The sequence below is a fragment of the Lycium barbarum genome, chromosome 8 (assembly GCF_019175385.1).
Source record: "Lycium barbarum isolate Lr01 chromosome 8, ASM1917538v2, whole genome shotgun sequence".
NCBI lineage: Eukaryota > Viridiplantae > Streptophyta > Magnoliopsida > Solanales > Solanaceae > Lycium > Lycium barbarum.
This window is the reverse complement of record NC_083344.1, coordinates 132009955-132070902: the sequence shown is the minus strand read 5'-3', so window position 1 is coordinate 132070902 and position 60948 is coordinate 132009955. Positions and strand designations below refer to the sequence as shown.

At 35.8% G+C, this 60948-nt stretch overlaps 4 protein-coding genes and 3 pseudogenes across 5 annotated transcripts; 3 read left to right on the top strand and 4 right to left on the bottom strand.

The window, feature by feature from the left end:
- Positions 1 to 208: 208 nt before the first annotated feature.
- Positions 209 to 1748, bottom strand: LOC132608376 (sulfite reductase 1 [ferredoxin], chloroplastic-like; annotated as a pseudogene).
- Positions 1749 to 1879: 131 nt separating this feature from the next.
- Positions 1880 to 3398, top strand: LOC132608375 (sulfite reductase 1 [ferredoxin], chloroplastic-like; annotated as a pseudogene).
- Positions 3399 to 4883: 1485 nt separating this feature from the next.
- Positions 4884 to 6718, bottom strand: LOC132608374 (disease resistance protein SUMM2-like; annotated as a pseudogene).
- A 1354-nt stretch (positions 6719 to 8072) lies between these two features.
- LOC132607538 (transcription initiation factor TFIID subunit 14b-like) lies at positions 8073 to 11311 on the bottom strand. Of its 2 annotated transcripts, none has more exons than XM_060321550.1 (5): positions 10907 to 11311; positions 9731 to 9952; positions 8615 to 8799; positions 8414 to 8526; positions 8073 to 8211 (listed from the first exon to the last, which is right to left on the bottom strand). In XM_060321550.1, exons 1-5 carry the CDS (start codon positions 10987 to 10989, stop codon positions 8125 to 8127), a joined length of 690 nt encoding a protein of 229 aa, XP_060177533.1. In that variant the 5' UTR covers positions 10990 to 11311; the 3' UTR covers positions 8073 to 8124. The 2 variants fall into 2 exon arrangements, with proteins under 2 accessions (XP_060177533.1, XP_060177532.1); XM_060321549.1 differs by having other exon boundaries at positions 8414 to 8535; positions 10907 to 11308.
- A 13388-nt stretch (positions 11312 to 24699) lies between these two features.
- LOC132607537 (uncharacterized) lies at positions 24700 to 34657 on the bottom strand. Its single transcript, XM_060321548.1, has 8 exons — positions 34142 to 34657; positions 31953 to 32321; positions 31620 to 31879; positions 29299 to 29440; positions 28428 to 28799; positions 28161 to 28292; positions 27279 to 27407; positions 24700 to 27195 (listed from the first exon to the last, which is right to left on the bottom strand). The coding sequence occupies exons 1-8, from the start codon at positions 34286 to 34288 to the stop codon at positions 24958 to 24960; spliced, it is 3789 nt and encodes a 1262-aa protein (XP_060177531.1). The 5' UTR covers positions 34289 to 34657; the 3' UTR covers positions 24700 to 24957.
- A 6048-nt stretch (positions 34658 to 40705) lies between these two features.
- On the top strand, positions 40706 to 41559 carry LOC132607536 (uncharacterized). Its single transcript, XM_060321547.1, has one exon. The coding sequence runs from the start codon at positions 40774 to 40776 to the stop codon at positions 41353 to 41355; it is 582 nt and encodes a 193-aa protein (XP_060177530.1). The 5' UTR covers positions 40706 to 40773; the 3' UTR covers positions 41356 to 41559.
- Positions 41560 to 51663: 10104 nt separating this feature from the next.
- On the top strand, positions 51664 to 53203 carry LOC132605514 (zinc finger protein GIS-like). Its single transcript, XM_060318645.1, has 2 exons — positions 51664 to 52293; positions 52861 to 53203. The coding sequence occupies exons 1-2, from the start codon at positions 51714 to 51716 to the stop codon at positions 53199 to 53201; spliced, it is 921 nt and encodes a 306-aa protein (XP_060174628.1). The 5' UTR covers positions 51664 to 51713; the 3' UTR covers positions 53202 to 53203.
- The last annotated feature ends 7745 nt before the right edge of the window (positions 53204 to 60948 follow it).

The window sequence follows — 60948 nt, the reverse complement described above, 5'->3', positions numbered from 1 at the left end:
AACGGCTTTAAGTGTGAATTTTCCAAGAGTGGAGGAAGTATGAACGAAATGACAATTTAAGGAAATCAATAACATACATATTACATAGAAATTTCACATAAGGAATAAAAACACTTAAAAGCACATACGGGAAAAACCAACAATAAAGTCAAAATAAACAAAACATCCAACAAATTATTTATTAACCTAAGTTTGTTATGATTAGAACCTAAAGTCCCCAGCGGAGTCGCCAAGATGTTATGTTGAGAGGATCCACAAACCTACGTTGCAGCAAACCACCCTGTGCAAGGGCTGTGGTGATGGGGCACTTCCAAGCTTCCCGAATATTGCACAAGATAATATTTTGGTTGGGTGTGAGACGCACATTCAAATTATACTTCTCAATAACTTCCCTGAGTGTCTTCTTCATAATTCTTTTACACGACCGTTGTCAACATGTAGATCACAAAACAAATGACGGTCTCCCTGTTCGTGCCATCCCAAGTAACTCTTAAATTCCCACTCAGGCAACTCGCGGCAAGGCTCAAACATCTTTCCGTAATACTGCTCAGTTACAGAACGAAACTTATCGATCCCCATGAATTGAGTAAATATTTTAATCTGCTATACCTGCGGTCATCTCTTCTCCCATTCTCTCTTTGAGTAACAACAATAGCTTTAACTGCATAGAGTACATCCTCTTTAGGAACGTAACCCAACGGCTCTGCCAAACGAGGAAAAGTAGTTTCCATCCTATAAGTTCGACCCATACCACCACCAACATATATATTGAATCCCTGAGGCTCTCCATCCGCATCAGATACAACAACAACACCTATGTCTTTAGTGAGAAGGTCCACCGAGTTATCAGTTGGCACAGTAACTACAATTTTGAACTTTATTTGCAAAAACTGAGTTCCATAGATGGGTTCAGATGAGTCAGGGAAGTTTGTTCCATATGAGTTATCATTTCGAGCTTTAACAACTTCAGGAGGTTCTGCTGTCATAAATCTCTCCCCATCCACCCAAACGTCATAGTAAAATCCAGACTGGGGAGTTAAAAGTGTCGCAGTGTTATCAGCGGTTTGTTTAGCAAACATATAATTTTTTTTGGCAAATGGGACAGCTGGAGCAAGAACCTTCCTGTTGAGGTCACCACATGCACCAAGAGTTGAACTCATGTTGTTGATGATTGTACTCATTACCCTCTTAAGGTCTGCTTTCACGACTCCATGCAGCTGAAAGGTCTGTCTCGTTGTCAAACGGAGTGTCCCGATTCCAAATTGGTCAGCAAGATCATCCATGACCAAGTAGAGTCTGTTTGGTACCTCCCCACTAGGGTTCTTTGTCCGAAGCATAAATGAGTATGATCTTGAACCACGCTCGTCTCTGTTGTATTGCATGTAGCTTCCATGGAACTTGATCAATTGTGTTGCAGCCTCATTGATGTTTGGGGCATCATTTAGAATCCCCTTATTAAGAGGACATCTTATGAAGTTACTTTGTTCTTTGAATATTTCAACTTTACTACGCTTTGGCCCCACTGTAGCTGGCTTCGCTGGCGTAGCGACAGCACGGACAATAGAACTGGTATTGAAAGGGTTCAATCAGCGGTTCACATTGAGATGTCTGCTAAGCAACAGCGAATTGGTGGATGTTCTTTTCAACCCATTAAACCTTTGAATTTGGAGCTTCGAGTTTGGGTTCGGCTCATCTACGGTGGCGATGTTTATCGCTGTTGTTCCAAACGACGTCGTCATTATCCCTAGCTAATAGGGGGGGGAGGAAAAAAGGTAGGGTTTTTAGAAATGAAGAATTTTCCCTCAAATACATCTCGATACTCTTCGCTATTTTCACACAAATTATTCATTTCTAAAAACCCTAGCTTCCCTTCCCCCTTTATTAGCTAGGGATAATGACGACGTCATTTGGAATAACAGTGATTAATATTGCCACCATCGATAACCCGAACTCGAAGCTCCAAAGTCAAAGGTTTAATGGGTTGAAAAGCACATCCACCAATTCGCTGTTGCTTAGCAGACGTCTCAATGTGAACCGCTCATTAAACCCTTCCAATACTAGTTCTATTGTCCGTGTTGTCGCTACGCCAGCGAAGCCAGCTACAGTAGAGCCAAAGCGTAGTAAAGTTGAAATATTCAAAGAACATAGTAACTTCATAAGATATCCTCTTAATGAGGAGATTCTAAATGATGCCCCAAACATCAATGAGGCTGCAACACAATTGATCAATTTCCATGGAAGCTACATGCAATACAACAGAGACGAGCGTGGTTCAAGATCATACTCATTTATGCTTCGGACAAAGAACCCTGGTGGGGAGGTACCAAACAGACTCTACTTGGTCTTGGATGATCTTGCTGACCAATTTAGAATCGGGACACTCCGTTTGACAACGAGACAGACCTTTCAGTTGCATGGGGTCGTGAAAGCAGACCTCAAGACGGTAATGAGTACAATCATCAACAATATGGGTTCAAATATTGGTGCATGTGGTGACCTCAACAGGAAGGTCCTTGCTCCAGCTGTCCCGTTTGCAAAAAAAAGATCATATGTTTACTAAACAAACCGCTGATAACTTTGCAACACTTTTAACTCCCCAGTCTAGATTTTACTATGACGTTTGGGTGGATGGAGAGAGATTTATGACAGCAGAACCTCCTGAAGTTGTTAAAGCTCGAAATGATAACTCCTATGGAACAAACTTCCCTGACTCACCTGAACCCATCTATGGAACTCAGTTCTTGCCAAGAAAGTTCAAAATTGCAGTTACTGTGCCAATTGATAACTCGGTGGACCTTCTCACTAATGACATAGGTGTTGTTGTATCTGATGCGGATGGAGAGCCTCAGGGATTCAATATATATGTTAGTGGTGGTATGGGTCGAACTCATAGGATGGAATCTACTTTTCCTCGTTTGGCAGAGTTGTTGGGTTACGTTCCTAAAGAGGATATACTCTATGCAGTTAAAGCTATTGTTGTTACTCAAAGAAAGAATGGGAGAAGAGATGATTGCAGGTATAGCAGATTGAAATATTTACTCAGTTCATGGGGGATCGAGAAGTTTCGTTCTGTAACTAAGCATTATTACGGAAAGAAGTTTGAGCCCTGCCGCGAGTTGCTTGAGCGGGAATTTAAGGGTTACTTGGGATGGCATGAACAGGGAGACGGTCATTTGTTTTGTGGTCTACATGTTGACAACGGTCGTGTAAAAGGAATTATGAAGAAGACACTCAGGGAAGTTATTGAGAAGTATAATCTGAATGTGCATATCACACCCAACCAGAATATTATCTTGTGCAATATTCGACAAGCTTGGAAGTGCCCCATCACCATAGCCCTTGCACAGGGTGGTTTGCTGCAACCTAGGTTTGTGGATCCTCTCAAGGCTTTGCTTTAAAAATCAATTTCTCCCACCAATTTTGAACAAATGAAAGAGCGTTGGTATGAAAATAAAAGATCAAAGAGTGGCAATGGATAATTTGGTTCTTTGCTTCAAAGCAATATATTCACTGAGATTTATAAGCTCTGCATCCAGGCTTGAGAATAAAGAAAGAGGAAGAGTGGGGTCACAATGATAGCATTAAAGTGTTTAATGTCTATTATCTCACATTTTAAAGTCTTAAGTAGTGAGGATCTAATTCCAGATCTTGCTTCACTCAAAACTTTTAAGCTCATTTGAGGACTTTTCCGGAATATATGCTTTCTTGCAATGGCAGACACCGTAAAGAAGAAAAAAGAAAAAGTACGTACTCCAAGAATAGATTTTGAGCCTGTTTGGATGGGTTTATGCCTATAAATTGTTTGCAGCTTATAAGCTAAAAAAATAAGTTGGAGTAGTCTAACTTATTTTTTGTGACTTATAAGCTGTTTTCAGCTTATAAGCTGCTTTAGATAAGCTAAGTCAAATGGACCCAATTATTTTTTTGAGCTTATTTTAAGCACAAAATGGCTTTAAACTAATTAGTCAAACACTCAAAGAAGCTGAAAACAACTTATGAGTCAATCCAAACAGGCTCTTTGTGCATACATTCTCTCAAACTTTTAACAAAGTATTTCCCTTCCAGTTTCACACAAATGACTACTGATGGTTTTAGAATAATGTCTACAACCATTTCTTCACTAAGACCATGCAAAACATACACATTACTTTCTAGGCTTAAATTTGTCTACATCAACACCCAAGCATTAAGACAGACCATTTCTTCAATGATCACTATGAATATCTCTTTAACTTTTACCTATCTCATGGTCTCCATCTCTGCAATTTATTTGAGACAGAGCATCAAATTTTATTGTATTTTGTTGCAGATACACTCGGAGCAAAAGACACTACCGAGATCAACATTGTTGAAAGTATATTAAAAATAAAAGGACATTATCACTCGTTTTGCTCACTATCCCCTTTTGCTTTGCTTGGGGCTATAAAAGGGGAACAAATCACTTTAGAACTATTTACTTTGCCTATTTTACAGGACATTCAATGATGTATAAGTTTTTACAGAAAATTACCACCATATAAGCATCTTAACTATCAAAAGTGAAATCAACTAGAATGTTCTATTTGATATGTAAATGCATTCTAATACCATCCATCACGACACGCAAAGTAATGAAAGAAAAACGCATTTAAATATTGCATGACATTTTTTTCACCAAATGTACAAGAGGAGAGAATCTAATAAATTTGATCACTTCTTCCATTGACTGACAGTTTCTTATCTCTAGTTCTCGAAGATTCAAAACACCTCCGGCCACTGATGGTGACACATCAAGTTTCTTAATTTGCCACACCCAAGTACTTCCAATTTTTCAAGTTTGCTGAAGTAGCCAGGTGGAAGATGGTGAGAGCATAGAGCAGTTATGCTTTCAGCCCGAGTTGTAGCTATTCCACACTGGGAGAAGAAACCTGCAAAAGTTAAAGCTTTGCATTTTTAAGGGATGAAAACTCAATATATCTTCAATTACAAATAAAAGAGTGAACCGTATCCCATCCATCACACGTCAAGGTAACAGCAAGTGAAGAACTAATTAAATGAAAGGGTTGAATTAGAATTAATGTAATAATTTTCATAAAAAATATCCTCTATGTACAAACAAACAAAAAAGTTTCATGATACTCGCTCGGTCCCAATTTAAGTGTCGTAGTTTTATTAGGCACGGAGTTTAAAAAATAAAGAGTAAGTTTTGTGCAGACTATTATTACAGGAAGCTCATATAAACTCTCTGCAACAATTGACATTTAACTATATTGTTGGTAAGAACTTCTCGGGAACTCCTTCGAGTTCAAATCGTGACTTACCATAAAGACATGCTTGTCCTTAGATGCAATTAATATAGCCATGTCAGAACCACATCATGCACTTGGACATAACCTTCGCCGGAGCCTTCTGTTAACAAGAAACAACCTTGCAATGTTTCTATAAGATGGCACATCCTCTTTCTTCTTCGTCTAGATTTTTTATTTTCTAAAAGGTGTCAAGCCCCATTCCATATATCTAAGTAATTGTTAAGGAACAAAAGAAAAAATAGGTACTTGACTTCATCACGTTCCTAGTAATCATAGCTTAGCTTGAGAGATTGATACACATTTTTAATCACTCCTGGGATATTTGTTGGAGTTGATCTTTTTAATTGTACAAGGAAATCCTCCCACGAAGGTTTTCTTTTACAGTTCACCGCTCCAACAACTGTAATAATTGCAAGCGGCAAGCCCTTGCATTCATTGGCAACATCTTTTGCTCTGCGATGAACAGAATGATCGTCAACCAAGTAACCGGCTTTCTGGCTAAAAAGAATTCATGCTTCTTCAGACAAGGTTCCAACTTCTATGATCTTTAGAGCATCCGTAGCTTCACAGACATCTCGGAGACCCGTTGTCAATGTCACTTTGCACTGATGGTTGAAGTTGCTACAACTGGAAATTCCAAGTTTCTCTAGATCATGAAGAGTCTCCCAAACATCATCCAAGATTACAAGGACACTCTCCTGACCCAATAACCTTGAACGCAGCTGATCTCCACAATTTCACAAATTGACCCTTGTAATGTTACACCGACTCCTTCCGCGATATCACTCTGAATTCTTTTTAAGTCTGGTTTTTGACCGACTATTACCATGACAACCTCGTCAAACAACCTTTCTTTTTTCGCTCTGTCTTATTTGTTCAGCCAGTGTCGTCTTACCCACCACCCATACCACATATCCCAATTATAGTAACACTTTCATCTCTCAAAGCTGCCATGACCTCTTCCTCTTTCAATTTTCTGGATTCAAACTCCTCATCAATTGTAATAGGTATAGCTTCAATTTCAATAGGTGGTGCAGGATCGGAGAAATTAGCATAACCTGTGCCTTCATCTTGAAGTTCAATCACACCCTATGCTATTCTCTTAGCTCTCCTGCTCAGCAAGTAACGTGACTTCAAGTTTGGAGACCAACCATAGAAGCAACCTCTTTCAACCTCAACTCTACCTCGCATTACACCTTCCACATCTGTAGTAATTGTATTAACACTAGTTAACCAAGCCCAACGTCTTGCGAAATGACTCGTAAGTTTCTCTGGGCAGCCTCTGCTCTTTGCTGCACCCCGCTTCTAGTATTGTCCAGCTTCTCAGATTCATTTTCCAAAGATCTGATGTTGCTCCTGTAGTAAAAGAATTACCCAATACCTCGTGCAACTGGCTGCATCAATCAATCTGTGACTTTTCCCACATACATAGGATTTCCATACTTATCTCCTTAATTAATTTTTCTTCTCTTTTGACTAGATTTCCTAGTTTCAAGGAAGCAAAGGTAGGATGAAAATGAAAGCTCAGGAACAAGGAGAAAACGGTTCTACTAGGAATCAGTTGATAATAGCTTGAGAGCAAATGTAATTCTCTTTGTTGAAAGCCAATCTAAAACGGAGGATAACAGAGTATGAAGAAGAGGAAATGGGAAAGATGAAAGCTTTTTTCAGTACAGATGGAAAAAAAAGTAGTGAGAGAATTAGAAAAGGGGGAGGCCTTGAACATCACCTGGTAAAATGCCGTCGCATTTGAATTGACGATTAAATGGAATCGTGGAGTGAACAAGTAAATAGAACTAGAAATTTTCTCGAATTCTCCCCCTATGCCAGGATTTACACTGTGTGTTTTTACAGTGTGCTTTGTATGAAACCATATTCGATCAGTTCTTCACTAACAACTGCATACACAAAACACACACCATGTAAATTCAAAACACTTTTAGAACATGAAATATCTAAAGTCTCATGCTGTTATCACTGCTCTGGCTCAAGCACCTTAGCTAATATAAGTTCGTGACAGATAAATCACTGCAACCATAAGCGGTTAAATTTGCAAATCCTATGTGTGGACTCCTGGAACTAACTATATAGGAGAATCACATGTCTCGAGAATTCTTTAGTTCGGTATATACAATTATACCAATCAATCTGGTTCCCTACAAAAGTATCACCACCAATCTGTTCAAATATTTTATAAACAACAACAACAACATATCAGTGTAATCCCACAAGTGGTGTCTGGGGAGGGTAGAGTGTATGCAGACCTTATCCCTACCTCGTGGAGGTAGAGAGGCTGTTTACGAAAGACCCTCGGCTCAAGTAACGGATATCAAAACAGATTTAAAAGAAGAAAACAGAAGTAACAACGATATCTTAAATAAAAGGGGAAGCAATATAAAAAAATTCGTACCAAACAAAAAATCATCTACATTTATATTTAACTTGGCTCGAACTACCATCACTAAAACACTCTTAGAATTGTTTTCCAGTAACAAATTCCATGCCAATAAAAAACACTGAGATTTCTGCACTTGTGAATCAATTTATACGTACAGAATGAAACAATCAAATAATGCAATGCAGGTAATGAATTTCTATTTTTTTAATTAAAAAAAAATCATTGATTTTGCTAACAGAACACCATTAATGGACTAATCTCAGTATCAATGTAGTAAGAAATGAATCTATTGCATCTCTTCTTCCTGTAGAGTAGGCGGTACGGTACATTTGTAATTCTGTCAAAGATAACCATAAAAAAGGGCAAAAAGTGGGAAGAACGCTTTTCTTCTGCAGAGAAAATTGGATGGATGACTGTAGATATTATTATGATACACAATCACGGATCAGGGGCAGGTTTCAATTGTTGATGCTGGCCATCTACCAAGCTCAATTGTCTTCTCAATCTTGCGATATGACCTTGCACCTATGATATTGAAACGGACCATAAGAAATATAGCTTCTAGTTTTGATTCCATTATATAAAATAAAAATACTCTTTAGCAACAAAATTTCAAGTATAAGCATTCAAACCATTCGAAAATCCCCTTTCTCTTACTTATTAAAAGAGAGCCGTAGCTCATATCAGTGACAACAAAAAGAAGATAGAGCATATAAAACATAATAACCTGCTGCCGAGCTGCTGTAAGTTTTAACAGCTCGTCTGCTTCAGATAAATTAGTGAACCATTGACTTAGAGGATGATCTTTGGTGTCACCACGTTTCTTTCGATCAACATCTTCTATTGGTACTAAAGACAAAGGCATCAAAATAAGTAATCTACATAAATAGAGTAAATTATTAAGCAGTTGAAAACATTGAAAACACACCAGGAGGTAAATTTAGGCCAGGTGGTAGTCTAGGCACATTGACTGCTGGATGGTTCTGTACACGGGCAAAAAAAGCCTCTGAAGGCTCCGTAAAAATAATTTCATCATATGACTCTACTACAACAGGTTTCTTAGTGGACAGAGGCCCAGAGTCATCCTCTGGATATAGTTTCAAATGGTGATATCTGCAAATAAAGAAGAGTTTACATGAATAAAAGCAGAAAATAATAAAAGAAACAACAAGTAGGATAGTTCAAAGACTACAACGAAAGAAAATAAAGCAACAACTACTAAGCGGTTAAGCCTCAATCCCAAACTAGTTAGGGCTGCCTATGATTATATGAATCATCTATCCATTTTGTTCTATATGGGCTCATTTCATTATAATACTTAATAGATTAGGGGCTTTCTAGAACTATAGGTTCTTTAAAATTACAGATATTTCCATACTAACATACACACATCTCTCTGCAAACTAAAAGCCTCCAGGCAAACACTAGGTCTAATGTAAGTGTACAAATTTTCAATTAGCGGATTGCCTATATGAAATTGCTTCCATTTTAGCTGAATCTACAAGGAATCCGAGAGAATGTAAATCTTTGGAGACATTGTCCTTTCCATGTGATTTAAATTTACCTAAGAACAGTACAACGACAAGCTAGGAAATTTCTTTATAGAGAACCCTTAGGATTAGACAATCCTCAAGTATGGAGTATTGAAATATTCTGAACCAAACAGATCATTTAGGATTCATACAACTGACCCAAGCTAGGTTGGGACTGAGGCGTATTTTAGATAATTGCACTATAGATGTAATACAAAATTTTACTCCCTCCGTCCAATTTAAGTGTCTTACTTTCCTTATTGATTTGTCCTAAAAAGAGTGCCTCTTGACAATTCTAACATCCTACATGGCAAGTTTAAAACCATAAGATTCAAAGAACATTTTAATACATTACATACATCTTTAATTTAGGATCACAAGATTCAAAAGTCTCTTTTTATTCCTTGAACTGTGTACCCGGTCAAACTAAGACACTTAAATAGACACTTAAATAGGGACGGAGGGAGTAAATGGTATGGTCCAGGCATATGTGTTTAATCATTTCAACTCACAAGTGCAATGGTTTATCACAAACATCAGTGTGGAAATGAAGGGTTATCACAATTTCAAATTCACCCCATCCAGATTCTGATAACTCAAAAGGCGGTGTGTCCACAACCCTCGTAGGATTGTTAAAACTTGCGTGCAATTGAAAAACCACACGTTTCACCACCACACTCAGATCCTCATTAGTTACACCACGAACGTAAATAGTCCATTTATGAGACTGGAACCTGCACTCCAGAAATCATCAACACTTCATTCAGACAAACATATCACCCAACAGTAGTAACATACTCCCTTCTGTTCAAAATAAGTGTCCACTTAGCCTTTTTATTTGAGTTCAAAATAAGTGTCCACATACATAACAAAAAGGAACAACACCAACAACATACCCCACTGTAATCCCACAAGTGGGGACTAGGGAGGGTAGTGTGTACGCAGCAGTACCAACAAGCAAATATAATAAAAAAGAAATTAATTTTATTTTTTCATATTTGCCCCAATTTACTCAAGGTAATAAATAGACAATCATCTTATTAATTAAGGATAGTTTAGTCAAACTACTTTTGTTTTTTAGGAGTTTGGGTTTTCTTACGAGAGTTGGTGTTTCTTTAGGAGTGTGAATAAGGGTAAGTGGGGTCTAGGGAGGGTAGGATGCACTCAGCAGTACCAACAAGCAAACATAGTAATAAATGAATTAACTTTAATTTTTCAAATTTGCCCCCATCTACTCAAGTCAATAAATAGACAACTGTCTAATTAATTAAGGGTAGTTTGGTCGAAAACACCTATTTTTCTTTAGGAGTTAGTGTTTTCTTACGGGAGTTGATGTTTTCTTAAGGAGTGTGAAAAAAAGTAAGTGGATACTTATTTTAAACCAAAATAAAAAGGCTAAAAGTAGTCACTTATTTCACTTCTTCCGAAATTCTTTTTCACTTTTTTTACTTTTCAGTGTTTGGCCTCCGAATACAATTTGAAGTTGTATTCCGGAATACCAAAAACTTATTTTTCAAAAAATATCACTTTTTTACAACTACATTTCATCAAAAACTACAATTTCAAAAACTATGGTCAAACACAACTCCAACTCCAAAATCCCAAAAAAAAAAAGTGAAATCTTTTTTGGTTTCTATGGACAAACGGGGCCTTAATTTAATTTTATCAACTTTGTTAATAATACTCACTCGCTTGCCTTCTTACCAAGCCAAAATGCAACATTTCCATACACTATTGGAACCCCAATTTCAACTCCTTTCACCTTCTGCATTAAATAAAATAAAAAATAACCCCATCAATATATTTTTTACAAAAAATAATTTACGACCATAAAAAAAATAAAAAATAAAGCCTTTGATTTTGGGTCCGTGGGATCTTGACTGTGCTTGGAGCCTTGAGGCATTTTACGGGTATTGTCCGATTGGTCAAAATTAGGGTTTTCGATTGGTCAATCAGTGTAGGTTAATGAGGAAATGTCAAACCAATTGTAACAAGGGTATTTTAGTCAATAAATTGGCCCGTTAATTTCCTCTTTTAACTTTTTAGGTGGAATGAACTGACTTGTCCAGGATTGTCATCCCGGTCCACGCACTCCCCGACTTTGCCAAAATGGTAAAATGGGATAAAAATAAATAATTTCTAGCTTGTTTGGCTAAGGTTTTGAGAAGCCAAAAGTATTTATTTTTAAAAAAGAAATTAAGGTGTTTGATCAAGCTTCTGAGAGAAAATAATTATTTCATGGGAGTAGCAGAAGTTATTTTTCAGTAGCTAAAACTAGCAACATTTCCCCAAAATAATTTTTTAGAAAATATATTAGAAGCACTTTTTAAAGCTTGGTCAAACACTAATTGAAGCTCAAAAGTGTTTTTAAACTAATTGGTCAAACATAAATTATTTCTCAACAAAAGTATTTTTTTTAAACAAACTTTTTGAAATAAGTTAATTTTAGAAATTTGACCAAACAAATTATTCTACCTTGATTTCATAAAATGGCAAATATACTGGAACAAATATTTATAGTAACGTTGACAACTAATATGTGAGGGAGGGAGTACTATTATCAAGTTAAATTTGGAGAGAGTAACCTACACATATTGTAACTTGTAAAAGTAACCGGAATTTTCCAGCTTTTTTTACTTATAATTATCTTTTAGTTTTTTAGCTGATTTGATAGCATACATTTTTTCCCGGTGTTAGAATATAAGTTAAACTTGTATGTATAGATTATAATGTATTTCTGAGTTGTAAGTTCGACGTTAAATCTTTTGTTATTAATGATGCAAGATCAACTACATCAACTCACTGTCATTCTAAAATAAACATGCTAAATAAACACTAAAAATATGCAAGCTATCGAGGGCAGCCCGGTGCACAAAGCATCCCGCGTTAATAGGATCAGAGAAGGGCCGCACTCCATGGGTGTGATGTAGACCGCCTAACCTAATGCAAGCTCTATTGGTCACTTCCACGGCTCGAATCTATAGCCTATAGGTCACACAAAGACAACACAGAGCTATCACAACATATTTGCAAAATCAGTTGTTGCTTCAACTTCCGGGTTATGCTTAACCGCTATTAATTTTCCATTAGAGAAATAACAAAAGTGGAGAGACGATTTCTATTACGAAGGTAGCAACCTTATGCAACATTATTTAACAGTTCTGAGTTGAGGTCCTTTACATAAAATGCATAAGGATGTCAAAACACATTCTTAGAGAAGGATAAAATGTGCTTGAGATAATGAAAGCATACTAGCATTATTACACTTATTATGTCTGACTTTGAGTTCAATATGATGCTTTGAGAACATCCAAGACTAGCAAGGCACTAGATTTATGAGATCTTCTTTAACGTCCCACTAGCTTCGGTGTAGACATCACTAACTTTCAGCTCATCTCCATCACTAGCTTCATATTGTCGACGGTTTAGTGCCTGGGAGCAGAAATTGCAAAAGGACAAAGATCATTAGCATAGAAATACAATACAATACAATACAATACAACAACAACAACAACAACATACCCAGTGTAATACCACAAAGAGGGGGTCTGGAAGGGTAGAGTGTACGCAAATCTTACCCCTATCTTATGAGTGCACTGATGCTTCAGATTTCTAATCGGGAATATTTGAAAAGTAAAAGAAAGTTGCTAGCTTCCGTGATAAACAGAAATGACTATCTGAATATTACTCAGTACTATTTATCCAGCAACTGTAATAATTGCAAGCGGCAACCCCTTGCATTCTTCCGCAACATCTTTTGCTATGTCAAAAAGAGAAGGATTGTCAACTGAATTACCGGTTTATGCCTGAAAAGAATCCATGATCCTTCTTCAGATAAGGTTCCAACTTCCGTGATCTTTTGAGCCTCCATAGCTTCACAAACATCTCGGAGACATGTTGTCAAGGTCACCTTGCACTGATGATTGTGGTTGCTACCACTGGGAATTCCAGTCTCTTTAGATCAAGAGCCTCCCAAACATCATCCAAGATTACAAGGACATCGTCCTGACCCATTAACCTTGAATGCAGCTAATTTCCATGACTCCACAAATTATCCTGTTCTAATGTAAGCTCGACTTCTTTTGCGATCTCACCCTGAATTCTTTTAAAGTCTGGTTGTTGACTAACAGTTGCCATGACAATTTTATCAAGCAATCTTTATTGTTTTGCCCTTTGTCTGATTTTCTCAACCAGAGTTGTCTTACCGACACCAGCCATACCACATATCCCAATTATAGGAACACTTTCATCTCTCAAAGCTGCTATGACCTGTTCCTCTTTCAATTTTAGGGAGTCAAACTCCTCACCACTGTTACTAGGTATAGCTTCAATTTCGACTGCAGTGGTGCAGGATAGCAGAAATCATCGTAATTGTGGCCTTCAGTTCGAAGTTCAATCACATCCAAAGCAATTCTCTTAGCTCTCCTGCTCAGCAAGTAGCGTAACTTCAAGTTGGGACACCAACCATAGAAGCAACCTCTTTCAACCTCAATTCTACCTCGCATTACACCTGCCACATCTGCAGTAGCCGTATTAACACTAGTTAACCAAGCCTCAACATTGGGTGAAATGACTTGTAATTTTCTCCTGGCAGCCTTCACTCCAAGCTGCACCCGCTTCTGAGGTTCATTATCCAAAGATCCGATGTTGCTCTCGTAATAAATAAATACCCAATCCCTCACACAACTGGCTGCATCAAGCAATCTGTGACTTTCTCCACATACATAGATAAGATTTCCATAGCTATCTCCTTAATTAAATATTCACCGGCTAGACCAAAATAGAAAAGCAGCCTCTTGTCTGAACTCTACTAAAGTTGGTTCTTTTTTTTCTCTCCTCTTTTGACGCTTTTGACAAGATTTCGTAGTTACAAGGAAGCAAAGGTTGGATGAAAATGAAAGCTCGGGGAAGGAGACTTCTTTGTTGTTTTTCCTCTTCAATTTAAGGAGAAAATGGTTCCGGTACGAATCAGTAGACAATAGCTTGAAAGTGAATAAATATTTCTTTGTTGAAAGCCAATCTAAAGCAGTGGATTACAGAGTATGAAGAAGAGGAAAAGGAACTTGAAGTTGACTGAAAACTCTATAGCAACTATTGATAACAATTGCATGGCTCTGAGATTGTATTACTCTTGGCCCAGTCACCTCTTAATTATTTTGAAAGATATGAATCATAAGGGAAAATAAGCAAATATCATAGATTAGCTAATTTTTGTGTTTTTTTTCCCTTTCTTCCTTTCTCTCCTAGCAGTTGGTAAATGATAAATTATTCGGCCAGTTCAAAAACGACTATCATACACACATACTAATACCAGTAACCAAGGGAAAGATGAGAAACAAATGTTTGGATTTTAGTACCGATTTCTCCTATGGTGCGCAATATTAAGAGTGTGTCGGTACATAGGAAAACATTTTCTAATTTTTACATATTCGGTTGGTCAAATTTTTTTTAAAACATTCTTCTTTAGGAAAAAAGTTCCTTAAAAGATGAAGGAAATAACTTCCCTAATGAAAGTAGAAAAAACAAGTCTTATAAGTGGCATTCTTCATTGATTGTCTCCTCCCACACCTCGAACTCACCTCATCTTCACCCTTAGCCCCCCACCACCACCCCCACCCACCCCAACACTCACCCCACCCCACACCTCCACCAGTCACTGATGTGGCGTGATTTTACGCCACAATCGATGTTTTTTAACTATAAGTTTTACTTGTTTTTAAGCAAGTCTATGTCATTTTACGTAGTTTTTATCATGTTTCAGGTAATACGAGGTCCCTAGAGCCTAAGTGTGGAAAACAAGCAAAACAGAGCACAAAACGTTGATCACTGGAAATAACTGGAGGTTCTGGAAAAATTCGTGGAAAAATACTCTGCGCGTTCGCGCAGGTATCCCACGCGATCGCGCCTACGCGCGATATTAATTATACGCGTTCGCGCAGGTATCCCACGCGATCGCGCACACGCGCGATATTAAGTCCACGCGTTCGCGTTGAAAGTTCACGCGATCGCGCTGAAGGAAGCGAGTAGAGATGACGTCATCCACGCGATCGCGCAGACACATTGCGCGATCGCGTTGAAGGATTTTCGGCAATTTTCGACCAGAACTTGAGATTTGACGATTTCTTCCATTCCAGTTCATATAAATAGAAAATTAGGGCAAAACATCAGATATCTTTGGCACAACACCAAGTTCTTGGAGGCTAGGGTTCATCACCAACACCTTGGAAGAGAAGATTTAGAGGCACCCAATGAGAAATTCTTTACTCATTTCTTCTACTCTTGCTTTGTATTGAATATTTATGTGTGTAGTATTTCATTTCAATACTTGAACCTTGTTTATGGAAGTATATATTGTTTAAGTTTGGATTGAATATCTTGTTTTGCTTATGTGTTGAATGATTTTATTCCTAATGAAGTGGGTTATTGTTTCTTTAATTAATCTCATTTTGAATGATTCTTAAGGGAGTAGCTAACCCTAAGACTTGCCCATTTATTTCGATTTAAACTTGGAAGAGGCAAACTCGGGATTGGGAAAGATTAATTAACAAGAATTTGGGGTGTTAACCCTCATCTAATGGAAATCGACCTAGGGATAGGCGACACCACTTGTAGCCATATTCGGGTGTTCTTAATGCTCCTAATTGCTTTAGGGATATTCAATTAGGTAGTCTAGTTAGTCTTCGGAAGAAGCTAATTTAGAGTCATTATCCGAGGCTAAGTAATATAAACTCACTATTATTTGTAAATCATGAAGTACATTGGATCGTTACTTGAGCGTAGTTTCCCTTGTATCCATGCTTGTGGCCATTGATCATTTTACTTGCTTTCTAGGTTAGTTTACATTTTTGCATTAGTTATAATTTTCTCTCAAACAAAACCAAAATATTATCTATCGTTTGGCTTTAGCTATTATTGGTGAAAATTCCTACTTTTCCTAATCGCCTACATATTGTTCTCTGTGGGATTCGACCCCGACTCATAGTTGGGTAAATTATATTTGCATACGACCGTGCCCATTCTAATTAATAGGGTGGATTTGGACGTTATCAAAAATGGCGCCGTTGCCGGGGAACAATTGGTGTATTTTGGCTAATCTAGGAAATAAGCTAACTTGCTTTGATCCGAACCTGTGAATATTTGTGTAGTTGTTATCTGTGTTTTTATTTTTGTTTAAAAAAAAAAATGGCATCTTGGAATGAAAATGGGTTTGATGGTTGTAATCCATATTTTGATGACCCATGTCCATATTGTGGAGGACCCCACTTTTGGCAAGATTGTGAATATGCTCCCGGGAGAGAGATGTGTGCACCGTCTCATTCCTATGATGAGAGTGTTTGTAATATATGTGGTTGTCAAGGTGGACATTGGGGTGATTGTCCCAATTATTTTGTTTCCCCTCCCCCAAGTTGTTCTAACGAAAATGCTAATTGTGATTTTGAGTTTGACAGGGACAACAACATGACAAATGAAGGACAAAGTGCCGGACATGAAGGCATTATGGCAATGCTCCAAACATACTTAGATCGAGAAGCTAAAATGGAGGAAGAGCGAAAGCTCCTCCAACAATCCATTTTAAAAAATGGAGAAGCCATAAAAAGAATGAATGAGTCATTTGAGGATGCCAGTTCCTCAATTGTCATGGAAATGTCGACTCCTCAAAATGAAATGGTTGAAGAAGAGATTTCAAGTTTACAAGATGAACCCGAAAATTCTTGTGACCACGACGAGAGTTGTGAAATTGAAGAAATGGTTCAACTTGAAGAAAATGAGCTACGTCATAAAGAAGAAATCTCCAATTCTCGAAAAGAGGAAATTGAGGAAATGTTGAATGGCATTATGGCGAGAAATGAAAAATATGGGAAGATTGTGGCCAATTGGTGGGAAGTAGTTCAACATGGAGATGATGAAACTATCCAAAACATGGATTTCACCATGTTAGGATTTTTACAAGCTTTGGATGATTCTCACTATGAAGAAAAACTTGACAAAGAGGAAATTTTGAGCCAAGATTGGCTAATGAATCAAGCTCAACAACTTGAAGCCTATGGAAATCACCGTGAAGGCTTTTCACGGATGATGGAAGAATATCGAAAAATGCATGTTGAGCAAAGTCAAGAAATGGAGTCACTTGAAATTGCTATCCAAAAATTGGAGGCCGAATTGAATGCAAAGATTGAGGAATGTAACACTCAATATCAAAAGGCCATGAATAGTAGTTTTAAGTTGGTTTCCAATGAAGAAGTGGTCACTATTGATTTTCAAGAGCTAATGATAAATTACCAACCAACAAATCCAAAAATAGTGAATGATGCCGAGATTGAAGAAATGATACTAGAGTTGCATAGAAAAGTTCATGAAATGATTTTTGAAGACTCTAGTTCATTTTTTTGGTGAAGATGCCAACACTAATGCAAATTTGGAATTTGAGCGCGCTGGACCACATTCTAACCATTTTTCAACATTGTGCTTGGTTGATGATATGGAAGTTGAACTAACCGAGCCAATAGAGAATTTTGGATATGAAAAAGAAAGCGTTTTTATTTTAAAGTTTGCTATGCCAAGAAGACAAAATGGCACTCCTCACTCAAAGGCCAAAAAGTGCAAAATGAGACATCCGAGAGTTGGCCTCTTTGTTTTTCTGCCACCGCCCCATGAGCGTCATCATAATCTTGATTCAAAGTTGGGGCGCAAATTCATAAGCTCCAAATGGCGAGAAAAGCGGTAAAGTTGGTAACCGTCGTGCCGCGACGTTAACTTAAGCGCTTGGTGGGAGGCAACCCATCGTTTTTAAATTTTTTAATCATTTTTGAAATTCGATTTTTTAGAATTGTTTAGTTTATGATTTGTGACTAATCTGCAAAATTTCACAATTTTTGGAATTGTTTTGAATAGGTTGAGTTTTCAGAACAGCCACAAATCAGTAGCTGCTGGTTTCTGCTTATTTTCTGAATCTGGAAAAACAGGGCCGGATTTATCTCTACGCGATCGCGCAACAAACCTACGCGATCGCGTTCAATTTTAAAAAAAAAAAAAAAAAAAAGTAAGTTTACTCTGCGCGATCGCGCCACATCGCCACGCGATCGCGCAGAGGCGCGTTTGTCAGTTACTAAACCGAGCTGGGGGTTAAAATCCCCCATTTTCCTCCCATATTCCTCCCATTTCCCTAATTCTCTCTCAAACACAATTTTAATTTTTTTGGAAAAATTCTTCAACTTGCAACCACAAGGTACTTAAACTCAAAAAATGGCTTCATCATCCAGTGCTGCCCAAGTACCCTTGATTGAATATTATGACACCACCACCTTCCAGTCAGCAAAATGTTCGAAGCTATATGATAGATTGCTGGGAAAGAGCTTCATTGAAGAGAGGGGCTTTGTAACAGAAAATTTGGAAGAAAAGATGCCCGAGTTCTATGGAAGGTTGGTAACAAGCGGCTGGATACGCTTTGCAGATGAACCAATCAGGGCAAATCATACCCTGGTGCGGGAATTCTACGCAAATGCTGCAGAGGCAGACATTACACATAGGGCAATTGTCAAAGTCAGAGGTGTGGATGTCCTGTGCAATGCCTCAAGAATAAATGCCTATTACAATCTGCAGGATGGTGACAACAGCGAGATGGCACAGATGTACGAAAACCTGCGGCAACAATGGTTTGTGACCCACCTTCACGGTGGGGAACAACCAAAGTGGATAAACACAATGCAGAAAAGGATTGACTCTGCAGAGTTCACTGCTGAAGCCAAAACTTGGCTTGATATTGTCACATCCAGGGTGCTGCCTTCAAAACATGATTCAGAGGTTCCGCTTGAGAGGGCTAAAGTAATTTGTGCTGTGATGGAAGGATTGCCTGTTGACGTGGGAAGGCTCATTATGCAGGAAATCCGGGAGGTGGTGCTTGAACGGACTAAAAGCTTATTCTTCCCATCATTGATCACTTACTTGTGCTCCACTGATGGAGTGCCCACAAGACCAGGCGACAAAGAAAAAGGGCCTGGTGGACCGATTTATCCGTTGAAAAAGAGAGGGCCCGGTAATGTACAGAAGAAAAGGAAGATTGATATAGCAGCCTCATCATTTGAGCAGTTCACATCTACTGCATCAGATTCTATTGGTGGGGCATCTGCTCCTCCCATGGCTATACCAATCTTGCCACCACTGCAAGAAGCCGCCAGGCCTTTCCAATATATCTCCACCCAGGTCCATGGGGTGGACAATCGGATTCAGCAGCTAGTGGCTAGTCTCCCTGCGGGCCCACATGGAGAAGGCACATCTACAGCTCCCTCTGTTCTTATTGGTTCGACATTAGCAGGTGTGGTGGAGGACATGAAGCATATCAAAGAAAAGCAGGGAAAGATAGAGAGGAGGCAGAAAAAGGCAAAAGAGCACGCCAAGAAGCAAAGCAAATTTCTGAACAAAATGATGAGCATTCTGAGGAGTGTATGCGGAGCACAACATGAAGAGGAGGAAAATGAGGACGATTTTGTCCTGCCAGAGCCCAGCAGCTCCAGTTCCGAGGGTGAGCAGAGATGACCATAGCACGCAGTGCTAGGAGGTATGTTTAAAAAAAAAAAAAAAAAGATTTTCTGTGTTGATGTACTGCAGTGAGGACACTGCAAGTTTTTTAGTTAGGGGTAGGAACCTCCTCGGCTTTTCTTTGCCAGAATTCTTTTCCTGAGGGGGGTTTTAGTTTTGTTGAAACTGGCATGTTTAGGATGTTGCTTAGGTTGAGTAGAATAATCTTGACTTATTTGGTGTTACTTTGTAACTTATGGCATGTGTTGTGGGTTGTTGAAAATTTTGGACCCCTCAGAAAATTTGAAAAATGCATACTTAGAACAGTGAGTGTCTGACATGATTGATTCTTTATATGACATTATGATTATTGGGGTGTTGTGTGTGATGAATTACTACTTAGGAGGTCACAAGTGTAAAAATTATTGTCCTTATGCCGATGTGTGTGTGAGTTGTTAGTTTGATTCTGTTTATGCATGTATAATCTAGAACTTGCCCGGTTGGTCTTGTATGAAATCCGAAAGTTAGTTTGGTTGTGAGATGATCTTAGGCTTTCTTTGTTAAAATAGTCACTTTGCCTAAATAAGCCTTACCAAAAGTGTTAAATACCCTTAGTTTCCCTTTTGAGCCTTTTTGACCTTTTTCTTGGCTAGCCAATTATGAAACCTTACCCTTTGTGAAATTAATCCATCTTCGCACCCGTTCCCTCCTTGATGCTACTAGTTAGATGAGGCAAAATGCCTAAGTTGGGGGTGAATTAAATGTGGAGTACATGTTAAAAACATAAGTTGGGGGTGGTGGAGTTTGCTAGTGGAGATTCGATGTGGTAGTTGCGTATATATATATATATATATATATATATATATATATATATATATATATATATATATATATATATAATAATAAAAAAAAAAGAATAATCAGAAAATTGTAACGCAAAAAGATTTGTAAGTTGGTTAGGAGTAAAACCACATCGAGGTCGAAAACTGAAAGAAAATAAAGGGGTGAAAAGAAAAAGGCGAATTAAGGTGACAAGATGATTGTAGTGTTCAAGGAGGGTGAGTCACTAATATCCAAAAAGTATCCGACCTGTCCCTAAACCTACATTACAAGCCGAAACAAGTCCTAATGTGATCACAACCGAACGAGCCTAGGATGAAAACATAGAAAATAAGGGCAAGCCTATGGTATTTGCATGTGTAGATATGAATTTCTTTGTGAGTGTGAGTGTTTTTCTCTTCTCTTTCGTCTTCGTCCCATTCTTGTCGTATATATGTGTGTTGGGACATTCTTTGGTCTATGTGAGGGCATAAGGATGAGAATTGAACAAAATAAAGTGACCGCCTAAAGTAGCGTTTGTGTGCACCATAATATGTTCGATAATGTAATGTCATTCATTGAAGCTTCATTGTTAGTCGTAGTGTTCTTGAGGTGTGCATATTGCTTTAAAGTAGAAAGTTGGGGTGGTCGTTTAAAGGAAAACATGCATGCCGGTAGTTCAGAGTCAAAACCAATGTAGACATTGTTATTCTATAATATCTAGGTGTTAGATTGAGTCATGGTTTTGTATGGCTTGCTTGAGGACAAGCAAATACTTTAAGTTGGGGGTGTTGATGTGGCATGATTTTACGCCACAATCGATGTTTTTTAACTATAAGTTTTACTTGTTTTTAAGCAAGTTTATGTCATTTTACGTAGTTTTTATCATGTTTCAGGTAATACGAGGTCCCTAGAGCCTAAGTGTGGAAAACAAGCAAAACAGAGCACAAAACGTTGATCACTGGAAATAACTGGAGGTTCTGGAAAAATTCGTGGAAAAATACTCTGCGCGTTCGCGCAGGTATCCCACGCGATCGCGCCTACGCGCGATATTAATTATACGCGTTCGCGCAGGTATCCCACGCGATCGCGCACACGCGCGATATTAAGTCCACGCGTTCGCGTTGAAAGTTCACGCGATCGCGCTGAAGGAAGCGAGTAGAGATGACGTCATCCACGCGATCGCGCAGACACATTGCGCGATCGCGTTGAAGGATTTTCGGCAATTTTCGACCAGAACTTGAGATTTGACGATTTCTTCCATTCCAGTTCATATAAATAGAAAATTAGGGCAAAACATCAGATATCTTTGGCACAACACCAAGTTCTTGGAGGCTAGGGTTCATCACCAACACCTTGGAAGAGAAGATTTAGAGGCACCCAATGAGAAATTCTTTACTCATTTCTTCTACTCTTGCTTTGTATTGAATATTTATGTGTGTAGTATTTCATTTCAATACTTGAACCTTGTTTATGGAAGTATATATTGTTTAAGTTTGGATTGAATATCTTGTTTTGCTTATGTGTTGAATGATTTTATTCCTAATGAAGTGGGTTATTGTTTCTTTAATTAATCTCATTTTGAATGATTCTTAAGGGAGTAGCTAACCCTAAGACTTGCCCATTTATTTCGATTTAAACTTGGAAGAGGCAAACTCGGGATTGGGAAAGATTAATTAACAAGAATTTGGGGTGTTAACCCTCATCTAATGGAAATCGACCTAGGGATAGGCGACACCACTTGTAGCCATATTCGGGTGTTCTTAATGCTCCTAATTGCTTTAGGGATATTCAATTAGGTAGTCTAGTTAGTCTTCGGAAGAAGCTAATTTAGAGTCATTATCCGAGGCTAAGTAATATAAACTCACTATTATTTGTAAATCATGAAGTACATTGGATCGTTACTTGAGCGTAGTTTCCCTTGTATCCATGCTTGTGGCCATTGATCATTTTACTTGCTTTCTAGGTTAGTTTACATTTTTGCATTAGTTATAATTTTCTCTCAAACAAAACCAAAATATTATCTATCGTTTGGCTTTAGCTATTATTGGTGAAAATTCCTACTTTTCCTAATCGCCTACATATTGTTCTCTGTGGGATTCGACCCCGACTCATAGTTGGGTAAATTATATTTGCATACGACCGTGTCCATTCTAATTAATAGGGTGGATTTGGACGTTATCAGTCACCCCCACCACCTCCACCCCACCCACCCCATATCCCACACCCATGGTATTTGTCTTGTCTAGATTATATCCGGCCATTGTCATTTCTTTTCCGATGCTGGAAAAGGATCCTAGCTCATCTTCCACTCACCACCCCACACATCCCTCATCCCCACCACCCCCAGTATTTGTCTAGATTATTATATAAATGCTTTTAGAATAACATTTTTTACTTATGTACCGAACATAACAAATAAGTAAGAAACCCACTTATTTTTCTTCATATCGAATACACCCTAAGCTTAACTTCCTTGTACTTTGGTTTGTTTTGGTTTGTTTGTGACATTTGTTAATCTTGTTATTTTTAGGTAATAATATACTCCTATATTTATAATATTTCAAAACAAATTGTCCTTTGTGCTACCTTAATGTTGAAATATAAAAACAACAACATTACCATCTCCTTTACCAATTGGTTGACGAGCTCAACTTCCACTGAAAAGAGAGGCTAGACCTCAACCTCAGATTCAAAGCCTGATGGTAGAGATTCTCTTGATCTTCTTCTTGGTGGTACGGCTCTAAGGGCTAGGCCTTTCCTCTGCAAGCCTATGTTGTTAAGTAAGTCAGGTCAGTACTTAAGCTGGTTTCAAGCGAAGATTATAGTTATGACCTACCTAGTGTAATTCCACAAGTGAGGTTTTAGGAGGGCAGAAGGTATGCAGACCTTAATTCTACCTTTGCAGGGTAGAGAGTTTGTTTCCGATAAACCCTCGGCTCAAAAGAAATGTAGTCATGCAGGATTGCAAGAAAAATAAGATGATAAAAATATCAAGATACAAAATAAATGAAGCAACATAAAGATAATGATCTACGCAATATCAAAATAATACTACTAAGAAAAGGTTTCAAGCTAAGATAATATGCTAAAAAGACCACTGAACATATACAAAGTAAAGCACCCAATTTAGTATTGAAATCCAGAGGTGAAGACATCTTTTTTTTTTTTAAGTAGAGATGAAAAAAAGTAATTGCATTATCGGGTTAAACGTGGTCTCATTTTCTCTTTACTTCTAATAAACATATTTTATCATTTATCCTACCTTTTTATACTCTACCTTGTACCCTATTTTTATGGTAGGTTTATCCTTGAAATTTCTGATGTGTCATTATGTAACGACGGAAAATCATACGATCCATCCAAACGTTGTATCTATCAAAACAATACAGTACCATACAACACAATTTATTATAATATAATACATTACGAAGCAATGTGTAACAACTATCCAAATAGAGTGTAGAAATGAATATGCAAATACATGTCATGCATATATTGATTTGATGTAAATATCCGGTGTTGAATAAGTTTTTACCAATAATAACTATGCCTTAATCTCAATTGAGTTATAATCAGCTATATGAATTTCACTTCTGCAGCCTACTGTAACACCTCCCTACTTTATTCGAATTTGAAACTGAAAATGTGCGCAACCTCACACAGGCGAGTCACCAAATCTTAATAGACTAATTCTGTAATTGGAAAGGACTACTATATCGGAATAGGAATAACAAGAGCGTTTTTTTAATTCAAAAGAAATAGAACATAATGGAGGCAGAGAAGAATATACGCGTGAGCTTTAGATTCTAGAGAGAATTCAATTGAGATTACTCTTGTTGAAATGGATGAAATAGAGCTGAATAGAATGGAATGGATACAGTTTGATCCATACAACCGATTCTAACTTGAGATTGAGTAGTAGCTAATTAACTTGTTGATATTCTTCAACGAGTACATCTCTGTATAAACTTTCACTGCTCAATAATTTGCAGAATACATTATACCTCCCTGATATAATTGGACATTAACAAAACTTGAATCCTTAACAACATAAAGGGTGCTCAAAATCAGAAGTTCTGAATAACATCATTCATGGTTTTGTGATTCTAAATATAAGGGATATCTTGCCAACCAAATACCACAATAGTCTGTAAAGACAAATACTCATTGCATCAAGAAAACTTGAAATTATGGGATCCTCTCAACTCAACCTTTACTCTCCTTACATCAGGGAAAAGCAATTTAAAAAACTCAAAGCAAATCAAACCATAAAAAGGAAATCATGACCACATGGTAAAAAATTTCCTGAGGTGGATTATTGTGCACCTTAATTACAAGTACTCAAACTTCCATCACTCAGCAGAGAATAGAAACTGAAATCTCAGGCAGGCAGCCACCTTCTCTATCTAACTATATCAGAAAAGGAAAACTCGATTCGATTTGCAAATGGGTTGTACTCTTCAATGGGTTCTTTCTTATTGCAGCCACTTTCACCCACTATGTGATTGGCTGACAGATTTGAAGATACGTTCCTCACCATTCCTTCTTTTAAAGAAAAAGGATCGGGTGTGAAAGAGAAAAGAGAGAAGCCTGAATTTCTAGACTCCTCATTTTCAGCAGCTCCAACAGTCGTTGATTTCTCCATGGTGTGCTGCCCTACTGCATCCATCCTTTGCACATTAGCTTCATGATGAGGATCTTTTAACCTACCTACCATTACCTTGGGATTTTCCTTGGTGCAGCTGTCATTGGTTGGAACAACCGACTGAAAAACAGGAATATGACCAGGGTTAACAGGTGGAGGGATTAGATGCTGAAGGGCACCATGTTGCATGAAATGGGTATTCGCGTTTAAACCATATGAAAATGGACTAGCAAACACATAATGACTTGGATGAGGAAATGGCATGAACCCATTTGCAGGAGCCGTCGCCCAAGAAGGTGAAGTTTGATAATAGTAATCCATTGGAGGAGCTTGAAACCTTGGGAAGTGTGTGCCTTGATTGTGGACTGGTGGACGCACAGGTTGAGGTCGCATGCCAAGAGTCCCATTCACATTTGCATTTTTTGAAGCAACTGTGGTAGGGAAACTTCCCAAAACAGTTGTTCCTGCAGAATTTGGTGTCAGGGAACTGACATGCTCACCTCTGTCGGTAGCATTTTGTTTGTCTTGCGCAACTTCGTAACATTCAGCAAAACCATTCTGCATAATTTCAGAAGTTTCTCTTCCTTCAGAGTTTTTGCTGCACTCTTCTGAATCGGACGTCGATGATGTTTCTGAATTATGAGGATTTGAAAAGGACGTAGCACTGTCTCCCTCACTAAGGCACGATGAGCAATTATCAGAATTGGAAGAGCTGCTTTGTGATAGACCCAAAGTCCTCTGAGAGGAAGACCTCGGCATCAGACATGAATCAACTTCATCTTCAGCCACTTCTTTCACATAGCATAGTGATTTATCTTCTAAGTGAAAACCACTTGCACAATTGCTTTTTGTTTCAGAACTAGACTTTCTTAATTCTTGTATGCCGTTCTCTTCATTTAGCTGAAGAGGACTGGATACTCCCAAGTTATTAGAAATAGATGGCTCAGGATGCTCATCAATTCCGGTGCTCTCGATCTGGAATGTTGAAGATCTCAAGGTAACATCAGAGTCAGAGCTGCTCCGTGGATATTTCTTTCGCAATTCCATTGGTTCCCATACTTTCTTAATAACAGATGAATCTCTGCTGGACAGATTATTACGTATAGCCATTTTGCTTTTGGGTCTTACACAATTTTCACGCACATATTCAACTTGATTATTATATTTGGTTCCATAGTAGGGCTTGGAGATATCTGATTCACATCCTGCCTTATTCACAGGTTTGTTGTTCCCGATTCCTCTGGCCAGGTTTGGGTACAGCTTAGCTCTGTCATCAATGTGTTGGTTACACCTGCAAGCAGAGGAGTCGTATCGGTCATACATCCTGTTATTGGAACCATTGAACTTCTCAACCAACTTGGAGGCACCATCTTTCATGCTGGATTTTGCAGCATTACTTCTTAATTGCTTATTTAACCTGTTGGTACTCCTTGAAGCTTCAAAGTTATCACAGCGATGTCTTGGCTCATACTTGCTCGCCACACCTCCACTGCCTGAAACAACAGAAAACCGCCGTCCATCGAACCATTTCAGGCTTGAATCTGGTTCGAATTCTTTTCGAAATTTCAACCTCCCAGAATGTCTCACATGGTCGGTTGCAAATGAGTCATTCCCCTCGTTCATATTGGATTCCTCAAAATAATCATCAGAGTGGATTTGCATATGTGGGTGATTATATCCATCCAAAAGTAGATCATCTTCGTCATTGGGGGATAACGGGCTGGATAAATTAAGTTCACCTGCTTCACTTACCGAGTCTGTATAGCTCATCAGATTAGACTCCTCATCAACATTAGGTGATGATTCCTCCTTTGAAACATCATCATCGGCAAAATTACTTTGGTTTGAGTCACAACTTTTCTTCTCTCTATCCTTTTCTTTTTCCCTTAATCTTTCCTTCCTCCGAAGCTTCTTTTCCTTTTCTTTTATCCTTCTCCTCTCCCTGCGTTCTTCTTCTTCACGCTTTTCTTTCTCTTCTTCCTCAAGAAGTTTCATCTGAACAGATCATGAAAGACTCAGAAATATACCTCTGGAAATTGGAAATGGCATAATAATCTCACAAGTAGAACTTCTAATACCTGTTTTTCTAAAGTAATAATGTCCTTGCAGGCAACATGAATACGCTCCTCCAGCAACTTCAACGCAAGACATACAAATATGCTATGTGCATTTTGCCGTGCAGTTCCTTCTCTAAAAGCTTTTTCAACCTGCAAATACTTTCAGTGTCAAAACACTTTCAAGCACCACAATGACCATAAATTGAGATCCAATTGTCTAAGAAAGTCTCAGTCCAAGAAAAGGAGACCTCAACTTTCCAAGGCAGCTTCATTTAATTGTAAAGTATATCAGAGCAAATCCCCATCACAGAAGGAATGAAGAACCAGACTTGCAAAGATTAGTGCAGGATATTAAAGAGATAAAGCTACTATTATTACATTGTGTTAGCTCTCCAATTTTTAGAAATCCCAGAGAAAAGCAAAGATTGGATTTGCCTAGTTTTTAACTGAATTAAGCAGAGTAATATCTAAACCTCAAATCCTCTGCAAGTGGATTCCGTGGAGAAAAAAGTTTTAGAATAAAGCAGCCAACCTCTGCTTAAAGAGTCAACAGCCAACCTCTACTTAAGTCAACAGCCAACCTCAACTTAAAGAGTCATGTAGGTATATGATTGAATTTAATTCTTTTACTTCGCCAGGCAACATACTGACAAGAAAGATGGCCAGGAAGGAAGAAACTAGAATTCCAAGCAATTTCTAGTCCACTTTGCTTATCTAGCAGATTATAAACCTCTTTATTGCTTAAGAGGCATTCGACAAAGTAAAATCAGTATTTTATTAATAATTATGAGAAAGTAAATAAGTTGAAGAGCAAAAAGGATCAACGTAGAGCCGCTCTAACAGCAGCTTGACAGTCAACTAAGGCACCTGCTTAATGACAAGAAACGCAAAAGAGAGACTTGCCTGCTCCTTAAAAATTACTGTTGCAGCATCTAGAAGAAATTCCCGAGCAAGTTCAGGACTCTTCGCATGTTTTTGAGGACGAGAGCATTCACCATCCAGTTCATTTCCATCCTTGTCCATGGCATCGTCATCCTGAAAAGAAAACATCAAGCAACATCCATAAGGTGAGAATTCCTGACATAAAGAATATAAGCATTCAAGGGAGCAATTATAGATAATCATAGTGGAGAGAGAAGCATGGTTAATAAGCCTAACAAACTTGACAACCTCTTCTTCTTCAGCCTCTTCAGCATGCTCAAAGAACCTCCTAATGCTTTCCCCTCTTGTTATTGTAACAAATCCATCCCCAACCACAAGCCTGCAGTGTACACATTGTTGCCCCTTCAATGCATGAGCTTTGACAGAAAGTTCAGTGCATCTACCATCCAGTTTCCATGCCCGTAGAGTGATATAGCAGGCGTTGAAACCGCTCAAGTCTAGACCACTGACTTGCACTCTTCCACTCAAGCCAACATTTTCATAGTCCAATATGTCGCATTTTCCTTCTCCAGTTCCAACTGCCCACTCAAAGTGATGATATGTCCCAAAGGTATCAATGAACGCCTGATGCCAATCAGCAACAATTGTGTCGTGAGAAACCTGAACACGAGAGTAAAAGCATTAATCTTGGTGCATATAACAGCCGTTTTCACTTTATCTGCACTAAGCTCCAGGAGTGGTAGCATTTTTTAATCAGTAGCATTAGTATCTTAGGTCTTCCTGTTCCTCTCCTTTAATTCCACGTTTGGTGGGTAGCTGGGGTGGTCTAGTGGAGGGGGGAAGTTGGGGTCAGTGATTAACTCTCTGGAGTCCTTTTTTCACAACTGATATACTATCAATGATATGATATGCATAAAAGACTATTAACCATAATGGTAAAAAAAATTACTAATAATCCATGAATCTAAAAATTAAAAGGGTTGAAGGAATAGCTAAAATCAGTTAAATCTATAATAAAAACAGCATAAAAAGCCAATATCAGTCCCTATAAGATATGCATGCAAAAATGAAATTGGGCACAGATTTAGCGGTTCTTTCACTTCATACTTTGCACACCACATCAACAATGAAAAAGATGAACTTGAAGAATCAATCACACCTCATACAGGAATGCTGCATCAGCAACACAAAACCAACTACTGCAATGAGGTTCTCTGCGCATGCGTTTCAATTCCTTCAGCTCCTTGAATTCACGGATAACATTCCTTCTACAATCTCTACAAAACCTCTTGCTATCAAACCTGCAAGAAGCAACAAACTTTGACAGTAAGTAAATCATGATGGAATTGCCTTGAAGTACATTAGAGATATTAGAACAGATCTCGTTTCATAAATTCACTGGATATTAAATTTGCTAACATAGAGCACGCAAACATAAAGATGTCATGTCTAGATTTTTCCTAGAACATAATACCACATCATAACCTGAACTTTTGTGTGAACATTAACTTCCAGAATGGTAAAAAGTAGAATCAAATGCTCATAGCATTGCTGATATTAAGACCCTTATAGATATGTTGTCTATGATTAAAAAGGAAAACACTGATTAGATGATGCTTCAGGTCAGAAAGAGAAACAGTTCAGCTCTTGCACATTACACCACTACTCTAGCAGGTTTCTAGACCATACCAACCTAACTTTTTGAACCATAACAATAAAGTCCAAAGAAACTTATTTCCCCAACAATTGTACCACATTATATCTACAAACTTTTTCCACCATTGTTCATTGGTAAACAGTAAGAATGTAAGGTGTCCCTGCTTTTTCAGGGTAAGAAGGGGGAGAGAAAATGCCTCGAGCCAATGTTCGAATACCAGGCGCTACGGCGCTGAAGTAACCCGTGCCATACTCCCAGGAAAAGCTCAAACGACTTTGAGCAATAGGTACATGTACCTGAAACCAACACAGGTGGGTAGGTAGAGAATACCTAGGGGCGCGAGACAACTCTCTCTAAGGAACTCGGCAAAATAGCCCCGTAACTTCGGGAGAAGGGGTGCCTTCTCACAAAGGGGGTCGCAATGACCAGGTCCGGGCGACTGTTTACCAAAAACACAGGTTATGTCAATAATTTTATCACGAAGTAAAAATTATCTGATTCATTCCTGAAACCCAAATTGCAACACCCACTACCAAACACCTAAAGTAACAAAAAAGACCAACCGGCAATGACACACCACTTACAACTTGGCAGGCTCCTGAACCTACCTACGACCTAATGTATGATGCCATTACTTCTCTAAATCACAATAACATAGACAGAAGAAGGCAAGGTATCTGGTACCATTAAACTTATACTAAAATTGAACCCATGACAAATTAGTATAAGTGGGCTCGTGAAAATTAAACACTCACAACCATCAAGCAAATGAAAGCGTATTTAGTTGTCAAATGTGTAAATCCTCAAACTTGGGGAAGCTAATAGAAGACCAGTATATACTCCCAGGCCCCAACAATAAAAAGGGAGGGGGATGGGGTCATCTTTTTATTTAATCTTTATATTCCAAAATTTTGTACAGAAAATAAACAAACTCCAAGCAAGACAAGATGTAGTGCATATAAGAAACTTAATGGAACACTAATTATTGTGCCAACATTCCTTCACCATATGCAATTGGAACAAACTATCATTAAGTTAGTCACCAGAACAGCTTTCCAGAGCCAAGAAGAAAGTCCTTAATAAGCATAAACTTAGACAGCTTTACAACTGATTTTTCTTATTTATTTTTTCAAAAATAGCCGGGCAAAAGTTCGAATCTTCATACACATCAGTAACTTTGAGAAGGAAAAGATTATAAAGGTGGAGACTGACACTTCAGACTCTTCCAAAACCCAAGGCAGCAAACCACATATATCACCCTGAAGGTGCATTCTTTGAAAGAAACCCATAATATGAATTTATTGGAGCTACCTACTCCAGCTAGAGTTCTATAATCTGGCACATTATCAGGAGAAAGGCCTCCATGTGCTATTGATGACGGAAAAGCGAGATCTATCCCTTTCAAGCAAGTGAAATTATCGTTTTTATAAACTTCTCTATATTTAATACCAATCATTCACCTTTTAAGATAGATTATAACTCAAGTGAAACTCCATCCTGAAACTCCATCATATCTTGATTTCAATGTGGACATGGTCCTCGAGTTGGTTCATATAGCTTCTTAACTTAAAGAAGACAAGTGCTAAGACCAGACTTTGAATGGTACAAATCCGGAAGCCATCTGATCTACAGACCATTGTTCTTCATAGGATGAGACTTCAAAGTAATTGAACCCCTCAATTATACTTGCAATTCCAGAGTTCATTACAATTGCCAATTCAGCGCATCTAAGGTTTGAATTATATTTAATGGATAAGACAAACAGAGGGGATAAGAGTAAGTTTTTAAAGGAGAGCAAGCTGAAGAAAGGGCCTTATACACACCGGTACATGAGCCTTTCCATAAAGTCCTCTTCCTTCATTTTCAGAAGAGACTGTCGTGTCTCTTCGCCAAGGGCAGTCCAAAAGTCTACCAGTGTATCTACAGAAAGTCTGGTAGTATGAAGAGCACATGTTTCTCTTGTTCCATGCCCTCTTCCATAAGTTGCCATCCCTTGGCTTATCCAGCCCCTAGCACCTCCACCACAAGCATCAGGATAAAGCAGTTCTCTCTCTCGTTCCCTTGCACGTGAACTGTCAAACACCTGATTCAAAGGGAAGGTTCAGAAAACGAATAACGAAAAGAAGGAAAAGATATATGACCTAAAATAAATTTACATTTTGAAGTCCCTTCAGGGATTTGGCATATAGATAACAATCCAACAAGGTAAGCATCCCATTTCGTGTTGTGGTTAGACCTCCCCAAGGATGAACAGATGGATCTTGAACGTCATACTCAGACCCTGTTGTTGCACGCAACTCTCCATCACATTGATCCTTCAAGGTACCTATTCTGCCGCAAGGACGGTGAACAACTGCATCCTCATGCTGCAAAGACTTTCCATAAATGACAATTTGGTGATAACCTTCAAGCAGTAACCCATTGCATCTAGAACAGTACATGTTCTTACGAGCTTGCTCAAAGAGGGTTTGTTTATCAATCCTTAGAAGATCCTGCCGAGCTTGTGGTGATAGCTCACTCCAGAACTATAATACAACCAAGAAATCTTTAAAATTTACTAGCTATTATAACCAGATGATATTCCCGTTTGATATTAAAGCAACTAAAACTACAGTAAAATAAAAATCAAGAGAGGCCAAAAATAACAATGGAATATAAGGTAACCAAGTTTTTTTTTTTTTCTCTTCCTTTGACAACCGATAAATACCCTATGAGTCGTGATTTATTGACCCGACAATAATTGTTCTCACATGTACGAAACTCGGGAAAGTAAAACCCTCCCTTCTACTCTGCTCCACTTAAATACCAGCTTCGTGTCAATGGCAAGGCTCAAACTCATGATGTGCACTCAATCGACACATCTCCCGCTGTGTCCTTCCCATTAAACCAAAACCCTGGAGGATAGATAACCAACCTATCCAAACAAAATACTACATAGCACTTGATTCACAGATGAGCATTCTTCTAAATGTGCCAGTGTTGTATCCTGACTAATCTCACTTTAATATAACGGCTGTTTGAGCGCGTATCGACCAGCACTAATCAAGTAAGAGGGGAAAGATAAATAAGGAAGGTTCTCAAGAAGTTAGTAGCGTGTCTCATTTTTATTTGACGTTAAAGAATATTTTCAAGAGACAACTACACCTATTGAAAGCAGATTGGTAAGTAATTAATGGTAGTTTCATGAAAGCTTGTCGCGATACAGCTTCAGTGTAATCTCCTAATGTTATCCCAAAATTACTGAAAGTTAATTAATTCAAGGAACCCAGCCTCTCTACCTCACAAAGATAGAGATGAGGTCTACGTACATGCTATCCTACCCTCCCCAGACCCCAGTTGTGAGATTACACCAGGTATGTTGTTGTAATTAATTCAAAGAATCCCTATCCCCACCCCTATCTTTTTAGCGCGTCCAACTTATTTAACGGTAACATTCTTTCCATTTTGGGACATTTGAAATTTGTTGGATGCCGTTTCATTTTTATACAACTTTCACATTTCATTAAACAATTCAAATTTAAACCACTAATGTTATCTCTTCTCTACCAAACTAACCTTTTACCTACTACTACTTCAATATTTTCTTCAATTACACTAAATACACTATATAAATCAAACTAACATCATAACTCCACGTCCATTCATCTCGATACCATGCTTCACATCCGTGTCTTTTTTCGAGCCAAGGATCTATCCAAAACAACCTCTCTACCCCATAAAAGTAAGGGGGTAAAGTCTGCGCCCATCCTACCCTCCCCAGACCCCACTTGTGGGACTACACTCGGTATGTCGTTGTTGTTGTTAACTCCATGTCCAGTCAAACACTCGCAACAAACAGTAGCTCATTAACATTTAAAAACCTACTAACAAACAAGACAGTAAGCTAACCAATTTAACCGCATTTACTAACAATTACATATATCACTTGGAACTCCAGAAAAGATTTAATTCACTAATCAAAACTCATTAAAAAAAACAATAAATTCAACAAATATATTCACACCAATAAGAACTAATCCAATTACATTTACTAACAATTACATATATCACTTAAAACTCCATAAAACAATTAATTTCTCAAAAATCTCCAAACATAACTAAAAATTCACTAATAAAAACACATCCAAAAAATCAATAAATTCAACAAATATATATATATTCACTAATCCAATTACATTACTAACACTTACATATATCACTTAGAACTCCATAAAACAATTAATTCCTCAAACATAACTAAATTAATTCACTAATAAAAACAATAAATTATACAAATATATATATATATATATATATATATATATATATATATATATTAATTAAGTAATCCAATCCAATTAACTACCTTCAGTAGCTGATTATTGCTGATATCTTGACGATGCTTTGACCAAAATCCATTACTCGAAATCGATTTACTACACGCATTAAACGACACCGTTTCATTCACATATTCTTCTTCATCATCATTATTTCTCTGTGCTAACCCTGGCATTTTTATTTTTATTTTTATTTTGTGCTTCTATTTTGACTCAACCACAAATCCAATTAATCAATTCAACAAAATAAATTGAATAATCATCGATTTTTTCACCCAACAATCATAGATCGAAAATTTAAATATAAATAAATCTAAAGTTTAATCATATTTCAATCCGATTAAAATCATGTAAACATCGGATTTAAAGTATTTGTAGAGTGAAATTTGATTTAAAAAGGATCGAAGAAAATTTTAGAATTTAGATAGAAATATTAAAGGGAAAATTAAAAAAAGGGGAAATGGAAGATAATAGAGGTTTTCGTTTTGATGAGATTTGGTGTGCAAATGTGTAGATGTATTTATGTACGTACAAAATTTGCAGAGAGGAGATTTTAGGAAGCTTTTATTAGATGATGGTGGAAATAACATTTTGGATCTTTTGTAGGGGTTAAAATTGCAATATTGAAACGTAATTTGTTTTATGGGAAAATGTCCAAAAAAAAAAAATTATCAGGGGTCCAAGTTTATCCATTAATACAAAAAATTAAGTTTATGCTTCGATTTATTTTAATGCGGTTAACATATTGTCTTGTTGAAAAGATGTTAGGGAGCTTTTTTGGAGATGGGGGAGGAAAGAACAGTTTGGATTTTTTTAGGGGTTAAAATTGCAAAATTGAAACTTAATTTGTTTGATCGGAAAATAGTTTATCCATTTTATAGAAATTTATTAATTTTATCGCTTGATTTATATTAATACGGTTAACATATCGTCTCGTATTTGTCTTTCATACTAACGACATTCCACGACGATGGATGCGATAGTATACATCTAATTATTTCTGAAGAAAAAAAAGTTCAAATGATCCTGTTTATGCTTGATTTTGTTTTAAAACCACCTTTTTGGTATGCCTTATATCAGCGCTCATTTAGGTATAAGAATAAATACAAAACTATATGTTAAAGGCATCACTATAAATGTCATGTAGCACAACGAATGACAAAATTTGACCGAAATCAGATTACAACAAAATAAGCAACGATTTTTTCCTAATAATCATAGATTGAAACTTAGATATGTTTTATGAATAAATCTAAAGTTTAATCACATTCAGTCCGATTAAAATCGTGTAAACATCGGATTGAATGTAATATACTGAGAAACTAAGACTGAAATTCAAATAAAAAGGATCAAAGAAAATCGAGATTGGGGAGGAACCAACACATTAGCTTTTTGCAAGGGTTAAAATTGCAAACTGATGCTTATCGTTTTATGGGAAAAAGTCCAAAACAAAGTTTATCGGGGTTCAAATTTATCCATCTATAAAAAAAAATCGTAATTTTGTCCTCCGATTTATTTTAAGGCTGTTAACACGTGATCTCGTATTTATCTCTCAACATCAACAACAACAACAACAACAACATACACAATATGATACCACAAGTGGGGTTTGGAAAAGGTATAGTGTAGGTAGACCTTACCCTACTTTATCTCTAGTATTAACTAAATTCCGCAATGGGTTAAGTGGATGCGATATTACATATCTAAGAGTTTCGGTTGGAAAAAGTTCAAACAAGCACATCTACGTTTGATTATATTTTGAAATCACAAATGGTCAGAGTATAAATGTCATGTAATAACAAATGGTAGTAAATCAAAATACTTGATATAGTAAATAGACAATTTGGTAATTATTTGTGAATTTATTAGATTTCTATTTTAACTACTCCCTCTCATCAACAAAAAAGTTGTGGTTATTGGGGTTTCGATCACGGTTCCTTTTGTCATCATGTCACCAACTATGATCGAGATTGAAATACGAAAATTAGAACATTTAATTATGTAATTGATTATACTTTTATGAAATAAAATATACGTATTTGTAATTGTATGAAAATTATTATAAATCAGAAAATTGTATAATTGAAAACATTTAAAATGTTTTTGAAAAAATCATTTAGAAAGAAAATTTGTTTGACTCTAAATATTGATACCTATAAATGGAATAGATGAAGTATATTGTTTTTATTTTTTGCTATCATTTATTTATTTTTGTAAAGGTTATTATTTATTATTTATATAAGTTAAAACAACTGGATGAGTCAATTATTGAATTTGAATAAAAGAATCACCTACGTAAGATTCCAAACATGCAATTTGGAATTGATTACTCCTTGGGATATATGTGTGTATATATGAAACAATTAGTACTATTCATGAATTTATTTCATATATTTGCAACCATGTGATTAATTTCTTGTGCAAAAAGTTGAGAGAGAAAACTTTGAACTGGTTGTTGAGACATTTTATAACTGTGGAGTACTTTTTTTTTTTTTAGCACAAACTACAATGATATTTCATTTTCTTATATGTGAAATTTTGCCTGACAAAGAAGTAAAACCTAGTAAATCGATGTTTAGATTATATAGTAAAACCCAGTAAATTGATGTTTCGATTATATTTATTTGTTACATGCTAAAATATTGGTTTTGGAATGAACAATGTTGTTTGGAACTAATCTGCTGCATTGTTAACAAGAAGTACAACAGCAGACAACAATATATTCTGTATAATTCCATCAGGTGGGGTTTGGGAGGATAGAGCGTACGCAGACCTTACCCCCACCTTGTGAAGTCGGCTTAACAAGAAGAGTATTGTTATTAATAATTTTTTTCTAACTTTGATAAATAACACGATTTTAACTATTTCCAGTTCTTATTTTTTCTTTTCATTTGAAAAGGATGATAATATGTATAGTTGATTCTTAAAATAAATGAGAAATACAAGTAAAATATTGTTATATCTTATTATTTGTTCATCTAATGACTTTTTTAGTCTTTGCTTTTTAATATATTGAGCTACTTATAATTTAGTAATATTATCTGTCTCTAAAATCTTGTAAGAAAGGGAATGCAAATCTTTAAGGAAAGCTATTAATTATATTAATATTTAATTTCTCAAAACTAATACTCATGGTACAATATAAGCGATTAAATTGCAAGTAAAATTTTAAGACAATTTTAATTAGTAACCTGATAAAAATAATAACTAATCTGCTATTAAATATTAAATTAGACTGATATATTTTAACTTAAAAAATACGCTAATGTGCAGTATAACGTAAATCATTTTGATGCTTTGGGCTGCTAATGAAATAGGCCACCAATTGGACTGTGTTGACCAGGGTGAGGTGACAATGTTGTCATAACACCAGGTTAGAAGCTTATATATCATTCACTAAATAGTGTTGTCATTGTGGCGAAATGGGTAGCACATATAATGCAATCTAATGTCAGAAAATACCACAACTCCAATATTGCATCTCTTTCTAAACTATATTTGTAGAGTTACCATTTTCATAATCATTATACCTGATCTTTTAGAGGTCGTATTGTACTTTTGAGAGATCTTGAATTAAATTAATCTTTTAAACATTGAGGTTACGTTCTTTGAGAGAATTAAAAGCATACAATAACAACATACCGTAATCCCATAGGCGAATTAATAGCACAACTTATGTTAAATTTTTTAAACATTTCTTTTATTAAATATTAATTTTTTTTTTATTTTTTTTTTCATTTACTTTTTTTCTTTTCTTTTCCTTTTCCTTTTCTCTCCTCCACCACATCATCACCAAGGGACGGTGATTAACATGTTCTGTTGCTATGGATCACCGAAGGTAACATGGTGAAGAGATGACAGAGTTAATAATATGTGGTAACTATGCATCTCTGTTTACACGAAAAATCATTACAATTGAATTTGTGTACGTGGTCAGGGACACGTGAATCAATGTAACCGAAATTATGAAATAGCAAGTAATAATTAACAAGACAAATGAAAGTAAAGCGTAGTTTGCTCTATAGCGTGGACCTTGGAGAGGCTTTGAGCTAGACTCTTTGGACGGTGAATCACTATAAACACTACGAATTAAGCAAGAAATAGCAAATGCTAACAATAATATGAATACTATGTGTTGTTGTATGATGTTTCAGATGATTCTTACAATGAGATGAACACATATATTTATACTAGAGTTATGTGGCGCATGATCCACAAATCATGCCCTCTTCATTATCAATATTAATGTCAAAGGGAATAAAGAGATTTAAGATTATGACAATGAAGGGCAATAATGCACATCTAAGATTGGAGAAGGACTTGGGGTTTCTTGTAACGGTTGCACATTGGATAACGTTTGACCGGTGAATTGGCATGGTTCTCCGGACTCGTTGTAGTTTCTGTCTCTGGTAGCGGCTGTCAAGTTACTTTTTCGCAGGGCCGGAGCCAGCCCTTCGGGCGTGGGTTCGGCCAAAGCCAGTAGCTTCGATTCGAACCATATATTTATATTAATTTTTTTGTTGAACATGTACAAATTATTAATTTAGAACCCAGTAATTTTAAAGAATTAGAATCCCCAAACCCACAAGCTTCAAATCCTGGCTCCGCCTTTGCCCCTCCGAAGTGTAGTTATGCTTTTCCAGAAGCCCCTCGCTTGCTGACTCAAATTTGACATGTTATCATCGCCACGTGTCATCCTTTGATACGTCCACTTGGTCTCGACGGATTTTACCCTATACAGTCTCCTAATTATATTCCCCCCCCCCCCCCCCCCCCCCCCGTTTTCATGAAACTTTTAGGAGATAATGGTGAAGGTAAAAATAGAGAGATAAAAATATAAGCGGACGATCTAAAATATAATGGTCAATGATGATGATAAAGCTCGTCGATGATAAATTTTTCGATCGTTCCTATGTTGAAGGGACAGGAAGCACACGGTGATGACCAAAAAAAAAAAGAAAAGAAAAAGAAAATAGAATAGAATAAGAAAAAAAGATAAGAAATACTAATTACACGTGACAATGCGTTTATATCATTGTGTGTCAAACATTTAATTATCCTATCTCACGCTGATATTTACTCTATTGTAAAAAATCTAAAAGAAAAATAGATCTCCCGTAAAATTAAACATGTAATTGAAAATAAGAATCAAATTTCGGGATAGTTATTTATTTTCTCAAAAAGTTAACTAACTACTATTATAAGAACTTTGAAAAAGAAACTAAAAAGTCATGATGATCACCGTGTGCTTCAACTTTCAATGACTCAAATGAGTTATCAACAAAAGGAATTTGTTTCTTTTTCGGTATTTACCCGTAAATAAGGCTCTACGGGTCGTTTGGTACACAGAATAAGGTGAAAATTTGAGGATTAAGTTTGAAATTAAATTTCTATCGTATTTGGAATTCCCTTTCAAGTGAGATAAATTAGCGAAGAATTATAATCCCCAGATCATAACAGCGTGATAATTTAGTTCGCGAATCAAACAACCACTTAAATTATACACATAGAGTAGTTTGGATCGCCTACTAAATTATTCTAGAATTATAGTTTTGAAATTATAATTTTTGGACTAATATCCCACCTAGGAGACAGGAGAAAATAATCTCAAATTTGATAGAATAAGGTGAGATATACAATAATTAAATGTGAAACTAAATGTATATTGTATTTGACTGACGGTATAAATTTATTCATACTTAGTCCATATCCCCCTTTTCTCATACAAAACGACCCCTTAAATTATTATATTATACTATAAAAAAGAAGAAAAAAATCGTTTCTCGTCGTTAAGAACTAGAGATCCTTTTTGCCTATTTTTCTTCTCTTCCATTCAGCATCCACATATGAACTCCACATATGAACTCTCTCTTTCTCCTATCATCATCAATGGCATCTTCATTTTTTGTTAGAGAAAATGACAAAAATAGTCCCTTATATTTGAGGATAGGTCTAAAATAGTTCTTGAAGTATGCACCTAACAGTTAGTCCTTTGAATTTGTCAAAAATTAACACTTTTAGTCTCTATAAAATATTTAACAAACTCTGTCTATTATATTTGACTGAAATAATGCGGGGGAAATGAAATTAGCTGGAAATCACATTTAGAGGTACCATTTGTGTAGTTTCTGTTTTTTTTTTTTTTTAAAGTTTATTTATAGAACTTGGTACAACTTTTAAGTGTAATTTTTGTTATTTGTTATATCATTTACGTATTTAGTGTAGTTTTTTGTGTTACATATTTTAGCTTTGTATGAAACTTTCTTAGTATTTATAGTTAAAGACTTTTTCTTTCACTGTTTCCGTCAAATCTAAAGAACACAAATTAGTATTATATATTTAACGAAGATTAAAAGTGTTAAACTTTTAACAAACTTAAACAACTAAAAAATTATTATGCTCCATACTTAAGGGACTACAACAACAACATAAGCATTATTTTCGATAAAAGCTGGCTTGAAAGAACAGACAGGGATGTAACAAACAAATAGCAAGACTTGAGGGACTATTTCGAACATACGCTCAATTATAACGGACCATCTTTATCATTTTCTCAAACAAAAAAAATTATAAAAATGGTCCCTTAAGATTCTTTTAACCTCTTTTCTTCTCTGAAAAATTCACCAATCCACAAATCAACTCTCTCTCTAACCTATCAACAATGGCAACCACCTTCCTCTCCAATTTCAAATACTCAGATAGCTTAACACTTGTTGGAATTTCAATATGCACAGCAATAATATGTGAAGCAATTTCATATCTCTTAATTTACCGTACAACTTCATACAAATCTCTCAAATCCACAATCGATAAAGCTTCAAAAAAACTCGAAACAATGAAAACAAACGAACCAATCCCATCAATCCAAACAAAGAAATCAAAAACCAAAAAAATAGATCGGGTCGAAACATCCTTAAAAGAATCGACCCGAGATTTATCGCTATTTAAATTCAAATCAGGGTTTGTTGTTGCGGTTGTGTTGTTTATGGTATTCGGGTTTTTAAATAGTTTATTTGAAGGGAAAGTTGTTGCTAAATTACCATTTATACCCTTTAAAATTGTTCAAAAGATGAGTCATAGAGGTTTACCTGGTGATGATATGACGGATTGTTCAATGGCATTTTTGTATTTTTTGTGTTCGATTAGTATAAGGACAAATTTGCAGAAGTTTTTAGGGTTCTCACCGCCACGTGGATCTGCTGGAGCTGGGTTGTTTCCAATGCCTGATTCAAAGACAAATTAATAGATCTGTTTGAATTTGGTGTTTTTCTTTTTTATTTTATAATTGTTAAGAGACTAAGAGTAATAATCTTTTCTAGTTAAAGGTTGAGAGGCAATCATAAGCTTATTTTTCTACTGTTAGATTTGTAATTCATAATTAGTACTTTGATTAATTTGAGTTGTAACTGAATTCTGTTGAATTAATGTTTACTTGATCTTTTGCTTATTTTGCTGTTTGGTAAGTGGTAATTATGGTGGTATATTATATATTTTTCTCTTTTTTTTTTCTACCTACTTAATGGACTGTTATTGCTTAATTTATATATCTATCTGAATTCTGAACTGGGTATATATATATATATATTTTTTTTTTTTGTAATAATCCTGTTTAGGTAAAGGTTGACACTTGAGGGAATTATAAGCTTTGTTGTTGCTAATTGATCCATTTTGCTACTGTTAGATGTGTAATTCATAACAGCAACAACATACCCAATGTAATCCCATGGTCTGGGGAGGGTAGGATGTACACAGACCTTACCCCTCTATCTTTGTGGGGGTAGAGAGGCTGTTTTCGATAGATCCTCGACATGTAAGTCATAATAACAAAAATATGAGTCATAGAGTTTTGCCTGATGAGGATATGACTGATTGTTCAGTAGCATTTTTTTATTTACAGAAGTTTTCACTGGAGCTGGGTTATTTCCAGTGCCTGATTCAAAGACCAATTAATAGATCTATTTGAATCTGGTTGGCTGGTCACTACCCAGTGTAATCCCACAATAGTGGGGTCTGGGGAGGGTAAGATGTACGCAGCCCCACAATAGTGGGGTCTGGGGAGGGTAAGATGTACGCAGCCTTACCCCTACCTGGGTAGGGAGGCTGTTTCCGATTGACCCTCGGCAACCCTCCTCCTTTATCCGGGCTTGGGACCGGCAATGTGAGCAAGCTCACACAGGCGGAGTTGGTTATTGTTAAGAGTAATAATCTTTTTCTAGGTATCTTTTTTCTACTGTTAGATTTGTAATTCATAATAAGTAGTTTGGTTTATTTGAGTTGTAACTGAATTATGTTGAGTTAATTTTACTAGATCTTTTGGTTAATTGTTGCTTGGTAACTGTTGTGGAATGTTATATATTTTTGAATCTGACTGGTATTGCTTAATTAATAGATCCATCAAAATTGGTATTTTTTGTTTTTTTTTGTTAAGAGTAATAATCTTTTCTAGGTAAAGGATTAAACTTGAGGCAGTTATTGCTAATTGATCGATTTTTCGACTGTTAGATTTGTAATTCGTAATAAGAACTTTGATTAATTTGAGTTGTAGCTGAACTCTGTTAAATTAATATTACTTGATCTTTTGCTTATTTGATGTTTGGTATCTCTTTCTCTATCTATGTAAACTTTGCTAAACTGGTTATTGTTTTTTTTCCTTTTAGGCTTTTTGTTACTGTTAAGAGTAATGATCTTTTTCTTGGTAAAGTTTTAAACTTGAGACAGTTGTTGCTAATTGATCAATTTTTCTACTATTAGGTTTGTAATTTCATAATAAGAACTTTGATTGATTTGAGTTGTAAGTTGTAACTGGTTCTGTTGAATTAATTTTACTCGATCTTTTGCTTATTTGATGTTTTTTTGTTATTACATAGGGGGATCTTTTGCTTATTTGATGTTTTTTTTTTATTACATAGGGGTAGGGGAAGTGGATTACAATGTGGGGATTCGAACCCTCATCAACATGGTAAAAGTTAGGTAGCCAACCAACTGAGCTACTAGTTCCCTACTTTATTTGATGTTTGGTAACTGTTGTGGACTATTATATATTTCCCAATGCCTGATCCAAAGACCAATTAATAGATCCATCTAAATTGGGTATTGTTTCTCCCCCCCCCCCCCCCCCCCCCCCCCCCCTCTTTTTGGTATTGTTAAGTACTAAATGTTTAAACTTGAGGCAATCATAAACTTTGTTGTTGCTAATTGATGATTTTTCTACTCTTAGATTTGTAATTCATAATAAGAACTTTGATTAATTTGAGTTGTAACTGAATTCTGTTTGAATTAATTTTACTTGATCTTTTGCTTATCTGCTGTTTTGCTAACTCTCGTGGCATATTATATATTTTTTCAATTCCTTTTTTCTACCTATGCGAGCTTTGCTTAACTGTTTCAACATCATGAATCATGATGAATGAGAAGGTTTGGGGTTGAGATATTTTTGTTGATTTAATTCGTCAAAGCCTCATAGATGATGGGTAGATCCCACCAGTATTGCTTTAATCTATGCTATGATGTAGCTCTACTTATTTGTTATTATGGAGCTATAGTGTGTGTGTTGGTGTCCTTTTCCTTTGGAGGATAAGTAGTAATGCAATCTAGTATTGATGATCCCTTACAAGCCAAACCTTCTAACTAATGAGTTTTCTATCTGGAGATACATATAAGGAACTTTGTTGTTCCTCTTTGTCCTTCTGATTGGAATTGTATCTAAAGTTTGGTTAATTCAGTTTTGAGTAGAATAGCTTCTAGGATGAACTTCATTTGAGAGCACTGTTTGTTTTTCCTTTCTGTCAAGTAGGTTCCTTGAATTTGGATTTTATTTTACCCTTTGGGTTCCCGTTTGAGATGGGCAGACTGATTAAGCTGCTTCACAGGCTCATGGCATATCATTTTACAGTTCCAATTCCTAGGATTTTTCTTCTAGTTTATGCATTTTAGGCTGAAATGTAGTATCAGAAAACCAAATTCCCTATAGCTGAATCGAGGAACTCATTTTACCATGGGGAAATCTATGATCTTTCTAGTTTCAGGAGCTTTACTTGATTGAACACAAGCCAAGCACCATTTAACTGGTTGCTACGAATTAGTATCAATTGCCTTCCTTTTTTTGTCCCTTCTCGTTTGCTACCCTGTCTCTCTTCAGTGGTGCGTTCAAGTCCTAAGTCTCTCGAGGTAAGTTTCTTATGGCTAACCTGACTTTCTTTCCTTATGCCCTGTTTTTTTTTTTAAATCTTTGTTCAACATACATAGTTGCCTGCTTTTATAATCCTTTCCTCATCAGTCCCAATAATGCACCAACTGTTTTTGCTCTTGGGTTTCACCTGTGTTCATGTGTCTGTGGATACAGCTTGGGAACTCTCACTTGCACTAACAATCCCCCGTGCTTCTTTGTTTCAAAAAAAAAAAAAAATCCACCGTGCTTCTTGCTATATAATGTCCATGAAGCATGAACTGTGACAAACCTGTATTTCAGCGTCCCACAGCTTTCCTAGGACTTCTATCTGTTACATATATAGAATCCGTGCGGTGGTATAGTTTTAATAGTGGGGATCCGTTCGACTTTCACTAGTTTACATTTGTTCAGTCAGACATTTAGGAAATTCTCTGGACACAGTAGTTGCTTCTTGATACTCAGTGGACTGTAGTTGAAGCATTGGAAGCTTTGAGGCTAAAGGTATTCTCATGTAGCTAGGAACATCCAAATTCAAGTGGTCGCTTACTTGGTACACATCCTTGTCATTCTAACTGATTTTTGGGATTGTTAAGAGTCTGCTTCCTAGCTCTTTGTAATGCACACCCCAACAATTTGAATGTTAAACAGTTACTCAGCAGTTCATTCAGACAAAAGTTGGAAGGAATTTGGTTTTTCACGGAAATGAACTCTTATTTATCTATTATCAGCTGGTAAATTTCAGGAGCTTGGTGTGAAGAAGCTGAATGTCAGATGAAGCCGTTAGCGTTTCTCCTTATCTTTTTTTTTTTCCCGGGTAAACCTGAAAATTTGTATCAAGTATATGAAATAGTCCTCACTTGGGACGCACATACAGATGCAATAATAGGAAACCTTCATCCCATAAACTCTTGTATGCTTTCTTGATAAAGCTCAAGGCACAATATGTATGGAGTTCATCGAATTCCCATTACTTCGAGCATACTTAGGGATGTGATACACTAATAGGAAATCTCGATTCATTACCATAGTTAATAGTAGGATTTGGGTCATGCCTATGGAGAACACTCCAGAAATACTCTTCTTGACAGTGTTGTCGCCATGAGTGGTTTATAGTTTGCTGCTTTGTGCGCGTGCTCGACTGAAAGATGGGAAAATGAAAGGAGAAAGGGGAGAATAAGAAATATGTGTTCCCTTCATTGTCCAAAAAAAAAAAAAAAAAGATGTATGAGTTCCCTCTTGAAAATTATCGATAAATGATATATTAAAAGAAATGGCAACCCTTGATCCCAAATGCCGCTTGGCGTGTTGGTTCAGCGCCTGATTTTGCTCAGTGCAAACCTCATTCCGAACATATTTTTGGATAATAATATATAAGCTCTTTGAAATTAGACTAAACCAATGAGTCAAGACGGTCTCTTGCTTCTAAACGTGATGATTAATATCTTTTCTCCTTTTTTCTATAAATAACGACACCGCTTACTTTCACTGGGAAGAAACACAATAATGGATAACATTATGTAAAGTATAAAAGTTGTGTCTATTGACTTTCAGCTTTAATTATCAATTACTATGTGCAACTCGTGGCAGAAAAGGAAAAGAGAAGTTGGATCATATATTTCCAGTTCATTCTCATTGAAAATGACTATCAGCATCTGTAAAGGTACTTCTTGTGGTCCAAATATACGCACTTGGTTCAAGAGGATAGGAATATTTATCCCCTCTTCCTATTGTAAATTATCAAAAATTCATCATGTGTTTTTTCTTCTAAACAACGAAGGAACTGAAAAAATATGGTGGGGTGTGTGTGCGGGGGCGGGTGGGCGGGGTTTGGTTTTCTAAGTAATTAATGTACTCATCTTAACTTGAATAATTGCATAATTATGTTGCATCCATATATTTTTTTTCTAGGTATATTTCTATTTTCAAACTGAACATGCCAGCTTGCTACTCCCTTGTATACGTATAAGAGTTAATGTTTTATGCACTAACAACATTGTTTCAAATATAGATCTTTCTCCAAAAGTGTAACCAAACATGTGATGACATGAATTATAGTAGTATATGATAAAGGGACTATCTGATACAGTAAACTCTTGTTATGTGTTAGGTTCGAATAATTGAACCATATCGGGTCGCATCTTCACGGTTTTACCTTGCATGTATGTAAAATGTTTTTATAACTCGTGTGATATCCTGGTCAAGCGACATTAGTTTTTACCGATACACCAAGGCTTTCATTCATAATATCATATGATATGATCAATATAAAAAGAAACACCTAAATTGGAAATTGAAAAAGAAAAAAAAAAACTTGCTCTAGATTATTAGTGGCGGACCTAGACTACAATCTATGAGTTCAAGGAGTTTTTGTGCAAATTCTATATATATATATATATATATATATATATACATACACACTTAGAAAACCACTAAAATTTTATATATAGTTGATTGTGAGCCAAATAATTATTGTATATTAACTCGAGGCCGTTGTCGAAACACAGATTTTAATGTCTGGATCCGTCTTAAATTGTTTACATTGACCTGGGAGTAATTGTGGGCAATTTGCACGAATGCCCCTATCTTGGGGTGGTCTTTAATTTTGCCCCTCAAATCGCTGGTCTTTAATTTTTGTCCTTCGGCACTTTAAGTAGCAAAAAAGGGGCCGAAAATGCCCCTTACATCGAAAAACAAAAAAAGATATTCGGATCTATGACTTAATTTCACAAGACATAGAAATTATGCTTTGTCCGGCATATTTTTGTAGAAATTAAGGTATCCGGCATAGCTTCAATTAGACATAACTTATGCTGGACAAGGCAAAACTTATGCAGGACAAGGCAAAGTTTCTATAAACTTTATGCCGAGTAAATTAGTTACTACACAACTTATGTCGGATAACTTCATTTCTACAGAACTATGCCGGACAAGGCTACACAACTTATGTCGGATAACTTCATTTCTACAGAACTATACCGGACAAGGCATAATTTCTATGTAAATTTTGTCTTACAATTTTTTTTCCTGATTCTGCTGGAGATCATACCCAGAATTTCTAGTTTTGCAGACCAGCAAATAGGGATACTTGGCTCACAAATTTTATTAGATGAGAAGCAAGGGCAAAGATTAAAGACCAGTCCGTATGAAGGGCAATCCGCACAAAAAATGTAAATGTTAACGTAAACTACTTATTTTGTAATTGTTAACGTAAACTAATCATTTTGGTATAAATACCAAGTGTAAGTCTATGTACATGTGCGTGTGTGTGTTAATCGGACAAAAAAGGTTGTAGTCATCAACAGCTAGCCTATATTCAAACAAGGAGCTTAAAGGTAGCTTGTTATAAATTAAAATCTAAAGAGAATTGAAGAAAGAGGAACCCTTCACCAAAGTTTCTTTAGAGTCAAAGTCATATTAAAACTACCTATTCTGGATGATGAGAGGATAAGAAATTAAACAACCACTTCATCTCCCATCAAATTAAAATCCCATTAAATTTTTTGCTAGTTGAAGAGAGTACAAGAGTTTTTCAAGATTGTGACCCTTTTAATTATTAATTTGGGGGTGGTTGTGGAATGTGGACTATGACATCTGTCTTCATGGAACTTAGTAATATGAATATCTGAAAATAAGTTAAAATATACAGATAATATAAAATCCCTTAAATAAAAAATGTGTAACGATTACTTATATATGCGGTACTAAAAAATCTCTATTTTTCCACTGAAAAATGTTCAGTGGCTATTTTCCACTGAATGTCGGTGGGAAAAATCTAAATAATTGTGTTTTCACACGGAAAAATTAAGAAATTTCCTAGCATTTCAATGGGAACCTGTTTCCCACCGTATGTCTCCCAGTGAATTGGTTCGGTGGGAATGCGGTGAGAAAATCATGTGTTATAGCATAAATTTCCCACAAAATGTAGGTGGGGAAAATATATGTTTCTAGTAATGACATGTAGCTGGCGGCGGATGTACCATTCGACGGGTTCAACTGAATTCATCATTTTCTACACGAAATATAAACTTATATTTAGAAGTGTTATTAAGCGTTAACAAATACTTTTGAACCCATAATTTTAATAAAACATAATGGGTCAGTCGTAAAAACATTTCAAGTTGAATATAAACTTTGAACAAATTATTTTTGAGGAAAAATGTAAATGCGTTCACTTCCCGGTAAAGATCAACCCCCCCCCCCCCCCCTCCCCCGCCCCATGAATTTATATTGCGCAAATTAAAATTAATCGGCTCATGAGTATAGATATCAAATACTGGATGGTTATGAAAATTTTCTTTAAGAAAAAAAAAATCACAGACATTGTAATTGAATTGGATGGGGAAGCTCCACTTCCATCAAAGATAGTCTACCAAGGTCGGATGTAGTTAACTTGAAGGACTAACGTATTCATCTGAACCCATTAATTTTAGTTCGAACTTTATATGAGTGTTAAAAAATTTCACTGAAAATGTAAATAATTAAGTTCAAATCGCATAAACAAATGAGTTATAATAGAATTTCAAATTCAAATTTATAATATTTAAATTTTGAATCTACTCAACCTATAAAAGAAAAACACGATTATCAAAGGATAGCGACTAGTCTAACTTCTGATGGCAAAGAAGTTTAGAAACGAGGAATAAGATGATACAATAAAATGACCATATATGTTTTTTAACTGTTTATGAATAGCAATAAAGAATAACTAACTAAATAATGTAAATGTGCAGGATGGTTCTAGCACAAATATCCTATATGGTTGGTTATTCTTTTTGTTTTTGTTTTTTTAAAATTAACTTGTATTCGGGGGTGGATGTAGAATTCAACAACTGGAATCATCGGAACCCATTATTTTTTCCTGAAACTTTTATATGTGTCGAAAATTTACTAAATAATTATAACTAATTGATTTTGAAGCTAGTAAATCAAATAGTTGTGGTAATATTAATAAATAGGTATTAATTAATATGTGTACCCTCTAGTCGTTATAAGCTACCGTTCTTAACATTTATAGAACCAGTTGCTGACTGCTGTCCCCAAATAGCCGACAGCACTAAAGAACCACTATTAAATAACAGCTAAATGATCAACTTCGATTAATTTAAACCAATTCTTACAAATGTTTAAATTGATCCTTTTGATCTAGAAACATGTTTAAAGCTTGTCTAATTTGTGTAGTTTAGCCCTACAAAAGAGCAAGGGTCGGGTTCAAGCCATGGAAACGATCACTTGCAGAAATGCAGGGTAAGACTGCATATAATAAACCCTTATGGTCAGATCCTTCTCATATTCCGCGCACAACGGGAGCCTAATGCATGAAGCTGCCCTTAGTCCCTACAAAAGAGTGATTTGAAATGAATAAAGATACTTATGGCAAAGTACTTCAGTTAATTATTAATTAAAATTGACAGATGTGAAAATTGTGGCATGTAACATCTTTCCAATGTTTTATGGTAGCTTTCTATTTATTCGGTGTAATATTCCATGCCCAAAAAGGATTTCAAAGAAGGAAAAGCAATCAATTGTCGATTATTATTTTACTAGACAATATGTATGTATACTAGAGGGCATCTCGATATGGCCAAGTGGTAAATGAAACATAAAATGATCATAGAAGACAAACTGCAAATCTCAATAAATACAAACAACAACAGTAAAATGTAAGATAACCCGTCTAATACCCGATGAATAGAATGTGGAGAATAATATACACTCAGTATATAATTAGTTGAGGTACGCATAAGCTGATTTCAGGCAAGGACAAATGTAGAAGTGTTAGTTATGAATTCATTCAAACTCAATATCTTTGGCTCCAACGTTGTATTAGTCTTGTTAAAATTTCACTAAATAAGTACAAATGTTTGATTTCGAACTCGCTAAATCAAAAGAATTGTGATAGATTTTTTTAATTCAAACTCAATAATTCAAATGAATTATGGTAGATTTTAGAACTTGAACTCATTAAAAAATTTAAATTCTGAATACTCTCCCCTTATTTCAGGATGAATTATATTGGCCAACAACAACAATAACAACATACCCACTGAAATCTCACAAAGTGGAGTTTGGGGAGGATAGAGTGTACGCAGACCTTACTCCTGCCTTAGAAGGTAGACGAATAATATTGGCCCCTATTAAAACAATCTTTGATGTATGTAGAGTGGTTTCTATGGATATGCCACAAGGTTACGATAAAGCTAAAAATATTAGTGCTATGTTTTTCACCGAAAAATTATATTTCTATACATTAATTGTCGAAATATCACTTCAAAAATATTCTACAATATATATTTACTTAGCAGGTGAATAAAATTTGATTCTGCTAGCATCAAAAGTAATTTTAGAAAATCAGAGATTTATATGCACTAAATAAAGACAAATCGCAGTACTATTCAATGGTGTAGTTAAATTTCAGTTTTGGTAGGACTCAACCATGTCCCAGGTGCAAATTAAAGTACCTTAATATAAAATAAAATATTATTACATGCCCCAGGTGAATATTTTAATATAAATATATGTACAATAATATTTATATACATTTCATATACAGAATCAGTGTATGAATTAATTGAGATATAAGGCCTGAAGAGTTGTATGTATAAAACAAAGGTGTCTTCACATTTAAACTTTTTTTCTAGTAAAATACCTTGGTACATTATGTTTTTAACAACATTATCCTTTTGGGGTAAAGGGTCTAATTTGCCTAGCTCTATACTGCGAAGTTGAGAAATTTTGCCCTTCGTTAATTTTCTGGCCTAATACTATTCCTATATTTTTTTCCCTTGTCCCCTGACGGAAATGTATAATAGTATTGCTCTTTTTCTCTCTCTCTAGGTTCTTGGTTTTCACATATGATATCATTAACAAGTTCTTTTATTAGGCCTAATGAAGGATGTCTTTACAATATTTGTGTGTTTGTCATAGTAGTACTCTAGCTAGTGTTATTTGTTTCAATAAATTATTATAGCTTGTCATTTCACCTATATATTGCGACAATGCTTTGTTTTTCTAAAGGACACTATAAAAAATAGTAATTTGTGAAGGTTAAAAGTTACAATTTGCAGGGGTTTTAGCCTTGCTTAAGCAATTAACGGAGGCTAAAACCTCGCAAATTGCAACTTTCAACTTCCGCAAATTACCCATTTTTTTGTAGTGAAAGGTCTCCCTTAATTTTAATTATTATGATTTCGAACATGTTGCATTAATAATAACTAAAAGTTTTCCCCATAACTCATATTATTCATAGAATTAAATTGGCTTCTCCAAGGTACACTCACAAATAAGTTGGAGTTGGCTATATGAATCCTCAACTCATGTCATCATCATACTAAAAAAAAAAAGGTTAAATATGTACAAGTGTAATTAATTACCGTAATAGTAATAACAATAATATCATTATTAAGAAGAATAAGAAGGAGGACAAATTTAGATATATGCCCCCTCCAATTATTCATGGATTAAACCACTTCCTTCATTGGTCCCATCATGTCCAAATTCCACTCCCCAAAACCCCCAATGTAAGCAACAGTCTTCAACTCTTTCTGTTGCATTCTCTTCTTTATTTATTCCAAAACCACTCACTTCCTAGTACTATCGTTTTTCCCTTTTCTTCATTCTTTAGAAGAAAACACACATACACCCACAAAAAAAAAAAAAAAAAAAAAAAAACCATGGAGAAGTTTGAAAGAGAAGCTCTTGATTTCATGAAAGTTGAGTCCTTCTCTCGACTTCCTTTTATCCCACCCGTTAAAGAAAAGCCTATTAGGCTTTTCGGTAAAGAATTTGGTGGTACTTTCGGTACCACCAATATGTCTGAATCAATTGACAGTAACCATTTTCACGACGAACGTACAAATACTATTGCTAAAGAAAGTCATATCAGAAAGAATGAAGAAATCAACAGAAAATATGAATGTCACTATTGTTTTAGGAACTTCCCTACTTCTCAAGCCTTGGGAGGCCATCAAAATGCACACAAGAAAGAACGCCAAAATGCAAAACGAGCTCAGCTTCAGTCTTCATTAGTGCATGGTAAAATATAGTAGAATATTTAAATATATATTACAGTATGTTTTTTGGTACGACGGAAAATATTTTCCAGACGATAATTCATTTTCTGGTAAATAAAACCCGAAAAATATTCTCCATGAAGAACCTATTCCATTTGTAAAGATAACGAAATATCAAAGAAGCGCTTTTAAGAAATATTTCCAGCAATTCTTTAGTAAATTTTCCTACTTTATTATATGTTGATGATTCCTCTCTAATGTATATTTTATGTTAAAAGGAAGCCAAAAGCTAGCCGATTGGTGCTTTGTTTAGATACATGGGAGTCACTTCTTCTTTCCGAGTTTGCCTGCATTCTCTCAGTAGATTAAGAAGGGGGGAAACGACTTTCTTTGCTAATGTTTTTCTTTGATAGTCGCAGTCCATTAGAAATGGTTTCTAAATTTTAGAAGAAAATATTATCCGTCATATAACACAGACCTAGTGCTCATCATCATTCAATATATATGGATTATAGTATCGTATTATATTATGTTGTTACTTAAATGCAATGTTTGTTTTGATTGACAGAAACGAACATTTATGGGAGAATGAACCGTCATGGCATCGGAGAAGCAAGAACTCATCAACATTCAACATGGACCACCATTAACAATCGTACTACTCCTAGGTTTTATGGAAATGGCCATCATGTTAATGTCATTAATCCTAAAACTCCTATAAGTGGAAGTCCATTGGCATTTTGGCGGATTCCATCAGCAGTTTATCAGAATAATTCTTCTTCTTCTTCTAACTTAGATTTTCCTAATGATGATTTCAAGCCTTTAAAAAGCTCTAATTGTGAGAGCCAATTTGGATATGAACCAAAAGGAGGAGTTCAAGATGATCATGTGAGTTTGGATCTGCATTTGTAAGGATAGTGTAATCCAATAATTAATTTCTTTTGAGAAATGTGTACTTCTTTTTTAGAAGTAATTGTGCTAATTTGAAGAATGTTTGGCCATAGTATTATCCAATCATTCGCCATATTTTGGTTACCCAAGTGTGTTTCCTTGTTGAATTTCACTTGTTTATATTGATAGTGTAGTTTAGTTTTTACACTATTCGTGTAATTTGAACCGTTAGAGCGGCTTGTCTGTTTCATCTTATTAGTAATTCAACTTACAGTTATATTTTATGTGATTTAATGGTGCAAAATTTCTTTTACACACTACCAATATGTAGAAATTAAACTCTCTTGTGAATTCTGCTTGCATGTGGATGTGTTGAGTGCATGGAGCAGTTGTTTAAAAAAGAATGATACGTTTTTATATTTAGAAGTAATTAACTAAAATTTCTCATTTTATCGTTAATGTCATGAATTTTTTAGTAAATAAGCTTCTTTTTTCTATCTTAAAATTCATATTCAGTCAAATACCTTCGTATAAGAAGAAACTACAAATATAGTATACAGGATTTGCAGACCAATGGGACGTTAAAGGAAAAGCTGTATTCCAAGTGGAGGAAATATTATTCCTTTTTTTATATATATATAGAGAGAGAGAAAGAAGACTGACGTTTCTGTGTCAATTGATCAGTTTCAGCTTCTTTTAATTATTTAGTGAATATTCTTCTTATTTTCCTCTATATACGTTAACCTAATGCTACACATGCGTATTTCTCAGCATCAGATTCAGCACAGAGTTTTTTAGTATATGCATTTGTAGCATGGGTCGCTCTTCTTTCTTTCCTTGTGAGCAGAAAGCACACCAGCAGCGTGTATTGCGTGATCCTACTGTGATTTTCTTGCATTTGACTGGGTGGACAGTAGACTGGAAGAGAATTGCAACACCAGAAACACTACTTTATGGCCAAGGACTTACGAATTCAGAATCTAGAGTCGATGTGTTCAAAATGAGTATTATCATATTAGAGTTTGTTTGGATTGACTTATAAGTGCTCAAACCAGCTTATAAGCTGTTTTTTGGTTTTTTATGTGTTTAGCAAACCAACTTGTAAGCTAAAAAAGTGCTTAGCCCAACTTATTTTTTTTGGCTTATAAGTTATTTTTTGGTCAAACTAGCTTATAAGTCACTTTTTTTAAGCTAAGCCAAACGGGCTCTTAGTTGGATGAGTCGTGGCATCGCCGGGTGCTATATATGCTTCCACCATTTATAAATAAGGGCAAATTTGTTTCACTTCGCATAGTTTAGGGGCAAATTTGACCCCAACTAGTAACGACGAGGGCATATTTGACCTCAATTGTTAACATAGGGCAAGTTTATTACATTTCACACTGTTCAGAGACAAATTTGACCCCAACTAATAACGGCGAAAGCATATTTGATCTCAACTATTAACAGAGAGCAAATCTGTTCCATTTTGCATAATTCGTGAGGCAAATTAGACCCTTTGCCCTTATATAGCTAAAAGTAATAATTTCAGTTTGAATTCAGAGAACTCATCTTAAATCTGCCTTTATTTATACCTCCCACTCCCGTGTGTAAAAAGGAGTACTATAGGAAATATGTTGAATAAAAGAAACTAAGGCATCAGTTTGTTCTCTCAATAACTCAAAGATAGCTCCGTTCTAGTTTATATGACACTATTTCCTTCTCCATCTGTTCCGAAATTGTAAATTTTTTAAAGTTAAAAATAATTAAATTTAAATTTCTTTATTCGTAACAATAGGCTTTTATAGTCAAACTTTTTCAAAAGTTCCTTTCTTTTTAAAACTTTATATTCAATCAAACATGTGATTTGCTTCAATTGTCCGTTGGACGTTGTGGCAGCATACAAGCAGCCTGAGTTATTAATTGACACGATTGTGCCTTACATGCATGTTGTCAGAGAGATACAACACATATAATAGTATCACATGAAGGACGACCCTACATTAAAATTATGAAGTGATATCATGGCAAAACTACCACTCCTAGTAAGTAACTCTCAACGTCAACGTGTAATATATGCATTTTTTTTCTTTGTACTTTCACATTATAATAGTGTATCTTACGGACCTAAGGTTATCTCCTGATACTACAAAGTACAAGACATGTCCAATTTAACGTTTAGCTTCGGTCAGAATAAATTTTATGAGGCAAGGTAGCGTCCGTTTCGTCCTATGAATCCAAGACGATATCGCCAAGGCTAGAGGCAGATTTAAAATTTTAAGTTATCGATTTTGAATTCTAGAGCAGGACAACAAGTGAGCTCAGGATAATTTATTTATACATTTTAAGTAAATTCTTAACACAAATATAGAATTCGTGTCAAAGTTATTAGGTTCTGTCAAACCTTTAGCTTCAACGATAGGTTTGCTACCAATTAACCAAGGGATGGATGTGGGATCCTTTTACCCTCAACCAAAAGTCACGGCCTCACGGGTTAGAATCCTCCAAGTTAATGAAGAAATTTTTGGTAGGAAGTAGTCCCCTCTTAAATGGGATCTAATGATGTGCAAATTTAAATTAGTTGCCAGTGAATTTCAAATAGAGAAAAGACATCATTTAACCCTTGAACTTGGCACGAAAATTCACTTTAGCAACTAAATTTAAATTGTATTTATATACCCCTCTTAACAACTTTCATTTCAATTATTTTCCACCCTAAAAAAATAATACCACTCTCACAATGTGAGGTGTATTACACTCGCGCCACGTCAATGTCATATCATTGCCACGTCGGTGCCACATCATTGCCATGTCAAAATTACCAACACTTTATTTTTTGTTTTTCTTTTATTATTTTTTCTCTCTCTCTCTTTCTTCTTCTTTCTCCTCATCCTCACCCTACTTTTCGCAACCACTACGTCGCTGCTACCGCCACCACCGTCGCCGCCACCGCCGCCACCACAGCACAAAAAAATCATTATTATTATCAATCCAAATTGGATGAACTTCCCTTCAAAAAAAAAAATCACCATCATCTTTAACCCACACCCACCACCACCACCATCATCTCCCCACCAACAAATTTCATCAAATTCCTTCTCAAATTAGTCCCACTTACACTTAAATTCGTGCAAATTGATTGTTTTGGTTGTTATTGTTGGCCATTATTAGTATTATTATTAGCAAACTCATTTCTTCCATAACCATTATTCCATAACTTTATTTTTGAAAGGAAATAAAAATCAAAATCAAGAAACCAAAAAATGGTGAAAATGAAAAGAAAAGAATGATGAGAATATAGAGAGAAAGAGGGATTTGTGAAGAAGAAGGAGGAAGGTGGTGGGGGCAGGGCTGCGGGGTTGTGAAGAAGAAGAAAGTGGTGGGAGCGGGGTTGTGGGGAAGAAGAAGAAGATGCAGCTGGGGGCGGGGCTGTGGCGGGGGGGGGGGGCTGTGGAGTGGGAAGAAGATGGTGGGTGGGGCTGTGGAGCGGGAGAGGGATTGTGAAGAAGATGGTTTTTATTTTTATTTTAGTTTTTAATTGTATAATGTTTATTTTATTTTTTTAATTGTATAATGTTTATTTATTTTTTAATTGTATAACCTTTTAATTTATAATAATATATATATATATATATATATATATATGAGCTGGTCCACTTTTTTTGTTTTTCACTCTCTTAATTTTTTTTTTTTTGCCACGTCTGCATTTGGGGTGGAAAATAATTGAAATGAAAGTTATTAAGGGGGTATATAAATATAACTTAAATTTAATTACTAAAATGAATTTTCGTGTCAAATTGAGGGATTATGTCTTTTCTCTTTCAAATACAATATGGTTAAACGAAATCAGACTGATCACGATGAGTAACTAGTACTCAATTTGACCTCAAAAAGGCAATTAAATACTAAAAGATAGATCTTCTTTGGAAAAAGAACTGCATGATGTCAGCTAGGGATGAATTTACTTAGTCCCTGTGTTAGAAATATTTTTTTCTTTTTACTTATCTATTAGCAAACCAAGAGAGTTTTATTACTATTTCCCACTACCCTTGAGTACAGTCAGATCTCTCTATAATAGCATCCGCATATAATAGTATCTCTTTATAATAGTCAACTTTTTTCGGAATCGATTTTTTATGTTATATTTTACTTCTCTATAACAGCATTTCATTTATAACAGCAACAACCAACTTTATAACAGTATTTGTAAAATTACCCCTTATATAACATCTATCTTCTTTTTATGGTAATATAATAATTAACCATCTTGATAAAAATGGAATATCTATTGTTGACACCCAATTTTGTCCCGCATCTCCTCCGAAATACCTATTTATACTTCTGGTATTTCGAGAAAAGTAAAAATTAGTCTTTTATTAATACCCACATTTTATTTATTCTTCTGCAGTTTATTATTATCATTATTATTATTATTGTTATTATTATTCTTAAATTATCATTTTTTATTAATTGTCCTTTATTATTATTATTATTCTTGTTATTTCCATTATTATTATTATTATTATTATTATTATTATTATTATTAATAATAATTACTAGTCATTATTATCAGCGTTATTTTATTCGCTACTATTATTTAGTATTATTGAAATTTGCAACTTCCGCACACACATCGCATTTATTTAGCACATTTAAATGATAACGTTTGTTATTAAATATTATTGCACGGTCATTTGCGACATCATATAATTTTTACCCGGATCTTTTTATAATTACATATTTCCGCATTAGGTGATATTCTGGCACCCTTAGTAAATCGTTAATCAAAATGTGTCTCTTATTCAAATTTAGAAGCCAAACTATTTCTTGCACTCAGTCCGTATTGCGACTTACCGGACCCCAAATCAAAGTCCGATTAATTCCTAATATTTTTTGGACTAGACCATATTTTTTATCTCAATTTTTTTAGATCAGTCCATGTCTAATTTACTAGTCCATTCTTTTAAATACCCAGTCTAAAATTTGACCCGGTCCACAAAATGGACCGGGTCCAATTCATTTTTTCAGCGAATTAAGGGAAACCCTAAAATTTCCGCCCCTTCATCTCTCTCTCTCTTTCCTTTTTCCTTTTCTTCCGCTCCTCCGCTCACCCACTCCGCCGCTCACCGCCGCACACCACTTCCCCCTTTCCCTCCTTCTTCTCCGATCCCCACTCACCCCTGTCCCCCACTTGTCTCTCTCTCCCGCTCCTCTTTTTTTTCAATACAAAAAGAAACGAAAACAAAACCTATAAAGGGAGAGGAACGACAACAAAATGAAGGAGGCAGAACAGCAACAAGAGAGGGAAACAACAGCAACGAGGGGAGAGAAAAGGAAAAAAAAGGACAGCAACAAAAGGGGGATTCAGGGTTTTGAGGAGGGAGACGAGATCAGAAAAGGGAGACAAAAAAAACAAACAAGAACAGATCGAAAAAAATAGGGGATTCTTCAGCTTGTAGAGGGACCGAGTCCTTGCTCTCCATTCTTAATTTATCATTCGACTCATCAAAAAGAATACGAAATTTCAGTCCCTTTGATAACCTTAACCCCTCTTGGAAAATCTATTCTCAATTACTGTATTTGGGAATACATATTCAATATATTAGGTGGTTTACTCTTTCAATTCTACTGCTGCTTTAAAATCGAGCGTAGATTCGAGGCTTCGACATCCCAGTCCATTGCGCGCAAAACAGGTAAACTTCGATATAATTGTCACTCGTGATCTTTAATTTCTGCTTGTTTAAGATTTTTAGTTTACTCTGCTGTATGTTCAGTGGTTATGTAATTTCGCTGTCGTCGTGTTGTTTGTTTGATGTTTGGATGCTGTTAGGATAGAATAACGATCGTTAAGATGAAATTTGAAAGATGTCTGTTAGTTTGGATGATTAGATGAAATTTACAGGACTTAGAACTTATTTAAGGTCTAATATACATCGGATATACAGTGGTTTATCAAAGTAAGAAGGTATACATTCGATATACATCTGATATACACATCGTGATAGGTGTACTTCAGGTATATTATGTGTATCATTAAAACAGGTAGTAACACATGAGGACTGTTTGTTACGATATAATTGATGGAGAAGATTTATATATGTATGAAAGCATGAATGAATCAATAGATTGTTTGTGAATTCTAAATCAGTACTGGCCCGAGCATTGTATGTTAAATTCTGATCTTTTCATATTTTTAAATACATGTTTAGCCAAATACCCTCACAAGGGTTCTTTTAGTGTACCAAAATGTCGTGGTGGCTTGGTGAAAAAAAAAATATGGTTTCAGTCGCTGTTTGATGGCAGCAGCCCCTTTTCGCTCAGTCATCATGTTTTCTTTAATAACCATCCCCTCTGCGTTCAGTTTTAACCACAGCTTCAAAAATTGTGAAAACCAGTTTTGAGAGTAAAGCAATGGAGTCTTATGAGTTGGTTTATTATTTTTTTTGAGGTAGCCGTTTAACGTACATCCAGATTTTAAGTTACAATACGAGTTGAATTTTGTCAAGTCTATCTCACAGGGTATAGGTCTGTTTTGGCCTCGATGGTTCTGAAGCATTTCTAAAATATAAATGGATGTCCAACAGTACTAATATGCACATGTTTATTCTGAGGAAATATATGTTGATTGTGTTTGACATGTTACTGTGGGATTGCTGGTTTTCAGTAGTTAGTTTGGTTTTTGCTGAATTAAAATTCTGCCACTACTATTTGTTGCCTCTTCCTTTGCTTGCCTCATAGGAATTCTACATGTTTCCACATACTATTGCCACTTCATTAATTTTAATTGAAAGGACCATTTCTCGTGCCATCTTTATGCATACAAATCTGCTTGCATTGTCATCTCCTCCTGCATCTCTCTCGTATACTTAGATCTGCTTGCACTCTGCTATTAAACAGCCAAGTTTTATGTGCTAGTAAACACACTTGCAACATGTAATGGTCTGTAATTCATTAGGTACTGACCATAGTTGTTCAGTTTATATAGGTGCTTGTCCCAGTTTCCTTGTCGTTCTTAAATGTCAAATGTATATGTTTAGCAATTTATGATTCTTTAGTAGTATCCACAGACCAGGTATTCGGCAATGTCAATAGCCTTCCCTTTGCTGTATTTCATCCCAAATAAATATAGCAGTTCTCTGTTTTAATCATTAAGTCATGAATTGCCACACTTAGTAAGTATTTTATTTAGCCCAGAATTGCTATCTTCTGCCCCTGTATTAGTAGCCTGTATTGGACAGCTCCCCCATTCTGCCTAATTGCTGAAAAGGATCCAACATGTGTATATGGAGAAACACTGATTATCCGGATTGCAGAACACTAAACTGTGATACGCCGCTTTCGTCTGTTGTATTATTATTATTTTTTTCTTCAGTTGCCTCCCTTTAGATACGCCCACTGCTATGTCGTATTGTCATGGTGTCCTGTGTGTTGAAATGATTCCTGCTGCACTCATTGAAGTTCTCCTTATCCTTACTGTCTGTTCGGAAGCTGTTAATGTGTCCGTTAAAGTAGTTCACTATTAACTAAAATTGTTAAATGGTTAATGGATTGTTTTACCTAGTGAATATGGTATGGAATACTAAATTAATGTCCTCTGCCATATTGAACTGCTGCGTAAAGGATTTAGCTATATAGAGACGAATCTACAAAACATCTCGTGTCTGCTTGTCCCTTTTTTATGCTCTTACATCGCAAGCATGTAGCTATCCATTATATGTGTGCATGTATATACTGGATATACCTAAATATACACCATATATACACGAATCATTTACACTATACATGTTTA

Bases quoted from the DNA above. Each gene is read 5' to 3' on its own strand.
- LOC132607538 (XM_060321549.1), bottom strand. From the start codon at position 10,989: ATGCAGAAGGTGAAAGGAGTTGAAATTGGGGTTCCAATAGTGTATGGA. The intron at 8,800-9,730 runs GTGAGTTGAAAT...CTTTATTTGCAG, and splicing joins TGTGATAAACCATTGCACTT to ATATCACCATTTGAAACTAT. The intron at 8,536-8,614 runs GTGTGTTTTCAA...CTTTGTCTTTAG, and splicing joins TGGCCTAAATTTACCTCCTG to TACCAATAGAAGATGTTGAT.
- LOC132607537 (XM_060321548.1), bottom strand. From the start codon at position 34,288: ATGCCAGGGTTAGCACAGAGAAATAATGATGATGAAGAAGAATATGTG. The intron at 29,441-31,619 runs GTGTGTATAAGG...TGCTTCTTGCAG, and splicing joins ATGGAAAGGCTCATGTACCG to GTTTGATAGCAAGAGGTTTT. The intron at 27,196-27,278 runs GTATTAGAAGTT...TGATCTGTTCAG, and splicing joins TTATTACTTTAGAAAAACAG to ATGAAACTTCTTGAGGAAGA.
- LOC132607536 (XM_060321547.1), top strand. From the start codon at position 40,774: ATGGCAACCACCTTCCTCTCCAATTTCAAATACTCAGATAGCTTAACA.
- LOC132605514 (XM_060318645.1), top strand. From the start codon at position 51,714: ATGCCCCCTCCAATTATTCATGGATTAAACCACTTCCTTCATTGGTCC. The intron at 52,294-52,860 runs AGTCTTCATTAG...GATTGACAGAAA, and splicing joins TGCAAAACGAGCTCAGCTTC to CGAACATTTATGGGAGAATG.